This window comes from Asparagus officinalis, chromosome 8 (assembly GCF_001876935.1).
Source record: "Asparagus officinalis chromosome 8, Aspof.V1, whole genome shotgun sequence".
Taxonomy (NCBI): Eukaryota; Viridiplantae; Streptophyta; class Magnoliopsida; order Asparagales; family Asparagaceae; genus Asparagus; species Asparagus officinalis.
The window spans coordinates 43,190,543-43,258,723 of NC_033801.1; the positions used below are offsets into that span (position 1 = coordinate 43,190,543).

General features: G+C 39.4%; 1 protein-coding gene across 2 annotated transcripts; it reads right to left on the reverse strand.

Annotated features, from left to right (window-relative positions):
• On the reverse strand, positions 25,609 to 44,974 carry LOC109820612 (erlin-2-B). 2 transcript variants are annotated; one of them, XM_020386785.1, is made up of 9 exons: positions 44,677 to 44,972; positions 28,366 to 28,489; positions 28,216 to 28,283; positions 27,253 to 27,312; positions 27,015 to 27,173; positions 26,774 to 26,920; positions 26,338 to 26,552; positions 26,157 to 26,265; positions 25,609 to 26,066 (listed from the first exon to the last, which is right to left on the reverse strand). In XM_020386785.1, exons 1-9 carry the CDS (start codon positions 44,779 to 44,781, stop codon positions 25,986 to 25,988), a joined length of 1,068 nt encoding a protein of 355 aa, XP_020242374.1. In that variant the 5' UTR covers positions 44,782 to 44,972; the 3' UTR covers positions 25,609 to 25,985. The 2 variants fall into 2 exon arrangements, with proteins under 2 accessions (XP_020242374.1, XP_020242375.1); XM_020386786.1 differs by having other exon boundaries at positions 25,871 to 26,066; positions 26,147 to 26,265; positions 44,677 to 44,974.

Below are 68,181 nucleotides of genomic sequence, written 5' to 3' on the forward strand. Positions count from 1 at the left end.
TTAAATCTCGTTTTGTGTGGGTATTTATGCTACACCTCTGGCATTTTACGGTATTTTATTGTTCCGTGTCAGAACATGACATGCAAAAGAAACAATGGAAAGCAAAAATAGTATCACTTTTGATTCAAAACAACAAGAAGTGATACAAAAGTTTTTGTTCTTATAAAAAAAGCAATACAAAATTAAGTGACTGAGTCTATCAATTTAATTGATGCGAGCCGGGGCTTGATAATAAGAAACTTCTCCTCATTGTCAGCTTACACCATGGCTTTAGCCCGCCGCTTAATGTCATTTTCATCAGGCACCATAGCAGTGGCTTCTTTCCTAGCCTCCTCTAGAGCCTGGACTGATTGGTGATAATTTAGAAGAATTGATGTATTCTCAAGGGAGATCCTAGTTACGACAGATTCATCTCGGGCATATTGATCCTTTTGACGAGTCTGCTCCGCTTGAAGTTGAGCAATGGTCTCTACAGTTTGAGTAATCATTGCCCGAGCAGTTTGTAAAGCGGTTGTTAAAATCACCAGCTCCTCTTGGCTTTGAGTGTATTGCCCTCGTAGGAATGTAGCCTGGCTCTTTTTCTCTACCAAATCCCACTGAAATTCCTCATATTGACGAGCCACTTCAGTCCGGATTCTAGCAGAGGTCGATTCAAACTGGGCTTTGAGATCAATGCAGTCTAAGTCTTCTAAAGATTTTAAGTCTTCTTCTAAGCGGGAGACACGCTCTGTGCAATGGTGAAACCATTGAGTATTATCCACGCACTTAATGCTGCTTAAGTAGTTCAGCAAGATATGCCTGAAGTTCTCAAAAGTGGCATGTCCAGTGCTGATGACCTCAGCTGTCATCTCCATCACACTCTCTAAGTATCCCATTAAAACTTTGAGCACCTAGGGAACGGCAACAGGGCTTAGAGAAGTAGCAAAAGATGACACTGAGGCCCTCGAGGTCGCAGAGCCAAGCAGGAAGTGAGCATGCAATTTTGGTATAGTGGCCGGAGAAGGAGTTACGACATCCAATTACAAAGGACTTGAGGGGAGAGCCATGAGCACTCCCACTTGAGCTGAACTTGGTGTACTCTCAGTCCCCGCAGGTTTGAGAGAAATCATCAATGGAGGTGATTTCTCTGGTGAATGAGTTGTCACTATCTGTGCTTATTCCGGGTGAGAAGTTGTTATCACCTGTTGCTCTAGTGGGGGGATCGCAATAGTGGTCCCTTCAGTTGCAAGAGTTGGTGAACCTGCATGAGAAAACGATCAGAGCACAGAAGGAAATGCATGGGGATTCAAAATAAAACATGCTTACCGGTTGGAGAGATATGAATATAAGTTGATTCTTTATCTGAAGTAGCTCTTGGCGTATTATCAAAGTCAGCGTATTCATCCAAGGAGTCTTCTTCATCGACATCATCATCAACCTCATCACCACCATCTCACATAGAACTCTCATAGTCCACCTTCTCCTCATCACCTACTGGTAAATGTTCAGGTGAGCCCACGATGATAGTTGGCTTGGACATGATCCCTATTGTGGGACTAAGTCCTGTGTCCTCCATCGATAGCATTAATGCTGAAGTGGATGGAAATTGACCTCCGCTAAACCTTTCAGGTTCAGCCACTATAGGTTTATCTATAGGAAGCCTAACCTCTTCTGCTTGAGTGGTTGTAGGCGTTGTCTTTGTGATTGGAGGAATGATACCTGAAGTCTAACCCGGAGTTGTTGAAGTAGCAGAGTCCATTGTGGAGAAAGATTATGCATCCTCAGCAAGCGATTCATCCCCACTCTCTTCTCTGTCTGGTGGGTGATATGAAGAGGCAGTATCCAACAAAGTTAGGCCAACTGAACGAAGTCCAGTTTGATGAGAAAGACCCCTAACAGATGACCCTAGCTCATCCTCCTCCAAATGTGCTGATTTGAAAGCATCCTGCATGAGCTTTGTTCCTTGTCGACCTTTAGGAGTAGGGGATTCAATCAACAACTTTCAACGAGAACGCTTCTCATGTTGAACAACTTCCTCTGCAGTAAGAGCCCTTTTCTTGTCTGCTCTTGTTCTTAGAGTTTCAGGCATCTGAGGTTCCTCTGCTTGAGCTTCTTCAGCTTTTTGACCCCCTTCCTCTTCAGTGATCGCCCTTTCACAATCCAAGTACTCATCTATTCCTCTTAGACGAGACATCTTAGATCTCCTAATGGAAACATACATCCGTTTTATCTCTTTCGGATAGGAAAAGTTCAACTTATATTCGGGATTCTGAGATGCATCATGATACCAATTACAGAAACCCATGGAGGTAAAAGAGTTGAGCATTTTGTGAGGAAGTGTGAACGTAGCCTTGGTGAAACCGGCCACTGAGTAGTACCAGGCCCTAGCCCCCTCATATAGGTTGCCAACAACTACAAGTTGAGGCCTAGGATTCTCAACATATAGTTGGTCATATCAAAATTGGCAGGTGAATCTATATAGCTGATATAGCTTAATGAAACATTTCCTGCCCTGTCGGAAGATCAAGAAACCTAGCCTGATGTTGAGCAGCCAATGGAAAACACCACCATTCAGTTGGGTGAACCTGTTGGTGCCTACCACATCTTGGAATACTTGCCCATACCCTCCGCCTTTAAAGTCAGGGAAGCAGCAAAAACATGGTAGTTAAGATCTTTTGATAGAATGTGGCGAATCTTAATCATGTAGGTCCCCTCCCACGTAGCTGCTTCAAGCCATTATACAAGCGGGATAAAATGAATTGTGTTTTGGTAGAAAGTTGGTTCTTTCATTAGCGGACTCATTACAACTTCAGTCGTTACAATGAACTCATCAAAAATAAAAATAAAAGATTACAACTCTCTTAAAACACACACAATGGATGTTTATCACCCGTTGCTTGCATAGGATCTTGGCCTGTGCCGGGGTTTATCCATAGACCACCGATTGATTAGATCTAATATGGATTGCATTGCCTCACAAAGGAGATAATAAACTAAAGTAACTATCTCGGCAAAACGAGATAATCACTCTTCTCGAGAATCGCAGCTAGGTACGATCTCAAGAAAATGGATGAACAGATGCAGATCTCTCGAACACTTCCTCTTTATGCTGAAGAACTCACCAAGATCTTTTTCTCCTATCTAAAATTCATTCTCCTTACTCTTCAGTCGACAGGGCTTCGCTGACGCTCGATAATTCCGGATCTATGTGAATGAAGGCCTTATGGTTGTATTTATAGACTTCAGAAGCTTGGTTTTTGGATAAAAATGAACGATTCCCTCTTATCCATAGTTAAATTACATTCAAATCAGTTGAGGGGCTGTTGGATTATAATCTACCAAAATCTTGGCGCTTAACAGTGAAAAAACAATAAGAAACAACAAAACTAGCGTTTTTGGGGCCTGAGACACTCTTTGTGTCTCGGCTGCCCGAGACACAAATTGTGTCTCGGTCCTTTTGTGATAGGCACTCTTTGTGTCTCGGTTGGCCGAGACACAAAGTGTGTCTCAGCTGGCTGAGACACTTTTTGTTTCTCGGTTTTCGACCAAGGCGCCGTTTTGCGCGCCTTGACTGGTTTCGCTGTAATTTTCTCATACGATCTTAGAATGATATGATTCAAAGTGTGTCAGAAAGCCGAGGAAGAGATCTACAACCTCCAATGGCTGAATAACATGTGGAATGGATGAGACATGAGTGGTGCTTCATCTTTTGTGAGTGAAATGTAACTCACGATCAGATCGTTTCTTCATTATTATGTCCTTCCGTTGATTCGTACGCTTCGTCGACTCGCCTCATATGCTTGTCAGTGTTAGATAACCCTCCTTGTCTCAGATGATGATGTTCATTATCTTCTCTCTATCTTGAGCTTAATGTGGGAACCTATAGGCAACTTTTGACGCCTACATATACCCCCTCCAAAGTGTTTCAGTCTCGTTTCTTTTATGAAAGAGTCTAAAATACTTTGGATGTGATAGGCCCTACCTTTAGTTAGTATAAAAGAACCTATAATTAGCTTTAGTTCTTGACTTCTCCAACTCTCAGTCTATTTAGTATTTTATCGAATAGTTAAAATTCTTCCGGTACTGCGTTTATCATCTGACCGTAGTCGAAGGCTTTTTCTTTATGAAAAAGTTCACTAAGATTCACCAATTGTCCTCTAAAATTCATGGTTCACTGCTCAATTCGACAACACCTCGTCCTCTGATTTTAGATTCTCCCTAATGAAGACCCTGGGCTTCTATTTATAGGCTTTTGTCACCGTGTTTTCTGATAAGATCAAGTATTTTGGCATCATCTACAGTTGATAACCGCCCAAACGCATTTAACCATAGTTTTAGAATAGTTGGAGAGATTCTGGGATGAAAGAATTCTAACAAAACATCGAAATCTGTATTTTGGAGAGTTTTGGGAGGTCAAAACACCCATGGTGGCTCGGAACTGTGTGAGCCACCAAATGGTGACTCGCACTCACGCGAGCCTCCTGGCCTGTTTCGTTCGTCTTTTTGATATTTTTCACTATTTGTAGCCCCTCCAATTTGCTTATTTTATGCTTGTTTTGTTTTTACGCACGTTTTGTCGCTTCGCTGTCTTGTATGCTTTAACGATTCGCTTTACGCATTTATCAGCGTCGGATAATCTCCCTTGACTTGGATAATGACATTCATCGTCTTCTCTCTATCTCGAGCTATGTTCAGGGACCTATTAGGTAATTTTTGACGCCTACAGATACCCCCTCCAAAATATTTCAGTCTCGTTTCTTTTATAAAAGAGCTTGAAATACTTTGGATGTGATAGGCCCAACCTTCAGTCAGTGTAAAAAGACCTGGAATTGGCTTTAGTTCTTGACTTCTTTTGTCTTCAATCTACTCAGTATTTTATCAAATAGATAAAGTTCTTCTGGTGCTGTGTTTATCGTCTGACCGTTGTTAAAGTCTTGAACTAAAACCTATATGTTGATCTCTGATTTTAGCTCGTGTCGTCGAGTCAACATTGAACTGATTATCTTTGTTGAAGGTTTGTATTTGAATTATGATTAACTCTCTTTAGAATCATCCTTTGACCTGGAATTTTTTCTTAGCCTTGTTTTGGCGGGATTTGACGACGCATTGACCTTTATCGCAACACGTTGACCAAAAGCTATACGTTGATCAGTGTAAATATAGTTTATACTCATACGTCAATTAGAGTCTTCACAGTTTAAGTTCTTAAGGTGTTGGAGCAAGGAGAACCAGTTTATACTCGTATACTCCTAGGAGTTTTAGGAATTAGTCTAATCACATATACCCATCGGAGGTCGTTGGGTTATACTTAAGATTATTCTATGGAATATTCTCTAGAAACTTTCCATCGGGTGTATGAAATAGTTTAGACTCATATACCTATTGGAGGGCAAATATGGGTATCAAACATGTCGAAAAATGCCTGAGAACGGGTTAAAATACCCATAAATTGGCCAAACAGCTCGCTACATGTGCGAGCCAGCGAATCATGGCTTGCACACTTGCGAGCCAACAAATCGTGGCTCGCACACGTGCAAGCTAGCAGAAGAGCTAGGTTGATTCCTAGTTTGGTTTGGTCCGACTTAGCTTGGTTCGGTTTGGTTCGATGTGGTTCAAGTCGGCTCGAACCGGGTCGGGTTCTTTTCCTATACTTAGTTGATTTCGGGGGTTCTAAAGCCTGACTTTTCTTCTCTGTTTCTTTATAGTTTTCGAAAGCATGGATTATGGCGTTATTAATAATGGTCTGTCACGATATCGAATACGTGGACTTTTGTCTTTCTTATGGAAAAATACTAACCGACAACGCATGTTAGGCGTTGACTTATCCCTAGTTAGGCTTCAGGATAAAATTCCTCATGCGTGCAAGGCATGGATTATTAGTATTGGAATGTGGTGTCTTCTCTTAGGGCAAAGACGAACCCGACACCAGAGAGGAAGAATTTTATATTCTATCTCCGGTTGTAAAAGAAACTCAATGTGGGATCACTACTTTGAGAATCTGCGAGGTAAAACTAAGAGTGAGATCTCCACTCTGAGAATCAAAAAGATTTAAATAACCCTAATTTTTATAGGATTGGTTATCTGACCTAAAGATGAGTGTTCACATTTATCGAGATGAAATTCTGACTTTAGCCCTAATTTTTATAGGATTGACTGAAGGGAAAAGGATGTGAGCTTTTTATTTATCGAAAAGGAATTTTAGTTTTTGTCATAATTGTTCGATGGTTTTAACCGAGAAGGGGGCATTGAGACGACCCTAACTTTTACAGGTTTGGTCGTCCAATTGGGGTGGGGGCCTTTCATTTATCGAAAAGGAAGTCCGATTTGAAAGTGGGCCTCTCGTTCGTTGGAGGAATCAAGAGGGGAATTTATCTTTGGTCCTAACTGTAGGAAGGTTTGACCGAAAGAGCAGTTTGAAATGACCCTAACTTTTATAGGTTTGATCACTCAATTTGTAAACTTCTCGTTCATGGAAGTAATCGAGAGGGGAATTTGGTTTTGGTCCTAACTATAGAAAGATTTGATCGAAAGAGAAATCAATGGGAGTGAGAGTGCAAATCATAGTGGAAGTATTGATTTGTAAAAGTCACTCAGCAGAATTTTTCAATGTTAAATGATAAGAATTTAACATGAAAGGGATCTGTCGTTTACCATGAATTGACAGCTAAACTTTGGGAATACTGCATTAGGACTTAATCTTGGGAGTGTTAAGTGTGCAAATGCAATGAGAGTTTTAACGGATCTGACCAACAGAAATCTGATGGGCTCACTATCAATTGATCTGATCAATGAGGAACAGAGGGAGTTTCACGAGGAAAGATTGACGAATAAGGTCATCAAATCTCATCTCAGTGAAAGAAGTGGGGGTATCAATCACTTTGGAAATGATTAAGTAGCCACATTGGGAGGTTCTTAATCACTTCTTATTTTATATTAAGGATGAATTGTTCATATGATGGGTCTTCATCTTGAACAATCAGTTGATCTCGGGTTATCCTTAAGAATACCCTATATGGTATTCTCCAGAAACTTCCCGTTTAAGAATTTATCCTGAGCGTACTAAGGATAGTACTTTTTCAGGAACTTCTCATTTATTAACATCATGATCTTGTCACCGTTTTGGGTGATTAAGCGATATGCACTATTTGAGTAGACTGTCTCTATCACGAATGGTCCTTCCCGTTTAGGTTGAAACTTACATTTCTTCTTAGAGTTGAGTATCACTGACCGTCATATGGCGAGAACCAAATCTCCTTCCTTGAAGCTTTGCTGTTTGACTTTTTTTGTCAAAAGTACGAGAAATTCTGGCTTGGTAAAACTTAATTTGCTACTGAGCTTCCAAATGCCTTTCGTCCAACATCTCAAGTTCTTCGAGACGTTTCTGATGTTGTTCCTCCATTGTCATCTCTGTTGTGAGAGCGATATGAAGGGATGTGATAGTCACATTTTATTACAATTTTATACCCTCATTATCTATTTTATATGAATAAATATACCACTAATAATTGTTTTTATCTTTTAATTACAGATTAATAAAGAATAAATCTCAACTTCCCATCTCTCAACCAAAAACCCATTGATTAAATGAAGAAATGATTCAAGAAGCCAAAGTGAAATTTTCGACTTTTTGAAGGCCCAAAGCAAAAAGATTACACCAAGGAAAATGGAGACCGGCTGCTGGAGGTTCATTTTGAAAAGCAAAAGGATATGTGGACTTGATTGCTTAATTTTCGAAAATGAATAGGACCTGCTGCATGTGGATGTGCTGCAATAAATGGATTTCATGACTTGCTCAAATAAATGCATTGGATTTCATGCAATAGGAGGCCGGACCTTTTGCTGCAGCTTCAATCAATGGGCCAAAGACTCAAATGGGCCGGAGTTCCATTCAATTTTGATTTGCAAAAATCAAATGATGCCATGGATGAGGTTGCTGCTGAAGTGTGCTGGAATTGGGCCGGAATTGTTGGAAAATCAAATGCAAATTGGACCGGTCTTGGAATAAAATGTTGGGCCGAAAATCACAAGCTCCATGGGCCGATCTTAGCTTCAAAACCTTGAATGGTACTTTGACAACTTTGCTACAGACCGGAGCTTGAATGGGCCACTGCAGATTTGATGATGGACTTGGAATTTGCTCAAATGAAATGGGGGAGCTTGAATGGGCCACTGCAGATTTGATGATGGACTTGGAATTTGCTCAAATGAAATGGGAAATTCAAGTGGATTTGTGCTGCAGACTTGGAGTGAATTTGCTCAAATGAAATGGGAAATTCAAGTGGATTTGTGCTGCAGACTTGGAGTGCTGGACTTGGCCGGTTGCATTGTTAAAATTTTCTTCATTGAATTTTCTTCACAAATGCAAGAGGACCGAACATTAATTGCTGCACAGGAAAATCAAAACAAGTGGACCGGCTTGTTTGAAAAAAAAAGAAAAATGGGCCGGACTTGAGAAGCATTGCTGCAGATTTGAATGGGCCGGGATTTAATTTTGAAATGCATTGACTTGGCTTTGTTTTGAAAATCAAATCTGCATTGGGCCGAATTGTTCCAACTTGATTTTTATTTATTTTTGAAAATCAATTGGGCTTCTTATGTTGGGCTAGAGAAGAACAAAAAGCAAATTCAAATGTGGAGATTGTTGCTTGGAGCTCAAGACAAATCCAATGGCTCATATTCATTAAAGATTACTATAAATAGGGGTAGAGAGTGAGGGGTTAAGGGTGTGAAAATTTTATAAATTCCTTTAGGAGAGGAGGGCTACTCTTAATTGAGAAGGCCTTTCAAAATTGTAACTTTAGTTGCAATTAATAATAATAATTTTTTCACCACTTTAAATTTTTCTCTTCTTCTCTTTATTGGATGATGAAGATGAAGATGAAGATGGAGAATTATTTGAAGGTTTGCATTTTTTTTCTTTTTCTCTTTTATTGCTTATTAATGTAGATTTATTTCCATGCTTGTAGTTTAGATTTTATTTTCTTGTTAAATAGCCAAGAGGCTAAAACCCTCTTGCCTTAGATTTATTTCATGCTTATAGAATAGATTTATTTTCTTGCATTTAATTCTTGCAATTTTATTTTGTAGTTTAGATTTTGCAATTTATTTTGTAGTTAGATTTTAATTTCTTGCACTATTCACCTTGAGGCTAGAACCCTCTTGGGTTTAGTTTTTCTTTTTGTTTATTTTTATTTTTGTTTGATTCACCTTTAGGCTAGAACCCTCTAGGGAATCACCATTTTCTAAGAAGTGGGTTCAATTTTAGATTACCCATATCTATAATTGAATCCACCATCTTTAATTTCTTGCATTTTCTTTTATTCTTGAATTTTATTTTCTTTATTCTTGATTTTTATTTTCTTTTTCCTTCTTGCCTTATTGATCATATTCATTCTTTGTCACATCCACTCTCACTTATATTTCGTACCGATTTACACACTATCACTTTCACTCTTTCTATCTCTCCACAATCATATTCACTCATCACTCCTATTTGTCACGCACACAACATAAGAACCGATTTTATATTTTCTCCTACAAAACACCTTCCTCGTGGGATCGATATCTTAAATACTATAACTTGACACGGTTGTGCACTTGCAACCTTTTTGGTACATGTTTATGCCGCATCAGGATGTAATTTGAATTTCCAAAGGAAGAATAGCTTCGTATCCATACACTAGTGAGTACGGAGTTGCCCCGGTAGGCATGCAGACTATGGTGCGATAGGCCCAAATGGCTTCGCCAAGTTTGTCATCCTAGTCTCGCTTGTTGGTTCTCACGAGCTTTGACAAAACCTTTATGATTGTATTTTTGAATGCCTCAGCCAATCCATTTGCTATAGGATTATATGCCATCGAAGAGATGTCTTCAATTCTGAACTTCGCGCAAATTTTGATAAAAGTGTTGCTCACGAACTGAGGGTCGTTATCGTGTACGATTCTTCTTGGAATTCAATATCGATAGATGATATGGTGTTTGATAAACTTGATAATGTTGCTTGTCTTCACTTCTTTGAGTGAAACTGCTTCAGCCCACTTTGAGAAATAATCGGTGATTGCCAAAATGAAGTAGTCACTTTTAACTGATGGTGGGAAAATAGGACCAATGATATCCATTTTCCAAGTCTTAAATGGCCATGAAGTAGTCAATGGGTGCAGGTGCTTCGGGGGTTGATGCATTTAATTTGAGTGTATTTGACATGCGTGGCACCTTCGGGCGTAGTTGATCACGTCCTTGACCACAGTCGGCCAATAATACCCCATTCTCCTGAGTCGATCATAGAGTTTAGGACCGGGTTGATAAGCACCACAGGTTCCATCGTGACCTTCTTTGAGAGCCTCTTCTGCCTCTTTGGTCAAGAGGCATCGAGTAGTAACCCATCATATGCGCGATGATATAACGTCTGGGTTGTTGAGTTGTAATAGAATCTCGGTGCTCTTCTTCGAACCAAGTCCCTTTCTTTTATGTATTGTGGCAAAATACCATACACAACGTAGTTAATTATGGGAAATCTCTAATCTCGAGGCTCGAGATTGATCCTGGTCTTATGTGCTTCCTTAATGTCTAAGACGCAATCTGAAATGAATAATTGGTGAGTTATGACAGTGACCCATTATTCTGTGTCGGAGGCTATGCCAGAGATACCGCTAATGCCCCCAGTGCATCTGCATATGCATTTTGGAGATGCAAAATGTATTCGATAAAGAATTCTTCAAACAAACTTGCCATCTCGAATGCCACCTTATGATATGGTATCAAGTCTTGATTCCTAACTTCGTACTCTCCTCGAATTTGGTTGACTATCAGTTGAGAATCACCAAAAGCTTCGAGATATTCGACCCCGAGTCTTTGGCAAAACTGAGCCCGATAAGCAGTGCGTTATATTCAGCTATATTATTGAAACAATTTCCTATCAATGAGTAGGTTCGGGGTATCACATATTTTTTTCAGGGAAACTAGGACGACTTCAACTCCTGCGGAGATTCTAGAATTATCGGGAGTGCTTGCCATATTGGTCGCTCGAGAAGCGCGCACCACCAAAGTATAATTGTCATAGCTGTTGATGAAATGTAGTGTTGACTTCGTGAGTTTCATCTGGCAAATCTTTATACAACTCAGTTGTATCCGCTGTAGGGTTAGCCGCTAGAAGATCATAAATCGCTTGTCCTTTGACCGACTTTTATTGTTTGACGTGCAGATCGTATTAAGACAGGAGTAGGGACCATTTTGCTAGCCTCTAATTCATAGAGGCCGGCTGCATCATGAATACCCGGACTGGGTTAATGTTGGAAATGACGTAGATTATTTGTCCGACGAGATAGTACCGCATATTTTGGATGGCGAACACTAAAGTGAGGCATTCTTTCTCGATCATTGTATATCAAGACTCAGCATCAACCAAAGTTTGACTTAAGTAATAGACGACCTGTTCATGATCGTTGTCATCGTCTTATGCAAGCAAAGTACTTAATGAGTAGTTCATCACTTTAATATAAAACAAGAACGGTTTACCCGACTTTGGTGCTACAAGAACAGGAGGATTCACTAGATATGCTTTGATATCTTTAAATTTCTTTTGACAAGCGCCATCCCAAATGAACGATTTTTCTTTGTGAGCTTGGAAAACGGTTGGCATTTCCCGGATAGATTTGAGATGTACCGACGAATATAGGCTAGTCGTCCTTGCAATCCTCTGAGTTCTTTAAGGTTTCTCAAGGGTTGTAATTCATTTATTGCCTTCACTTTTTCAGGGTCAATGTGGATACCCTTCATAGTAACGACGAATCCCAGAAACTTACCGCTGGACATTCTGAGGAAAGACTTGGTGGGATTCATCTTTAACTGGTGAGTTCACATGAGATCGAACATCTTCCTCAAATCTTTGATATGGTCATCTTTGTTAGCCCTTATGTTTTGATGATATTTTACAACCACCATTATCGGTGCTAATTGCTTGTTGAGTGATATTATAGTTAATATATATATCAAGCTTGTTAGTACCACTCATGGAGGATAATATATATATCAAGCTTGTTAGTACCACTCATGGAGGATTGGATGGAATATGAGCTACAACGATGATATCCAAAGGAGGAGGAGGCATAGTGATGAACAACGATGATATCCAAAGGAGGAGGAGGCATAGTGATGAAGCATTGTTTATTCAAGAACAATAAATGCAACGAGAAGCTTCATCAACTCAAGCTATATCAAGACTCAAAGGATTATAATTCTATGTGAGGATAGTAGCTAGTTTTTCTTTTCTCTCTAGTGCTAGAATGTAGGCAAGTAGTTATAGATTTGATTTGAAGCTATTGGGATATCACACACACGTTTTCATACTTATATTTTTGAGCATTTTGACAAAATATCATTTTTCACAAGTATGAGGACCTTTTCGTAAAATTCCTTTTCCAAACAGTATGTTTTTAATGTTAAAAATAATTTACAAAGTTACATAATTTTTGGAAGTCATTTGAATATTTTCCAGATTTTTAAAGAGTTAAAAAAACTGCTTTTAAAAATAGTGTCAGCTATATCAGTTTGCGGTTGACCGTCACGGTCGACCGCGCCTGAGTTTTTACCTACGGAGCCAAATAGAAATTTTCGCAGTTGACCGTCACGATCGACCGTCAGCTCAAAATTTCCCACGGTCAACCGTCACAGTCGACTGCAAAAGTCTCTAGAAAATTCTGAGCTTCGAAAGTGGCTCGCGGTCGACCGCGAGATTTTCACGGTCGACGGCCGTTTACTCCAATGGACTTTTAACGTTCAGTTTTAGATAATGATTTTTTACGGGATTTAAGGGATATAGGTATGGGTTTTGGCTATAGTGTTTTCTGCTATTTAAACCCCTCTATCCCTCTTCTTCAAGTTGTCCCAAACATTTTAAAAAAATCATAGTTCTATTTTTACTGAGAGCAAACTTTCAAAACCTATTTTTCTCTATTTTCAATTTTACTTCCCAGCTTTAGTGTAATCTTTCTCCTTTCCATAGGGACATTATAAAGAGAGAGTTTTTACACTATTACTACAGTTGAGATCTTGATCTTGTGGAGATTAACTGTGTGAGAGTGAGATCTTGTGGTGATCAACTGTGTAGTTGTGAGATCTTGTGGAGATCATTGTGTAGAAGAAGTTTCGGCTTTTAAATCGGGTTGTGTAGTGGATTCTCCTCGAGAGTGGGGAGCGGGCACGTAGGTCAGCGGGCCGAACCTTGTTAACACATCGCGTGTCACTTGGATAACAATTTCTAACTCTATCTTTTTGGCTATAGTTGTTCATTTTGTGGTTTGTTGCTTGTCTCATTTTTATTGCACAATTATAGTCTTAAGACCCTAATCACCCCCCTCTAGGGTCCAACCATTGGTATCAGAGCTTGGTCTCTATATTAGTTTTTGGTCTAACCACCTTAGAGAAAAGATCATATGGAGGCTTCAATGAATGTGCATATGTTAGAAGGACAATCCACCACTAGACCACAACTTTTCACTGGTAGTAATTTTGCTTATTAAAAGGCTAGGATGAGGATTTACCTTCGTTACATTGATCTTGACATTCTAGAACTCATAGAGAAGAAATATGTAGAAAAGCCCAAAGTCGGGAACATGACCGATGGAGAAAGGCACCAAGCCAATCTCAATGCAAAGGCTATGAACGCCTTAATTTATAGTCTTTCCCCCAATGAGTATAATAGGGTTTCTACGTGTGCAACCGCATACGAAATATGGGTGAAATTATGCATTACACATGAAGGAACCCCCAAGTTAAAGAATCCAAAATCAGTGGGCTTATGCATGAATATGAGTTATTTAAGATGCTTCCTAATGAATCCATTGATGCTATGTTTTCTCGCTTCACTAACATAATCAATGACTTGCATGGTCTTGACAAGCGTTTGACTATCCAAGAGATGAACTACAAGATCCTTCGTTCATTGACTCCGGTATGGGAACCCAAAGCTATGGCCATAGAAGAAGCTCACGATCTTACTACTCTAGCTCTCGATGGCCTCATCGGCAAGCTTAAGGTTTAGCTGCTGAAAACAAGGCTCGGGAAGACCACGCGAGCCAGGTTGAGGCGGTCAAAGAGGAGATCTCCACCTGTTCGACTGAGACTTCTGCCTCAGGATTGTATTAAGACATTTTGCTTGCTTGTTTCACATTTGGAACTATGCCATGACTCTTAAAGTCATAACCTTGTTCAAATGTACTGTCTTGAAACACTGGGTGTATGTTTTGCTTTTTTTTTTGAACATGTCATTATGACTTTCGCAATTGCAAAAAAGACCATAACTTTGTTCAAATGTACTGTCTTAAAGTATCAATGAGGTTTGTGCCCACTCATTGTGTGTATTCTCTTTGGATGTGTCGCTTTCCAGTGTTTTACTCTGTAATTGTAGGTGATCTCGTATTGCGGGTGAAGTCCTTCACGCGGTGACCAGCCCACTTTCGAAGTTAAACTCTACTCTGGTGAGTTTACGCTACCGGCGAAACCAGGGCTACTACTCTAGCTCTCGATGGCCTCATCGGCAAGCTTAAGGTTTATGAGAAGAAGCTCAAGGGAAAGGAGGAGGAAGTGCCCCCACGGGAAGTTGAGGAGCCATCACCAAAAATGAAGATCATAACTCTCAAAGGAGCTAGTGATAACTCCTCATCATCATCGGATAGTAAAGTTGATTTTTCTAGAGAAGTGGCTCACATCTCTAGAAGAATTTCTAGACTCATTAAAATGAACAAGAAATTTAATCCCCGATCTAACAATAAATTTTCTTCACGTGTAGGAAAGTGCTTTAAATGCAATGAATCGGGTCATATCGCTAAAGATTGCCCCAAGCTCAAGGAGAAATACTTGAAGTGCAAGAAGAAGAAAGCATTGTAAAGGAAATAGTGATATTACCATAGTACTTATCAATCAAAGTATTAGGGATGTGTCCCTCTTTTTGGGAGGCCTAAACGTTGATGGCTCTTTTTCTGCTATTCAACTACTGAATGCTTCAGTCAACACCCCACTAGACTTTTTTCATCCTATGGGTAATATTTATGCGCCATAATTCGCATAAACATGTGAACTCAGTTTTCAATATAATCGTGGTTTGCTTCAAGTATCTTGAATTGCCCTGAACGAGTTTTTCGGCATACGACGGCCTGTGCATCTCCTCGCTCTTAAATTTTCTTAGTTTGCATTTTTGGAATTGCTGCTCATTGCTTATAACCGTTACTACACTGGGTCGTATAGCTTTAGTTCTTTGATTATATGTTTCTGTCCAATCGCTAACATAGGCACAATACAATGTCTCACTCTCAGGGGTGCCCTTTTCATTCATTTGGCGAATTCGAGTAAAGGACTGAACTCATTTGCTGGCGAGTTTCGCTTAGAAGCGGAATTCAACGGCTGACGAGTTTATGTTGCGGGCGAAACCCGTATAGCGTTGGACTTGTGTTGGAAACCCGACTCGATTCGCCTGGCGAGTTTGATCTGTAGGCAAATTTTGAGCAGTAGCGAATTCGTCCGAAAATTGGAGTTCCAACCGCGGGCGAGAACTCCTGTCACGTGTCGCTTTCTGTATTAATCTTATTCTTTTTGATGTTGCAGGGAAGAAGCTTTTGTGAAAGATCTAAAGCCAGTATTCGATTCAATGGAGAGAAAAATGTTGGAACTTGCACTGCCAAGGGCATGATCGGAAAATGTTGAGTAAAACGGAACATGTTGTGTATGTCAGAACTTACCTTGTGTGTGTCAGTGCCTGTGTGGTTCATGTAACGAGTTATAATAGCATTCTTCCCTTACTCTCTAAGAGCATCTCCAACAGCTTCCCCATCTTCTTGAAATACTCAATTTTAGGGAATATGGAGCTTTTTTTTGGTCCAACAGATTCCCCATCTCATTCCCCAAAATAGGGAAGAAGGAGAAAAAATAGGGAGCCTTCCCCAAATCTGCAGCATTCTCCAAATTTTTGGGGAGAGCTTTATTATTGTAATAAATGCAATTTTTCAAAATGGGGAAGCTGTTGGAGTTGGAGCAAAAATAATTTGGAGAATATGACTTTTGTTTCTCCATTTTGGAGAAAATTTTGGAGAAGCTGTTGGAGATGCTCTAAGAACCTCTTGAGTGAAGACACAACCNCACGCCCCCGCCCCCCTCTCTGTGCTTTCTGCTCGAGCGCGAAGAACGAGCGAAGCGGATCCAGGCGAAGGAAGCGGAACTCCGACGTCTGCAGAAGCGGCAACAAGCAGTGCGGGACCGGATGGACGCTTACCTAGACCGGGCTTTCTTCGAGGACGCGGGCTCCCTCCGCGGCGAGGCGAAGCTGGTGGAGCGCGGGCATGAGGCAAGGAGGCTTGGCGAGGTCGCCGCGAGAGTGGACCAGGAGCTCCGACTCCTTCATCAAGAGGAGGAAGCCAGCCAGGCGAATTTGGCCAAGCAGCAGCAAAAGGAGAAGGAGGAGGCGAGGACCCGACGTGCGGCAGAGCGTGCGAAGCTCAAAGCCAAGATCGGCTCGTTCAGCCTGCTGAAGTTCCTGTAGTCCTCAAGCTGTCTGGATCCTCCTTTCTTTTGTCTGTTTTGTTAGCTTAATTGACATCTTAGACATCCTAGTCAAACTGCAAACTCATGTAAATTATGGCCCGTAGTGGCCCCTTTTGCTTGTTTCGGCTTTATCTTGCACAATTTTCTGTCTTTATCTGTGCTATCTGGCGTAATTGAACTCGGCGAGCTTTAGACTATGGATTTAGTCGTTTTAGGCTCTCGCTTTGCCCTCTGTAATTTGGAGAATATGACTTTTGTTTCTCCATTTTGGAGAAAATTTTGGAGAAGCTGTTGGAGATGCTCTAAGAACCTCTTGAGTGAAGACACAACCGGTACCCTTTGTTTCTCCTTAATTTCTGACGCCTGTTAAATTGCGTAAGAGGAAATTCTGTTTTATGTTTGGTTTTGTCAGGGTGCTCTTTTTTTCCTACTCGTGGTTATGCTTTTTATTGTGTGTGCGGGGAAGTTACTAGGTTTGCTTCATATCACTCTCGTGTTCTATTTATAAAACATTATTCAGTTCGGCTTTGAAGCTACATCGCCTTTGATTTTTTGGTAAAAATTTGTCAGAACTAATTATGTTTTCCGTTAATTTTATAGTCTTGGAGATATAGCATGTTTCTAATCCCGAGGGTGATGTGCCTATTATTTAGGAAGGCCGTTATTAGCCACTTCAAATGCTCTGATCCTACTATGGAATCAGTCAAATAAAGTTATCATTTTGCAATATGACTGTATTTCTTAACATCTTTAATCTAAGAAAATAGCGAGTGGTCCATCTGACCAACCCTTAGAAGTGAACTTAATTCAGGAAATACCTACCAAATAGGTAGCAGAAGAGCGTGAGCTTGATTGAGTTTTGAGAGAAGATCTTTGATGAAGAAATCAAGTTGTTAATAGAGTTAGAATCAAAATAAGTCTTTAAGAATAAAAGTATTGGGTTAGACACAAGTTTTATTGATCACAACTTCGAAGAACTATTTGCTAATGAAATTTAGGATCAAAGAAGATATGAAACAATTGGCCTATGATGCTTCAACCATGAACCTTGGGTCTGAGAAAATTCTTTAAGAAGAGCTGGTTTTATTAAGACAAACTTTCATTCATTTGGAACCTAACTTCAAATCTAAGGCTAGATTTCTAATTGATAGGCATCGAAAAATCAAGATGCATGACCCTCTACTAACCTGCCATCAAACGCAACAGAATTTATTAAAAATCAGAATCTAAGCACATCATAAAGTTTTTGATCTAAGACTTTTTTAAAATTCAAGATTCAATTTTTAGCAATAAGGTAGGAACTGATATAGAATGCGAGCTTTTCATTTTCAAACCTTTATTCTACATCTTTACTCTGCGTCTCATAATAATAAGAATAAAAAAGAATTTGATTTTCTCTTGTTTAGAGAGTTTCTTTCATTAAAAAAAGAAAAAAGATAGATGGAATTTTTTTGGCTACATCCTTCTCATCATACCCATCAGAAATCAAGGTAATTCCAAAATTTGTCATTTTATCATCATTCAAGGTTGAACAAGTATGTAAGTGTTTCATTTTCTATCTAGTTTACTTTTTGAATCACATAGTTTGCATTAAGGATAATGAAAAATTTAGGTATGGGGTGAAGATTCGTTATCTTTTCTCTTTATTTTATCTTTTAGTTTATCATTTCTTGTCTTTCCCTTACAAAACAAAAAAAAACATGCCACTTGAAAACTTGATAAAATTAAAATAATTATTTACTTGATGAATGTTTTAAACTTTCTAATTCTTAGTTAGTTTTATATTCAAGTTACTATTTTATGATAACTCTAAATAAATTTTTAAGAAATGATTTTTAAAATTTAGATGATTTTTCCAACCCAGATTGTAGGTTGGAGAATATGGATTATTCTTAGGACGCTGGAATGTAGTGTTCACTTGACCTAATGCTTGATTGTTTTCTAAGAGAGGACATTCCTCTAAAACATAGGTTTGAGGTAGGTGGTAATGACATCTCGAGGGCAGAAACTGACTTAATTTGAGCTGAGGCTCGTTCTTTAGTTTCAAGGACTTCTAACCCAATATAGTATGCATTGACTTATTTGTACACAATCGATAATTGATGTCCACAAATAATTAAAACCTCTTCGTTCACCACAAGCATGGTTTTTTTTCTAAACAAAAAAATTAAGCATAAAAGAGGAATAGGAAGGACAATAAACTAATCTAGATCCACATATAATAACAGTCTAAAATCCTGTAGATAGTTTGTTAACCCTTCCGTCAATCGTAGTCCAGTTTCGAATTGATAGAGGTGAAAGTGTACCTATTAGTATTTTGTAGTGTCGATAAAGCACTAGTGGACATGTCGCGGGCTTGGGACACACTTTTGGGTCATGAGGTGTGATAGTTAAAATTCAAGGATCAGAACCAATAAAAAGAACACATGAATCATATGTCCAAATTCATAAAATGATGAAACTTTTTATGGGTTTCACAAAGATGAAAGTGAGATTGTGGGGATCGTAAATTACGGAGGGATCGCTGGTACATATAGAACTTTATTATTATTATTGTTATTATTATGCCTCAAATACAACAAGTCAAACATTTTATCAAGGAGTTTTTTTAAAAAAATACCATTTTTGCTAAATATTTAGCAAAACCGACCGTTTCGTTAATTATTTTTCAAAACCAACCTCTTTTTGGCCAACAGGCCAAAACGAGGTCGGTTTTGAAAAATTAGTTCTTCAAAACGTACGTGACTATTAGTCTCGTATGTTTAGTGTCCAGTAATTGGCCACTAATTGTTTGGGTTAAAAGTTGATTTTATTGCCTTGAATCTATTACAACTTTAATCGTTACAATAAACTTGAATAAAAAGTTGATCTTTTTATAAGATCTCCTTACACAATGAAAATAAAAATGACAACTTTCTCAAACAATACGTAACAGATGTTTATCGCCTGTTGTTTGCGTGAGATCTTTGCCTGTGCCGGGGATGTTGATATCCGTGGACCATCGAAGATCAGATCCGGTTGTCAGAAAATTAACAGAGCTCCTACTTCACTAATGAAGTATTCGCTTGAAGCACTGAAGTCTACCAAGCGAAATCAGTAGCTCTTCTCGAGATTAAGACAAGCCTTATCTCAAGGAACGGACAGGACTTCAGATCTCTCGAACTCTCCCTCTTTATGCTGAAGAACTTCGCTGAGATCAGTTAGCCTCCTCTGAAATTCATGCTCCCTTGCTCTCCAACTCGGCAGCACCACCTCGTCTTGATAATAATTAGCCCCCTCTGAAAGGATGCCCTCATTTCATATTTATAGGCCTCAAAATCGGTTAATTTGGATGAGACCGCGGGATTTGGCTTTATCTTCAGTTAATAACAACCTACACACGTTTATGGGTGATATCCAAATAGTTGAGATGCTCTGGAACGAACAAATCCCGAGAAAACAGCAAAGAACCATCGAAAACGCGTTTTTGTAACTTCTGGGCGCGAAACAGGTCGTGCTGACCCGCAGGGGTGCAGGTCGTGCTGACCCGCAGTTGGCCAGATCCCGACCCGCGCTAGCCGGCGGGTCGGCCACGTGGACCGCGCGCTGGCGGTGGGTCTGCCAGCTCGGACGCCGCGCTAGTACGGGTCGGCCACACGGACACGCGCGCGGGCGCGGGGTCGACCATCTCCGTCCGGCGCTGGCGCGGTCGGCCAGCACCGTCTCACGTCGGCGCGGGTCCGCCGCCTCAGCTGAACTCCTTTTTTGGCACTTTACTTTTCGGGATTTTGTACTTTGTGCCATTTTGCTTATTTGCCCGTCGTGTTGACTTGTACACTCCGCGCGAGCTGACTAACGTGTGCGTCCGGTCACTTGGAGTTGACTTACGCGCACAGGCTGACTAACATGCGCGTCCGGTCACTTGGAGCTGACTTACACGTCCGGTCACTTGGAGCTGACTTACGCGCGTGGGCTGACTAACATGCGCGTCCAGTCACTTGGAGCTGACTTACGCGCGCGGGTTGACTGACGAGCGTGACAGCCAATTGGAGGTGGCCGTTGAGTGCACGAGACACAGTTAGTTCGCAATTCTGGTTCATGCACTTGTCGGCATCAGATAATCCTCTTTGACTCAGATAACAACGTTCGCCATCTTCTCTCCATCTCGAGCTGTGTACGGACACCTATAGGCATTTTTAGACGCCTACAGATACCCCCTCCAAAGTGTTTTAGCCTCATTCTTTTATAGAAGAACCTAAAATACTTTGGATGTGATAGGCCCTACATTCAGTCGGTGTCAAAGGACCTGTAACTGGCTTTAATTCTTGACTTCTTCAGCCTTCAGCCTATTCAGTGTTTTGTTGAATAGATGAAGTTCTTCCAGTCCTGTGTTTATCGTCTGACCGTTGTCGAAATCTTGAGTTGGAATTGGTGAGTTAGTTTTGGCTCGTGTCATTGAGTTGACTTTGAATTGATTATCTTCGTCGGGAATTCATGTCTGAATCACAATTAAACTCCTTGGAATCATCATTTAATCCAGAATTTTTTCTTAGCCTTATTTTGGCGAAATCGTCGATACGTTGACCGGCCTCGACTTTTACTGTAACGCGTTGACAGGCGTTAACCTTTTCTGTAACGCGTTGACCGGCATTAACATAGTTTATACTCATACATTTGCTAGAGTTTACACAATTTAAACTCTTAAGACATTGGAGCGTGGCGGTCCCAAATGTCGGAGCTACAGGACTAACTATTAAAGCTGATTCATCTGCATGTATGAATCTTATTCTGAAGTTGTTGGATCCTTAAGCCACGAGACCAACTAATGAAGCTGGTGCATCAATGACTCTCACACTTATAGGATTTTTTGGCAAACTCTCAGTCATCAACGGGTTTGATGAGCCTTTACCGACTACCGTTTGAATCGGGCTAGCATGCGGATTGTTTAAGTCCGTTCCGCTTGTAATGTTGTGCTAGTTTGCTAATTGAGTTAGATTTTATTTATACTCATTTATCACATGCACCCTATTTGAGCTTGTAGGATTTCACACATTATATATTGGGTTGTGGGATTGTGATTTGTGAGATTGAGCTTACATTGAGTTCTCACATATTATAGAGAACATTTTATTGTTATTGAGCCAAATTGTGAGATATACTTTGTAATATACTTGTACACCGAGAGAAGTGTGTGGTTAGAGTTGGCGTCGTCCCAAGAGGAGTGGGGTAGGTGGTAATGCCTAGAGGTAGGTTGTAATTCCTAACACTTGAGGGAGACATAAGTTAGAGACCAACACTTAGAGGGTGTAAAGTATGATTGCAAGAGTGTGAATTGTAAAGTTTACGGTGAACTAGAAAACCATAGTGTGAGGTGTAAACGTTATTCGGGTGAGCGTAAAAAACTCGGTTGTGATAGTGGAGATCTTCTCGAGGTGAGGAGCAGAGACGTAGGTCGTGGGGACCAAACTCCGTGATCATATCTTGTGTTTGTGTTTATCATTTGCGCACTATCACTTGTTTATTTACTCTTGTTCATATATCCTTGCATATATCAAATTGAATATCCTATCACTTGTTTATTTACTCTTGTTCATATATCCTTGCATATATCAAATTGAATATCAATATTGTTAGGATATATTTGTTAATTAATTTTAATCGGCATTAATATCTAATAAGATTAGCAATAACCCTATTCACTCCCCCTCCTTAGGGTACTTTCAATGAAAAGCCTTGATAATCACTTGGATCTGTCATTCCTAATACAATATAGTTTCACCTATTTCATGATCCATGATCATCAAGGTTATATTCAAAGATGAATTCATGTTCTTCCCAGCAAACATATCCTCTAAATCCAACTTAATAATAAGAACTCGGATTCTCATTGGAGAGACATATTTGAATCTCGCATTAAGAACATCCCTAAAGCCCTTTGCATTCAAATAGTCCTCAAATTTCCCGATAAGATCACCTCTTATTGTAGTTCGACCAGTGAACCACTTAAACAATCTCTCTATTTCCAGACCTTGTACTGAATGGTCGTGTTTTTTGGTTTGAGTTGAACCCTATTCTAACTCAAAATTTACCTCCTCAATACTCGACAAAATCTCCTACTCTCAGGAGAATATAGATGTTCTGGTAGAAGTATTTACCACCCATCAGTCCTAAACTAAAGTCAGAATATTGTATTGATACATCAATAAGAGAAGGACTAAGACACTAAATTTACAGACACAATTAAGATTTTTGGCATTTACATGGAGTAGTGTTCTTTTGGAAGAACATTTCATCTCATCAAGCCTTTTATACCAATAATAATCCCAAATAGATAGAAGAAGGCATAGGACCCCACCACAATGTTCAAGGATATTTAAAATAGTTATAAAATTTTTGAAAATGAAATATAATATTTCATAGAGACAAACTAGATTGGGTAGTCAAATCATAGTACCATTTCTATCCAAAATCTCCCACTTGAAATGGCTTGTTTATGTTTCGGCATGACAAACATAAACAAGAAATTTCACAATTTTTTATTTAACTATCCTTATTAACTTGTCAATTCTATTAGGGTTTTTTTTGTTTCTTGTGAACTTGCTTATGGCCCCCAGGGGCTTCCACTAGAATAACTACCCATCAAAATCTCTAAAATTTCATTAGGACTATATAAATAACAATATTTAAAATAATTTTTCTAAACTTTCAAATTCTAAAAATTATTTTTGTGACAATACCAATACAATTTTATTATGAAATCTAATTCAAAGGTTACAAAAACTTTCTTAAAATTTCTCAGAATTTTTAGAAATATTCACTCTTTTTAAAAAAAATTTTGATTTAAAAAACTATTGTTCAGAAATTTGAAATTCAAAAAAATAAAAACAAAAAACTCTTTTTACCAAACTACACAAAGTGTTTCCAAAACCCTAGGGGGTCAAGTTTGAGGGGGTGGGGGTGGCGATGCCTCGACTCCTAGTCGGGTTTCACTTAAGAGCCCCGCTTGCAACGGCAACCCAGCACTACCACTGCCCGCTAGCCCGTCCAGCTTTAACCCTTTTTCTTTTTATGCATTTTTCTTTTAAAAAAAACATTATCGCCAATGCACGGCGCTGATGGTGTTTTAAGTTTAGCCACAGATGCTTAACATCAGAACTGCCTTCATTAGATCCAATTTTTTTTTGTAACTCCTGCCTTCACTAGCGGTGGCAGGATCTGATTAGTGTTTTAGGCATCAGCGATGGCATGTGGCAAGCCTCCGGAGCCTAACGCTGGAGCTTCAGCCCCTGGATTCGGTAGCCATCCATGCCTTTAGCACCAACACTTGCTAGATCTAGTTTAAAATTATTAAATTTTAGGATTTTTAATTTCTAAAAAAATTAAAAAAGGGTTTTTTATTTCAAAGATTAATAAATCCCAAATTTATTAAAAACCCATAATTCATAAAGATTGAATTTTTACAAATTTAACATCCCAGATGTCAAAAATAGGATTTTTACACCAGAACTTTTTAATTTTAATTAAAAATGATCTTTTAATATATAAAAGTCCTAATTATTTTGTTTTAGGGACAAAAATCACGATCAAGATACCGACGAACGATCCTAGATTCGGCTCTGATATCAATGTAGGATACGGAGAACTACACTTATGCAATAGGGATAACTAACAACTAGATTATGCGCAGCGGAAAATTAGAACTCTAACATGCACCTATAACAAGTTTACCAAATGGATCGTTCATATAGGATCGTCACGCCTTTCTTGATCAATGTCCGGAGGGCGATCACACCGTGCACCCATCAAGAAGTCCGCGCATATCACCCGCGGCTACCGCATATAGCACAAATTCAAACCGAAAAGGAGATGACGGTTATATGAAGGTTTATGTTGTATATCCTCTCTCTCTCTCTTTCACTCCCATCATGAAAAACCATATATCTACTAAGGACTCAGAGGTAGAATCCTACACTCACTAGAATTATGAATATCATATCTTTAAAATAAGATATTATCTACCCACTTATTTAGGTATCTATCTCCAACAATGACGATAACAAACACCTCAATAAACATTTTAGCAGAAACCATGGTAACTTGGCTAAAATTCACTGTTGTTTAACTTATGTACATTGATGAAATCAAAGAGAGATGTGCATGACTCTTTTTTGGTTACTTCTAATTATTTCTTATTATCCAAGACTGCCAACTATAAACGCATAGGACCACAAAAGCATAATTTCTCGAGTCATCAATAGAATGCAATGCTGAAAAAGAGTTTGTGTGACATAAGCTTGGTCTCAGTTCCTCTGAAACTGCTCGAATCTTTATATTCCCATAGGGCCTGTTCGTTTGGCAAAAAAACTAGGAAATCAAACTTTAGGAAACCTATTTCCTATTATAATTACTTTGAAGTTGTTTGGTTGGTTAAAAAAAAAGGAAATTATAGAATAGGAGATGAGATGAGATTAGTTGTCACCTTATTATTGGATGATGTGAGTGATTTTTTTAAAAACTTGTTTTGAGGTTGTTTGGTTGGTTAAAAAAATAAGGAAATGAATTGGAGGTATATTATTGGATGATGTTTTGAGGTTGTTTGTGTTTGGTTCGTTTTTAAAAATAAGAAAATAGATGAGATGAGATGAGTTGGAGGTATATTATTGGATGATGTGACATGTACTTAAGAAAATTAATTTCTTGTTTTTTTTTTAGGAAATGGGTGGAAATGAATGTTTAATGAGATGAGATGAGTTGTCACAATATTATTGGATGATGTGTGTGATTTTTAAAAATGAGATAAAATGAGATGTGATGAGTTGGATGATGTGACACATTTCTTGTGTTTGGTTTATTTTTAAAGGTAAGAAAGGAGATGAAATGAGATGAGTTGGAGGATAAAAATAATATTTTATTGAATGTTGTGGGTGAGTTTTAGGGATGGAAATGGATAAAAATATTATTTTATTGATTTCCTTGTACCGATTTCCTTTTCTTGGTTTTTAGGAAACCAACCAAACAGCCCCTAAGTGAAAACTACAAACAAATCTTTAGTCAAAAACAAACCAGGAGGAATACTTTCCGAAGAAGCGTGAGTGTCTATGGCACAGCCAAACATAATACGAGTGAATTCGGACTTGAGAACAAATATAATTGTTTGATTTATACACGGTAATCTAAACAAGAGTAGAACACCACATGAGTTAATTATTCAATATCTCTATGTACAAACAGCAAAAAAAAAATCTCTATCTATAGTATCTCTCAACAGTGTCAATCGATGAAAGAATATCTCAATTTCATCATAACAACAAAAAGTCCAGGGTAGATAAAAGATGCTTATGTAAATGAGACTTAGCAGAAATCAGCAAGAACGACTAGCATCTGAATTTTCAAACCAACCCAAAATTGGGCAAAGCAAAATTGCAAAAGCAAGGCCGGGTGTCACGTATTTTTAACATATTCCAGTGTAATCAATCGTGTGGCTTGCCAATCCCTAACTACATCTCTGTATGCTCTAACTTGGCAGCACCCCGAAGAAAATTTCCAAGCAGCCTCTGATCAAGTATCATATTTGGCACCTGCATAAAGTTTTCAACCAATATTTAAAGTCCCCATAAATTGAAAGAAAAGTACCAAGACTTCGGGGGCAATGACCTACTGGTTATTACCTTCTCTCCAAAGAAGATCTTTGAATTATTCGCAATGCTTTCAATGAATTTGAGCTCGAGAAATTCAGGTGTGAGCTTCAGTCTATTTGCTTCTGCTTCTCTCATCACTCTGAAAAGAACATAGAGACCAGTAACAAGTAATACAAAAGATGCTAAGAATTGGGAAGAGAAATTTGTCTACCTATAATAGTTAGCGTCTGCCTGACTCTTCTCTCTTGCCAAATACATTTCATTCTCAATCTCCTGCTGCCTCTTGGAACTGTCTTTCTCCGTCAGCCTCTGTTCCATCAGTATCCTACTGACCTGAGCATTTTTCTCAGCTTCTGATAATGCTATCTTCTTCAATGTTTCCGCCTCTTTCTCTGATACTTTCTGCTTTTCGATAGCAATTAAAGCCTGCAAACAACAAATGGAGACTATAAATGTAACCAAGTCTCCTCCAATTCTTAGAAGAGAAGATGAATATATCTGCATAGCATTGCAATCCTGGCAAGATCAAATTGCTAACTTATTCAATATAAAAAAATTATCCCATTAAACCTATATACTGGTAATAATTAACAGATTGCGCATGCTAATGGAAAAATCCCCAAGCAAGTAAAGATAAGAAATCATACTTTTGTTCTTTCTTCCTCCATTTGCTCGAAGTTCCTCTTAATGCTATGTGGTATATTTGGTTTTGTAACACGAACATTGATAATCTCAATCCCTGGAGCATACTTTGTGCAGTCATTTTGGATGGCCTCCTTCATTTTGTCATCAATCTGAAACATTAACATCAGTGGAAATCAGGGCAAACTGTTTATCAGGTCGGATGAGCAACCAGGTTCATATCCAGAGTGAAAGGAATCTACTTACCTGATCAAACATGTCAATGTAAACTTGTTGCATAGTATGAGCACTGCAGAACTGGTTAATCTCATGATGAATCTTATCATATATCCATGTCTTGTCATAGTTTATGCCATAGTTTAGCAATGTCTCATAAACATGCTCCTTGCGAAGGCGATTCACTACCTATTTGAAGTTTAGAAAGGATATCAATACAAGCATAAAAGGGGCATCAATAAAAAGAGCATACATATCAATTACATACCTCTATCTTATCAAAGCTGATCATCACGCCACCTTTAGTACCACATGGAATATCCCTCACCTGATTGCCAAAATGGAAAAACAAAATTACTAAATATAGTAAGAGCGAAAACAGACTTGGCCCAAGGTTTTAAATGCCAGCCGACATGTCTGACATGTCGGGCGACATATCGGTTTGAGGGCTTGACCGACACGACATGGATGTTTTCAACTCGTATGTCGGTTTTTCAGGGCCAAATCGAAAATATCAGGGTCATATCGGGCATATCGTCCTATTTTTTAGCTTTGAAAATCGTCTGATATGGTACTTTTTTTTAAGATCTGTTTTTTGTTATCGGGTTTGGGTTTAGTGATAAATACCCAAACCCGTTTGACCCGTTCTCAAGTTCAAGGGTTTCTTATGAACCCGATAGAAAGAATTTATGAACCTAAATCCATATATTATTTACTTTTTTATATGTTTAGTTTATAGAATTTATAAAGTATGCTTATATTGAATTTATGAATGCTTAGATTACATTTAGGACATGATATTATACATATGCGCACTACCCGATATGGCAATCCGATATTTACATTTAGGACATGATATTATACATATGCGCACTACCCGATATGGCAATCCGATATTTAGTCAATGTCCCCTGATATATCCCCGATTTCCACTATCCGATATGGATTTCAGCCATCCGACATGAACAAGACACCCGACATTTAAAACCTTGACTTGGCCATACTTCTGAAATTTTAATACAGTTTCAATAGATAAAATGTTTGAAGAACAGAGAAACTCAGAGAAACAAGGAATGTAATTTAATGGAATAAGTAACCACTAGAATAGGATTATGATTTCTAATTGCTCTTTTGATCATTTATTTTCAATCTTTAACCTAGTATTTGCTAGATGATAAAACCATCGGTCCTAGCCCAGATAAAAGATGGGTATAAATTATTAATCATTTACCAGATCTGTCTGAAGAGTCACTTGAATGGGCTCAAACTGGGTTATCAGTGGCAACTTCAGATGGAAACCTGGCAAACAAAGTCCAAAACAAGATGTCCATATTTCAGATAAACACAAGAACAGTTGTTTTTTTCCCCAATGAAAGCATACCTGGATCAGTGATCTGATTCAAAAGAGCACCACCCCTCCAGTAACAACCAACATGGCCTTCAGGAACTTGATGTAATATCTGGAAGCTAGAACCTTCAGATCCCAATGACGACATGAGAAATATCTGTGAAATTGACCCATAACCATCAGCATTATTCAGAATAAACCTTGTATTTTCATTAATATAGCATTCATCTATGTTGCAGGGATACGACTGCCAAGCTGCAGGTGCGGACACGAATGCGGACACGGGACACGACAAATTTATAAAAGGTAGGATATAGAGACATGACTGTGCATATACATATTGTAATAAATTATGTAAGACCAATATTATTTTCCATTCACATGTTATGCGAAGTGCTATAACATTTTTATGTTTCCTTTGTTGATTAGATATAAATTGGAAACATGCTCATTTTTAAACAAGATACCCAAACGACTCTTTAAAATCACACTTATGAACTCGGTATGGCTGAAATGAACCCAACCCAAGTCCAACGAGTTGCATAAAGTTGAGGTGAAGTGGAAGATATATGTCCCAAGAAGTGCATCATGAGTGTCTTAAACTAAAGTATGTATTATATATTTAAGCATGTACATATTCAAGAAGCGTCCAATGAGTGTCAGACACGAACACGGATACGTGTAAGTGTCACATATGGAAACAAGCGCCTGGATGAAGTGTCCAGCTAACTTAGGCATTCACATAATACTTATATCACTCCATAACAGAACAATATTCCCACCCCAGAAAACTCCCAAAAGCCAGAACTGCATGCATGCATTTCATATCCTTTCTGCTAATGCCATCCGCTATATATTTTACTGAGTTGAAAGAAACGGATAAGCAATCAGCATATGGAAAAGTATACAATAAGTATTTGAGAGGAGGCATCAGAAAAGCCCAAAGCTGAGAGAGAACAAAACAAAATCCAACAAAGACTCATATAGTTAATATCATAATTTGGCATTTCACACATGTTCCTTAGGTATCATACAGGCTATCTACTGGGTGGTATGTGTTTGTTCACTTGCATGCATTTTTGTTTCGTTAACATTTCTATAACATCAGATAAAATGGAAGCAATACACATTTTGCAGTTTCCTCAAGTTCCTTAGTTAAACAACCACAGACATTGATTCAACATTCAACAGGCTCCAAGTTGCACAGCATCTGCGGATATAAAACCACATTCAGCATCCAAAATAAATGCATTGATCGATCACGTGCAAACAAATACTTCTTCCAACCTGTATTCACGGTCTATTGTTTAATTCATTTATCAATACCTCATGAGAAACTTGATTTCGCTGAAACTGATGCTAACAATTATATCTATAAACACTTGTTAGCATCGTATATAACAGACACGACTAGAAAAGATGTGACACATTAACATATGTAAGATACGCTTACTGGAATCAGATATGGAGGTTCAAATGTCTCGTTAATCAGAAAACAAAGTTACTAGTTCATAACTAATACATCATGAGCACCATAATAGGAGCCAAAGAACACCGATGATTATCAAGAGCTTAGAGACAAGGTAGAGACCAAAAATATGTATCCCATGAATTAGAAAAAAAAAATTCATAAACAAACAAATACAAAATACCTCCTCGGCTTGTGAATTTCAGAATAGAAAACAAAATTTTAGAAAGTTCTACGGCAATGATCGTTTCATAACGTGCTTGAAGTGGTTTCATATGCCGTTTTAATCAGTTGGGCTGCTGTCATAGCAGCTTAAGTGGATAAATTAAGGGTCAGCCAGTCTCAAACTCTTGAAACAGACAGAAGAGTATCACTGCAAGCAGAAGCAAGCTTCACCCATCTTTATCATTGTGCCAGCACTTCTTCATTTAACCTATCTATAACCGATCCATTACAATTTAATAAAGCCTTGACCTGACTATCCAAAGAAAGCTTCAACCTTCTTGGTAAAGTACTTCAGTTCCCTTTGCTGCAGTCTCTTACATTAGAACAAGTCACTGGTGCTGAAGCGAACAGGTCAATCCAGTTGCCAAGTGGTGATTTCTGCAGCGAACTTCTGCAAGTATTCACATTCTTAATAGGATTTGCCCACCTTTAGCTCTATCTCACCCCCATTCAAATCCACAATATGTTCCCCCTTTCCCCACCTTTGTTTCTTTTTCATCTTTTATGGACATTAAAAGTCTGGCTGGGCTATCACTGACGTGTGTGACATGACAATGAACTTAACGAAGCAAATAAATATAGTTCATAAGAAAATTAAATTTGAATGCATCAAATAATTATAATAATATTGTTAACTTGCTGCAATTTGCAAATGCATTCCAAATTCGAACATATTGTGGAAACTGCTTTAGCTCTTCCTTTTTGGGATCTTTGTCATGTAGTACTTATTTTATTATAATTTATTAGTAAAACAATACCCTGGTTTTGCCACTAAACTTCTGTCTTTTTGGAGATGTTTTGGTTAGGTTGTCCATGATATCTTCTGGTTACTACCATATCTACCTTTTGGAGATGTTTTGGTTAGGTTCTCCATCGTATCTTCTGGTCAACGTTTTAAATGTCGGATGTCGGGTTCATGTCGGATAGTTAAAATCCATGTCGGATAGCGGAAATCGGAGATATATCGGGGGACATGGACTAAATATCGGATTGCCATATCGTGTGGTGCGCATATGTATAATATTATATCCTAAATGTAATCTAAGTATTCCTAAATTCAATATAAGCATACTTTATAAATTCTAGAGGTGGCGTCGGCGATGGGTGGATTCTGACGTCGCAGGGAGGCAGTGTCGGCCACGAGACGTCACAGGGAGGCAGTGTCGGTGACGAGACGTTGCGGAGAGACAGTGTCGGGGCTCTTCTTCTTCTTCGTCTGTTTGTGGTCCTTCGGATGAGTCACCGACCACTCTCTTCCCTTTATCCCGACGACGGGATACCCTACCACCCTCGGGTTTGGTTGGAGTTCAGATTTCGGGGCGCAACAGGAGATGAACGACGGGGGTCCGAGATGGAGGTAGGGGAATGACGTCGTCGTTCACGAAAGGAGTGATCGTTTCCCAAGTCCGTCGTAGCCCTAATTTTTCTCTTTTTTCTATCGGTTTCATAAGAAACCCTTAAACATGAGAACGGGTTAAACGAGTTTGGGTTTTTATCACTAAACCCGAACCCGATAACAAAAAACAGATCTAAAAAAAGGGTCATATCAGTCGATTTTCCAAGGCTAAAAAATCGGTCGATATGCCCGATATGACCCCGATATTTTCAATTTGGCCCTGAAAATCGATATATGAGTTGAAAACGTTCATGTCGTGTCGCTCAAGCCCTCAAACCGATATGTCGGCCGACATGTCGGACATGTCGGCCGACATTTAAAACCTTGCTTCTGGTCACTACCATATTTACCCGATCCTTTAATTTCATATCAACCAGTTATACCCTACCATAAGTTGGACAGTTCCTCATCAAATAATTAGTATGTCAAACATACCCGAAATGACATTTATTCTCATTCATGCCTAAAACTAACAGATATCTGAACTGCTACTTGATTTGTTGTGCCGGTTCACAAATCTAATTCTTTTACATAATAGCTAACAGAACTAGTTGATTTCATATCAGCCAGTTATACTATAACCTGAAGAAAATGCTTCTTAACCTGAATAATAATTTTAGCATTTATCTCCCAAGAAAACTTCTTGTTGTAGACTTCTCTTTGTTTAAATACTACATAATTATTGTACTTGATACGATTTCTGAGTTCATGTTTGGAGACACTACAGGACCGAACCCACTATTTCCATTCTGAAATATGAGTTATGGAGCATCAAATAAAAAGGGAAAATTAAGTTGCATCTTTTTAAAAGGAAAATTAAGTCGCATCTTTTGAGGAATGTTTGTCTCATCATGAATTATTTTTATGAATGTTTTAAACAATGTATATGTTGTCAACTTAAGAATTTGATTTCAATGGGATGAATCACATATTAAAGAGATCTAAATTCTTAAGTAATCTCATGTCTAATAAATACAAGAAAGAATTTCCATGTATTTTGCTTTTATTTTCGTTTATTGTTATATCTAAGATAGTATAAGAAGATCCTATAGTAGCATTAGGAGATTGATCTTGGGACAAAGAGTTTTCCTTTTATTTACGTTTATTGATTTTATCGATATCTTAGACATAATTAAGCCTAAGCCTAAAAACTCCCTGTTATCTATGCAGTTTTCAATGTCATCTGCTTTGCTTTTGTCCCTTCTATAGTCTTTTATTCTATTTTAACTTGCATGAGATGCACGTTTTAGAGAAGAGATGGAAATTTGGAAAGCATGCAAAGAAGGTGAAAACATGACAAAGAGAACGATATATATAAAATGGCAAATGCAATGGAAGAGGCTGATTGTCAAGCACTCAATTGTACAGTAAATCTAAATCATTCTTCTAGAACAAATAAAAGTGACATACCGACATTTTGGCAGATGAGTTTGAGGCCAAAATATAACCTCAGGTATTGGGAGGAAAATCATGATATATCACCCAAATATTGTCAAAAGGGGTATTTTTTGCGACAAACTATATAAAAGGACAAATCAGCCAACATATATCACCACGTCGGGGATTTCGCCCAAAAATTGTCAAAATACAATAAAGGCTATTAAGACCATATCATTTCATAGAAAGCCTTATAAAAGAATATATCGACGAATATATCAACTATACCAGTGATATTTAAAACAATGAACACCACAATGTCTTGTTGTATTAGCCTTCCATTTAATTTATGGTCAAGTCATAAGGACTTGCGGCGTTTTCATTAAGCTCTAAACTCTAAGGTGTATTTGGCAACTCTCTAAAGCTGGACCAGCTTTGAACCAAGTCCAATTATAAACTGTTTTGTTGATTAGTAAAAATCAGTCTACAAGTGGACCTATTTACTTTAGGTTATGTTTGGAAACATTGATTTGGGCCCTGATTTGAAATACAAGGTGGCCTAAATCCAAATCTCCAGTTTGGGTTTTCTTTTTAAAGTGGTATTTGAAATCTATGTATTTTATATGGATGATTTTAAGCCCAAAACTAAGGATTTCAAATCATAGCATAACCTCTGGAATTTGTCAAATCCCCGATCCGGATCTTTCCTCTCTCTCGGCTCATCTCTGTTCTCTCCCTCAGAGTCGCGATCATCCCAGGTATCTCTCTCCCTCTTTTCCCCCTTATGTTGCTGCATGCCCTAATCCTAATCGTTCCCTCATCTCTCTCTCTCTCCCTCCCTCCCTCCTCATTTTGCTCCATGCCCTAACCCTAACTGCTCCCCCCCCCCTCTCTCTCCCTCGGATGTAGCTTTCAAACGACATCTGTTGGTCTCATGGAATTGGGAATTAGGGTTTTATCATCAAGATTCTATACTCGCATTTACTTTTGGTAACTGACTCCTCTTTCTCTTTGTCTTGAGATTCATGTTGCTCAAAACACTAATTCTGGTAAATTTTGAATCTTATGAAAAAGCGGTAATTTTTATATTGACTGAACATAATTGTGGGAATTGTACATTAGTAATGTCATTATTGCAATCCTCTGAACATTTCGTTAATTTGATGGCTTAATTTTTCTATGGATTTCAATTTGGTGTCTAGTTTCTTATGGTTTAGCATATAATGTGATATCATATTGATAAAGGTGTATGCTAATTCACTAGTAAATTGAAAATTTTTTGCGTTGTCTTACTGGATGTATCCTAGTTGAAGTATGGTTTACTCCATTATTTGAGGAGTCTACATTCAAACTAATTTTTTGGTTGAGGCTCGTGCGCAAGAGCATGAAGTTATCATGTTATGAGCTTGCTCTATTTTAATGATTCTTTGGCAAACACTATTTGAATTTTATTGGCTCAAAAATTTGGAAATGCACTCGAACCTCTTATGTTGTTAAAATGTTTCTGGAGATAAATTCAAGATTCTAGAGGAAATTCAAAATTCTAGCTTCTGAAAATGATAGCGTTAGATAATTTCTTGGCACAAATCCCCACACGCTTTTACTTTCTTGAGTACCACTTGCAGGAAAAAAAAGGGAGGCGCTACAAGCACACCCTTAGGCACACCACCAACCACACTCCCCCTCTTGCTACAGTGCAGCGACCTCACATGTGATTTTTTAAAAAAAATCACATGTGGGGTTGTTGTACTGTAGCAAGAGGGGGAGTGTGGTTGGTGGTGTTTCTAAGGGTGTGCCTCTATCATTTAAAAAAAAAAACTAGTCCCTACAATAAAACTTTTTGTATCTTGTCTTATATCCTGTGTACGGATGATCTTCAAAGTCTCTAGCTGGAATGATATGGTTTTCTCTAATGATGAATTAGCATCCTGCATGCTACCATGTGAAAATAGAAAACAAATTGATGGCTACCTATATATTCCACTTAAAAGGGGAAACTAAAGAAAATGTTTAGCTTGTACAATAATTTTCTCTAACAAACTACGAGTGCAGACTGTGCAGTATCTCTAGTACAGTTGAGACAGTATCTAGCCACCAAAAATTCCATGGCCATAAGAAATCAATTAGGGGCATAAAGAATGAGTAAACTTTGCCTAAAGAAATCAATTTGGTACGTGCATGCATACCCTTAGGAATTTGAATTCTATTAGAATTGGTGGAAATATGGCATTTTCATGTAGAGAGGATATGGTATACTTGTCTAAAGTCTGTACTTATGGCTCTAGTTTTGTAACGATGTCCCTATTGCAAATATGAAAGGACTTTATTCAAAACTTCGTATTACTAAAGTAAACTTTTTAGAATGTGTTTAATACATCTCAAGTTAAAGTTTGTTGTTCATAGGTTTTTGGCTAGTAATGTCTATTTTTCTTAACATTTTTTTGTTTACATTCAAATCTATGTGATCATCATGTATGTGACAAGATTAGTCTTTTATTATTTCGAGCTTTCGTCTCAATGAAACTTGGCTCAAGTCCTATGACCGGTAATGTCTCCTAGGTAAGTTTGGGTTAAACATATCAGTTATGAACTTATTATTGATGCAATTTTTCTTATTGTCAGAAACTTGATTAACAATGCGTAGTTTTTATTTGTTGTTTGGAACTTAATATTGATGCTGCTTCATTGTTGTAGATATTTTACCCTTAGTTCAACTTTTTCCCCTATCCTTTTGCTCAAATTTTGACTGATATTGCCCCAAAGTGAAATATTGTTCAAGATTACAGTTATATCTACATGAACCATTTGCATAAATTTATCATGGTTTAGTAATGTATGAGTGCTTGATCTCTATTGGATATGGACATGTTATATAAAATGTATGCAATTTTATTGAATTAGTTTGTGAAATGAAGTCATTCTCACTTTAGCATCCTAAATAATGTGAACTGTCTGAAAATCTCATTTATGGAGTCATGTGCAAGTTGACCCCGATTGCTTGTTTTTAGAAATTTTTACTGTCTGAAAATCTCATTTATGGAGTCATGTGCAAGTTGACCCCGATTGCTTGTTTTTAGAAATTTTTCTTTTGAAAAGTTTGGGTAATCATGTAGGTTTAATAAATTATGAACTAAAACAGTTTAAGAGCATGAAGTATCAGAGCATCTTTTTAGAGTTGCTTTCTTTCTACTATTTGTGTTAATAGTTCCTTGTTAAATTATTCATACGTTGCAGGATGTGGTAGTGGTTAGAACTAACAATCATAATCCAGCTTGTTTAGATAACTTAGTTTTTTTGCCCAACATGGTAATTTGTTTTTAATATTTATTTAGATTCAGATGATATTCCTAGGTTTTGTCAAAGTTGTAAGTGAAACTTTGTCTTTGGTTTGCAGACTTTGGAAGAAGATTACAAGCGATTTCATTTGTTGTATAGAAGCGTAAGATTGTGATTCAAGGGTCATCCTCCTTTTTTTCCTTCTTCAGAAATTTCTTGTATTATTTTTACTTTTTCATGCACTCCTTTAATTTCTATAGAATTTCAAGCTTGGTATATAAAAGACCAAATTGACTATGTAATTATCAGTTGTACCTGCTCTGTTTAAGTAGGATGATGTTTGTGCATGGCTTATGGGTTTAAATCAAGGTTTAGATAGCTACAACTTTAATGCACAACATGTGGAACTGTTACTTGTGTGCTCTGATAATCAACTTATTCTCACTTTGAATATGTGTGAAATATGAAGCAAGCCTCAAGTGTTTTCCAGACTGGATATCTGCGAAATATGCAACGGTGATCTGTTATTTAGATGTTTTTTTTTGTAAGATACCTGATATGTTTGTAGAGTTTTCTTCATTTTTATTTTGCTAAAAGTCTTGCAATTTTTTTTGTAAGATACCTGATATGTTTGTAGAGTTTTCTTCATTTTTATTTTGCTAAAAGTCTTGCAAGTTATAGTGGATAATGAATTTGAAAACTTAGCAAATGTAGTTATCATCACCAAAATTAGCTAAATTTGTGTTTTTTTGTTACTATTTTATACATCTATATTGCATTTGATGTAAACAAGATGGGTTAAGAGAACAAATTTTCTTAAAACATCAATTTTAAATTCAAATTTATGTATAATAAAGTATCCAAACACTAGATTTTGAAATCAAAGATTTCAAATCCTTTCATTTAATAAAGATATCCAAACAAAAGATTTCTTAAATCATGGATTTCAAATCCTAAATTTAAAATCCCTTGATTTTAAATCAACTTTCCAAATCCAAATCAAAGTTTCCAAACACAACCTTAGTTCATTTTTGAGCCTCTAAAATGGTTTAGTTGTGAACTAGGAAGGAGTTGGTCTACAGCTAAACTAGTTCTTTCCAAAATCAGTTTAAGGAACAAGTGTTGCCCAACTTTAGTGTGTTGTCAAACACACCCTAAGTTTGTGGAAAAGTGTTGCTCCATTGTACAATTTTTATATTGTTTGCACTTCATAATGAATTTCCATGAAACTCTTGGTTACTCATAGTTTTTGAAGATATCTTCTGAACCCTAGACAACACAAGTTAAATGGCATCTTGCTGCTTTCCTTTCTCCATGTCTTGGGATTTTATGGCATCCTTTTGATCACTGTTTCAAAAAACATCCGCCTAGTCCGCCTAGGCATACACCTAGGCCTAGGCTGTATATTGGCTGCCTAACTAGCACCTAACACCTAGGTGGTACTTAAACTACCCACCTAGGTTTGGAAGTGTTTAGGAGAACATTAGCTGCTTACGTGGACTGTACCATTTAGGCATTGATCGTGATTTTCTATGTTGCAGCCTCCACGTCCAACAACCTCCTTCAAACTCGTTCAACCCCAAATATGAATACATCTACTATCTCCTCTGACCTTCAGCAAAACTTCCAGAAAGAAATTCGTCTAGACACCAGTCCAGCATATAAGCTTTCTATAACATTAACATTTATTAATAATTATGATAATTAAAAAATAAAGAAATCTCCTAGGCTCTAGGCTATGGGTCCAATACCAAGGCCTCCTAGCGCTTCTTGTGACCTTGTTAGTTATTATTTTGGCTATTTAGCATTTAAATATGCATGATTTATTATGGATCTAGGATTAATATCTATTTTTTTATAAATTTATATGAATTTAATATATATTTTTATCAATTATTATAATTAAATAATTTTAAAAATAGTCAAACGCCTAGGCATACGCCTAGGCATCTAGGCGCTAGGCGTCGGCTCAAATGTCTAGTCCGCCTAGTACCTCCTGTAACATTGTTTCTGATGTAAAAACAGAATCAAATGCTGAAAAACTTTGTAATGCAAAAGAAATAAACAAGCTTGCAATTGCAAAACATTTAAGAAAGGAAACAAGTATTGAAGCTGTGATAAAGATTTTGAAAGGCAGTTTCACCAATCAAACATCACTAGATATCCAGTTCCAGTCCTCTATAGTTATGGAGAATCCAGGGGTAAACCATGATAACTTGCAAACGTTGAAAACCAGTATCTTTCATCTCCTTCCACAGTCCATTTAATAATCAAGTTGGTGAAACAAAAAGGGTTTTAGCAAGCACTGCCAAAATCACATATTCCAGCTATATCTTTCACATTTTGAACAGGTTCCATTACCTTAGCCCTCTAAAGTCTGAATAAAATAAAATTATCCCACAAATTAAATACAGAATAGAATGCCTAGTTAAACAATCCTATCTTTTATGACTAGAATCTTTCGGGATATGCATAGCCAATGCATAAACAAGGTCAACGCTGAAGAAAAAAGATAAGATACCCTATCCAAGGTTTTAAATGTCGGTTATCAAGGATTTATCGGACGGTCAAAATCCTTATCGGGTAGCGAAAATCGGAGATATATCAGGGATAAGTAGTAATTATTGGAGTAATATACTAGCAAATAATAAACATAAGCTTGAAAAAAATATAATGTTAGTCAAAATGGAATAATAAACAAGCAAATAATAAGATAACATCAAGAATAAAGAACCATCTACGCATCTACATAATTATTGTTTAATCATGAGATTCATAAACTAACTTACTACGTTCATATTTAGTAGTTATGAGCCATTATCAATATCCATAAACAAACATAAGCTAATCACCAATCAACCAAGTTCCAAAAGCAACAAATAGTTCATATATTTGTAAACATTCAAAGAGCAAATCCAAAAGAAAGTAAAAGCTCCCAAATTCTACTTATCGGCCGATAAAGCCGATATTTAGAGCCTACTTATCGGCCGATAAGTGCCTTTATCGCCGATAACTCGCCGATAAACCTCAAAAAACAATAACCGATTAAAGATCCTACTTATCCTAGTTTGAGACATTTCTGTGCTTTGTTCGAGCTATATAATCCAGACTCGAACACTTTTCTGACCCGGCAGGCGGAGTTAGGCTTAGCTCTCCACGAGATGCACAGGATTTCTGGCTTGTCCATGGGACAGATGCTATACCAGGAGTACTTTCCTTCCAGTTATTTAGAGCCTACTTATCGGCCGATAAGTGCCTTTATCGCCGATAACTCGCCGATAAACCTCAAAAAACAATAACCGATTAAAGATCCTACTTATCCTAGCGGAAAGCTCCCAAATCCGATAACTCGGCGATAATATCGGATTATTGGCCGATATTTAAAACCATGACCCTATCTAACTAATTTCATCAAGAGCTGTCAATTCAAAATTTACCCAATAGGAACAGATAAGGGATGAAAAGATTTATGAAGGTCATCTTATATCTAAAAAGTCTCCAAAACTCCAAATTAATCTTTACCGGCACCTGACTACTGGATAACAAATAGACTCCAAATTGTTGTTATAGATGGGTCAGTAAATGCAAATCTTGATGACTTTGCTTTTCCCAGTAATTTTAGTGCGTTTGTTCTCTTATTGTTCATGTTTACTCATCAAGCAGACAAGTGGAAAACACGATCACTAGACTTTGCAATTGACTTATATCATAGTCCACAGACTGCTTTATCTCCTCCTCAAATATTATAGCCCCTCAATCTAATGCCCACATAAATAACATAATATGGAACGCACTAATTTAAACTTCACCAAATGTTCCCTACTGTACCAACCTAAGTTTTCAACATTTACCATCATATTATGTCTTAGAAGCACAATCAATTAAACTGAAAATAATTTTTCATTTGGATCCTTGGCTTATATTTGTTTCAACCCATCCTATTACCTATTTCTTTTTCTTTCCCAAAATTGCTAGAATATTCCAATGCGATCAATTTGTTTGACATTGCCTTTCGTTTCATTCTTTGAAATTTTCTTAGATGAATGCCGCCTTTCATTTCATTCTTTGAAATTGTCTTAGATGAATGTATTTTTATATAAATAACTGTTTATCTCTACTGACGGTTCTTTCATGTTCTAGGAGAATTCAGGCTTCCTCCTTAGTTGCATGACTGAAAAGATATTACTAATTGTCATTGGCCGTCAAGGTACTTTCATTTGTGGCCCATATTTGCTCATAAATGATGGTAATGAACTGATGATGATTTTTTGTACTTAAAGCAATAGAATCATATGATGGAACTTATAGCCAATATCTACCACAAGCAATTGAAAGGACCTAAATCAAACCTACATTCACCTTAATTGCTCTTATTCTCATTTTCTTACTATATTTTCAAAGACCAATACTCAGTAACTTTTCGCTTAAGAGTCGAGAGGCATCTTACTCACATATAGTTGTGGAAAACATAGAATGCATGGAGTTAAAAGAGTAGTATATTGAGTTTTCTAAGCTTACACTTTTCATAATTTTTAAACTGTGTAAATTTGAAATTGTTGAAATTATGACTGACATATGGATTGAAATTATGACTGACATATGGATAGAACCAAAATTATGGCCAAGAGCATAACTTTTTTTAAAAAAACAGTAAAAGATTTGATTCTATGCAATTCACAACTATATGATCATAATATAGGAAAAACATATATGCAACATCCAGAAAAATCATTCCTCAAAACTACACCTGCTCCCTTTATTTCTTACTCTCCCCAGTTGATACAAGCTGAAGAAGATGCCTAGGAAATATGATGCAAATGTGCATCAAGCAATCATAGGGATTGATGCAAACAAAGACTACCTAAAAGGGCATGCACTACATGCAAAGGGAATCCTAACGGTCAATATATAAAATGAGAATGTAATCTGGATAATGAAATGAATAATTAAACGGCAAGATCTAGGTTATAACAATAATCAATTATAATTACGAACTGCACTAGCTCTCTCGATATTTAGAAATTATCAACTTAATACACAGAATTACAAGGGTTTAACTAAAGGGTTGAGAAACTCATACCAACACTACAAAGACTCTGAAATTGACTCTGTTGCACATGATGATAGACCTTCCGAAGCATCTCAGGAACAACAGAATCAAGTTTAGATTTTGAATACAATGTACCAAGTGGGTCTGAACTCCAGAGAACAACAACAGTTTAGATTGGAGCTACGACAAAGACCAAGGGTGGTGAATAATGGGCAGAGAGGAAGTCCAGAGTTCGCCTGAGCCGTGCATGTCAACATCACAGATACTAAAGGTTGTCTGCAGTCATCGAAGTTGGGGTTGCCAGCTTGTCTTAGTTGGTGACAAGCAGGGGATAGCAGGTGCCAGCAGGCTTTGAATGAAGTCTAAGTCACAAGGTCAAGCATGGAAAAGAACTGGGATGAGCTTCATCAGAGTTTGGTGCATTGACCATGAAAGTCAGGTTATGAGGTAGGATGAGAATGGGTCGGTCAATGGCGAAGGCGGTGTCATCAGGTCAGATGGTGATATCGGATGGATGATTGGGTGCTGGTGTTTTACGTCGAGGCCCGAGTGGAGCTCGGGATAGGAACACAATAAGAGAGGTTAGGGTAGACACTCTCGAATAACATCATTATGATATCTTGCTGACGTTTGCAACAAATTTAAAATCGTGAAGTGGCGGGTGTTTGAGAAGAATTTGAATCAGGATTTTTGCTTTACAATTTGAAATCAATGATTGAGATTTGAGGAAGGGTTTGGCCATAAGGTTGGACATATCACTAAGGAATTTAAGACTCATGGGCCTCACACCTTTAGTGACTCGCAAGTCAGCAACTCACATGTTATAGGATTCATCACAGAGAATTTCAATTCTAATTAGTCTTGGTGTATCACCTAGCAGACTTTACGTATCATCAATTGTAAAGCAGCAGGTGTCCGAGAAGAATTTGAATCAGGAACTTTGCTTTATAATTTGAGATTAATGATTGAGATTTGAGGAAGGGTTTGGCCGTAAGGTTGGACATATCACTAAGAAATTTAAGACTAATGGCCTCACACCTTTAGTGACTCGCACCGACAGCAACTCACATGTTATAGGATTTATCACAGAGAATTTCAATTTTAATTAGTCTTGGTGTATCTCCTAGCAGAGACTTTACATATGATTTATAAAAGAAACCTAATGCATCACACGTGCAAAACAGATAGAACCAAGTAATCTTCCTAACAAATCTCAACTAAAGTAAACATAAATCTAATCTAACTACAGGTCTCAACTTAACAATTATATAAAAAGAATATAATGATTAAACATATGCTAAAATTTGACTTATTGTATACTCTAATAAGTTTGCAGAAGGAACAATTAATGACTCTTTATAAAATAACTAGACAACTATAGCTTTCTAAATTCAACAGTTTAATGTTGTTTTCCAGTTTCCATTTTAGTTTCTGGTGTATAAATGAAAGTAAACCAATTCAAATATGAAACCTGAGCAAAGAAGTAAGAGAAGTGTAGGATGTGTGCAAGAAATGTGTTACAAAGTGTTCTATATTAAAGCATGTATCATACAAATGAAGAGAGAAATATTTGATACATGTAGGGGTGTCCAACAAAGTATCAACGTCTAACAGCAATGCCCATATATCTGTCATAGAGCTAAAAATATTTGAGCTACTAGATAGCAGGTAATTCCCCTACATGGTAAAAAAACAAATATTGAAACAAATCCCATATTTATTCTTAATCCTAACAAAATAACCAAATTTTGATTCTAACTAACATCGAAATAGCAATGTTACAAAAGGCGCTAGGCGAACTAAACGTTTGAGCCAACGCCTAGCGTCTAGGCATATTATGCCTACGCGGCGCCTAAACGTTTTGCTATTTTTTAAAATATTTAATTATAATAATTGATAAAAGTATGTAATAAATATGCAACCTTAGATCCACAATAAACAATGCATACTTATATACTAAACAGCCAAAATAATAACTAATAAGGTTATAAAAAACGCTAGGAGGCCTAGGCGTTGGACCCGACGCCTAGAGCCTAGGAGTTTTCTTTTTTATTTCTTAATTATAATAATTGATAGTAAATATCAATGTTAAAGAAAGCTTAGGTGTTAGACTAGTGTCTAGGCGGATTTCTTTCTTCATTTAAGTGGTGATCGAGGAGGTTCTGCTGAAGGTCAGAAGAGATAATGGAGATGTTCATAATTGGAGGTTAAAGGAGTTTGAGGGAGGTTGGAAGACGTGAAGGCCGCAACATAGAAAATCACGATCAATGCCTAAAGGGTACAGTCTACGTAGTCTACGTAAGCAGACAATGCTCCTCTAAACACTCCTAAAATCTAGGTAGGTAGCTTAGGTACCGCTCAGGCGCTAGGCGCTAGTTAGGCGGCCTAGGTACCGGCTAGGCTTGGGCGTACGCCTAAGTAGGCGGACTAGGCGGAGGCTTTTTAAAATAGTGCAAAATAATACAGATTCACCCATATCCTAAGGAGCAAGTATCGTGCGGAAGTTCACTCATCAAAGAAGGTACTAGAATCTATAATATATAGTATATTCCTCCAGTTTATGCGACCATTTACTCTTAAATCCTAATTCAAGATAAAAATCCATCTAGACATGCATTCAAATTAAAATCTTAACTGCCAAGACTCCAAATCTTACAAGAATCAAATGCTTACATACCCTAAGTACCGCTCTAGAAGAATCAAGATGGCAGATAGGTTTACTATTAAGGTCAATATAGTTCTAGATAGCAAAAAAGGGGACACATTGAGCTAAAGTGATTTGGGGCTAAAGATGACTACGAAATCAGATCTGCGTGACAAGAGATCCTTCAAGTAGCCCAAAAGATCAAAACAGCCTATAAAGGCTTATGATGGCCCTGAGAAAGCAAGCTGATTACAAGTAAGCAACCAACTGCATGCAAGGTTGTAAACCCAGAAGGTAAACAATATGCATAAAAGAAATATGTCAAGGCCATCCAGTAAAAAAAATGACAATTGTGCAAATCAGAATGATTGTAACAACCTGCTATTGCGGAATCAACAAAAACAAATAGCAGTGGTTAAGGATGATTTTAGCAGCCCAGACTGGCATATATCAGTTAAACAAGTTGTTCCAAGAGTCGAGATAGTATAACAATCAACAAAAGGAACAATCATAACTTAATATTATCTCATTAAATGCCTAATCAAAAGGCCACAAAGATCTAGAAATCACAGCAATCCTGCTCCAAAAAACAAATATGACAGAACATATACTCGCTCTACTATATTTTCCCCCAAGTTTTTCCCATCATTTGATCAGCATGTACACGGGATCAGTGCATACACTCGAACTTGAAACCCCTAAACACTGATCAAACTCCGATACTAACAAGAGCCAATCGAATGCGATTCCCAAGTAAAACCCCACAAGACTATGACAGCAAACGAAAATCTAAAAATTAGTCAATATAGCTCTGCGTTAACCAAATCGAACCGATCATCAGTGAAACAATTCATTCGACTAATAACCTGACCCCTAGCGAACTTCAATGGGTCCAAGCAGTTCCTTACCATGATTACCACAATGGAGATCACCGCCATGGTCGCGATGCCCATAAGATCGCCGTTGGCGGGAGGCCGAGGAGCATTATCCAACCTCTGCTGGTGCTGATCCATGGAGATTCCTTTCTTCTTGTGGCAGAGAGAGAGGGAGAACCTCAAGGTCAACTGAGCAGTAGAGGCAGTTAATTAGGGAGAGGAGATTTGTTTATCGGCGGATTGTGGTGCTTCGCGAGGGATTTTAAGGGAACGCGACTCGCGCCCGGTGTAAATGGGACGCGAGAGGGAACCGGCTTGAACCCTAGTAGCCAGAAAAATCGTTTTGCCCGATCGGTTTTGGGACCTCTTCTAGCTTTCTATTTTTGGCTAATCAGCACGGAAACAACTGACAGTTTTTGCTACTTTGCACTTATATGTACTCTAACTCGCTTTTGGCAGCATTCATGTAAGGCTAATTAGCCCTTAAATACCTTATTGTTTCTCCTAATTTTCACTTATGTACTTCATTTCATTTGTTTTCAAGAGCACTTATAGACCCTGAAGTTTTTTTAATTGTCACTTATAATATACATTTTCTTATGTATACGTGAAAATTTTCCTCCGAACTTTTAGATCTTTTGAACCGGTAATGCTTGTTTTATTTACGATTAAACTTGTCCAATTCCATTATAAAATGGAATTGGGGTTGATTTAAAAAAGATTTATGCTAGGTTTAATGATAAATTCAACAAAAATTAAGGGTTAAGAAGGTCTAAAATTAGCATGTAGATATTAAATGAGAATATTCGAGGAAAACTATCACGTTTACATAACATAAGATATATAAATGTCAATCTTAAAAAGTTTAGGGTGTATAAGTGCTACCAAAAATACGTGAGGGTTTATAAGTGCAAACTGAAGGAAATGTTGAAGTATTTTAAGTATAAAAATTAGCTTCTATGTAACTTAAAGTTAATAAAAAATTTTATTTTAATGTATTCTATTATGCAAAGATAAGAATATTTCCCAAAATTCTCATGTGACACTTATTACTTTTAGAATTTTTCAATCCCTAATTTTCTTAATTTATTGTTGAACCTATCAAATTCTATTTTTAAAATAGAATTATGGTAGATTTAAAATAGAATCAATGTAGATTTAATAGTAAATTATAAAACTTATTATTAAAAACTTCTAAAATTGGCATAGGATTGTCATATGGGAATTTTGATGGAATATTGTCATGCTTGAATAATAAGATATATTAAACAGCAAAATTTAAAAATTTGAGAACATATATTTGCTGCCAAAATAAGTGATACATATAAGTGTAGCGGGGAAACTAAAAGATATTTAGAGGATTTTTTAATAACTAATTAGAGGGTGTATTGTGATGCCCCAGGGTTCACACAAGGCTGTAGTCCAAGGTGAAACCCGGATTGTCAAACCTGTCAAGCACCAAACACCATGTTACGCTATCTCTCTAGTAGAAACAACAAATAGGTGAAGGTACAAAACAGGCAAATAATAGAAGTATTACAAAATCAGATATGCACAGAAGAAGTATATCAACAAATGAGCCCAACTGAAATAGAATGAAAATATCTCTGAGTCAGAAATACATCTCAACACAATGAGTCAAATGAAATCTCACTGAGGCACTCAGCCTCTACAAAATGAATACAACTCTAAAATCTAAACAATGAACATAACTATATAGTGGAGCTTCAACTGCTAAAATTGTGTGACGACGACTATGCTAGAACTCCGTCATCCTGTGGCTCTCCGAAACTCTGATCTGCCTGAAAGATATAATTTAAATAAAAGAACAACAACAAGAGCGTCAGAGCGCTACAGCAAGATCACCTTCATCTGCCCTCAGGGGAAGGGCTGCTAGATGAAGTGGAGGCTCTATCTATTAAGCATAGTCTACCTATATCATTTTTCCTACTAATATGATAGCGGTCCAATTTGGTGATTTTCCCCCAGTAGTAACGGCGGACGGCGTCGTCCCCATTTGCAAGGGAGAAATATGTCTGAAGAATGCTGACTTGCATAGTCAGAAGGACAGGGGGTTGGTGCCCCTCACTACCCCAAAAGGGGTATTAAGCATAGTCTACCTATATCATTTTTCCCGTATCTAATGGAGTTAATATTTAGACACCTACAAGACAAGACGTAGTACGTCGAGAGAAGTAATCCAAACAAGGAAACCCTCATATATATATCATATGTCTCAAATTATAGATCCATAAATACAAATTTCCAACTCTATGAATGAAAACAACACTCAAAAGAAAATACTCCAAGCCTAAACCATATAGGACCAATGTCACAATCTCAAACTACATTCTCAAGTAGTTGGCGCAAATATAAGAGAAAATCATCCAACTCAAAAAAAAATCACCATAGGCCATATCTTGTATGCCATGAAACAAAGAATGTACCCTACTCATGGGTAATCTAACATAGGAGTAACTATAACTGATAATACATATATGTGTGCATCTCTTTATGCAATAGCGATACTCTTGTAATATTCTTACTCAATGGCTCTGTGACAATAGGTTTTATCTCCATATCCCGGATACATGGAATGACGATACTTTTGTAATTTCTTACTCAACCGTCCTGCGCAAATAGGTTTTATTATCTCCCTATTCCGGATACATGTAATAACGATACTATTATAATACTCTTACTCAATCGTTCTACGGTAATAGGTTTTATCTTCCTATTTTCGGATACATATAATAATGATATCATTGTAATACTCTTACTCAATCGTTCTGTGGTAATAGATTTTATCTTCCTATTTTCGGATACGTGAAAGATCAAATACTAGTCATGTGTATTTATAAAATTTAACTTGTGACAAAAGTGTGTTAATTCAACACAAACTACGCATAAGTACACATATCTCGGTGTGCGTGTCCACATCTAAAGTTCACCATCATCCCAGATGTTTAACAAGTCATAAATGTTATAATATAATAGTACAAGGTCGAGAGACTCGCTCAAAGACCAAAACAACCGAACAAAACATGCACAGGCTCAAAAGAGGTTGGCGGTCGACCGCAATTATGCGACGGTCAACCGCGATAGGTTTTCAGGGTTTCCCAGGCTGCTGCTTGGCATGCGGTCGACCGCCATTTAGGCGCGGTCGACCGTGGACAGATTTTCCAGACTGTGGAGGTTTCTGCACTGTGTTGTATTCATGTCGATTTTTGTGATCTAAACTAGTTTAAAACATGTGAAACTTGCATGAAAACATGACAACAACAGATACATACTTCTAGAAACAATCTCAACATATATAGCATGAATATTTGCAACAAGAAACATGCTTAACCCTTAAACTTTCATAAAACATAAAACAAACTCTTGTGTTAATTAAATTAGGGTTCTTCCAACCTAATTACTCAAATTCTTCTATCTAAAGCATGGACTTTTAACATATTAAACATAAGCATGATTGCCAAACAACTTAGAAAAGATATACATTTATTAAATCATATTTTTAACACTTAGGTAGGTTTTCTCATCTTTAATCCACATGTAAACTCAATTAAAATTCAAATTAGGATTTAAACATGATTAGCACATGATTAACAAGATAAAAATGAATTTAAAACAACCCTAATGTTCATGATCATATTTATATTATAAACAGTAAGAAAAACATGTAGATCTAACATTTGTTTAAGATCTAACAACAAAAATCTAATCTTTTTCACATTAGATTAAGATCTAAGTATATAAACACAAATTAAACTTCTAAGCTAGTTATTTAACTATGGGGTTGGGTTTGGATGTAAGTGATCTTGCCTTAATCTCATGTGCAAGCCTCTAAAACAATCAGCAAGCAAACCATGAGCATGAACAACCCGTTCTCCCTCGCTACACGTCGATGATCTCGCCCTCGTGCCGGTGTTTTGCTTCACAAAGCTCTCCAAACTCATAAGAAAAATGTCTAGGGTTTTTTAGGGGAGAGGGTGGCTGCTAGGGTTCATAGATATGATAAAAAAAAAGAATTTTCGTGAAAAACACAGGTATTTATAGAGGCAAATCCGAAACAAACATGTTTGACCCGAACCAGGAAACCTAGTTTGACTAGGAAAACAACCTTCGGTATTTTGGCTGTAACTTTCTCATCCGACCTCGGAATGAGGTGATCTAAGATTTGTTGGAAAGCTATTAAAGAGACCTACAACTTTAATCTTTACACTTTTCTAGATTCTAATTGTATCGGTGTGTAACATATAAAAACTCTTAACTGGTCATTATTATCAGATTTTCACTCTTTTGGCCTTTGTGCATGTTTCGTGCATTTGCTTACATATTTTCACAAATATACATTAATTTGATCTTAAATCAATTCTTATCATACTCAAACATCAAAATATGTTATTTTTCACCATATAATATATTTATCATTATTTATCATAAAATATTCAAATTTACGGGGTTTTACATGTATAGGGGAGCTTTTTTGTTAAACTAGCTTTTATGTTCGCTTTTTCATATTTACTTATTTGATAAATACCAAATAAGCTAGGTTTTTTAAGTCCCATTTGAAAAGCTAGTATACATCAGGTTTTGAAAAACTAGCTTATAAGATCGCATAAATAAGCTAGATTTGACCAAATAAATTACTATTTTATCTAAACAAATGTTATGCAATTTTTATCATAAAAGTCAAAAGCCACGAAAAACTAATAGCTTAAAAGTTCCTAAAACTAAGCCCCTCTAAAACAGCCTCTTAAGTGCTTATACGATTTTTCTTGTTTTTGGTTTTTAAGATATTAGTCCCTTAAATTATAGGTATTTTAATATTAGTCACCCGAATCTTCATATTTTGTGATCAGTACCCCCAAACTCGCCTTAATATTTTGATACTAGTCCTTCCATCAGCTTAATGTGTTGATTTTTTTTACTAACCATAGATGTGTAATTACCTTATTACTCCCCCTCTCTTTTCTCTTACCTCCTCCTCCATTTTCCCCATCTCTTCCATTATTTGTCCCCTTCCTCCATATGTATTCTCGCCTCCTCCTCCATCTCTAGCTCTGTCATCTCTACATGTGCCTTCTCTATCTCCACCACCATCTCTGCCTCTACCATCTTGACCACCATCGGTGTTCTCGCCTCCATCTCCTCCACCACCTCCTCCACCCTCATCACCTACTCTATTAATATTCTTACCTTCTCCACCATCTCCATCATCGTGTGCATCTATAATGTCACCACCATCATTTAAGTATATGAAGAAGGAGAGAGGGGTATAATTGCCTACTTAAAAAAGTTAAAGAAAAATAGAATTTTGCCACCCATTTTAACCCAAACTAACTTGAGGGATTATTATTAGCATATTTAGGTAACTTAGAGGACTACTATCAAAGTATAAATTTTTGAGGGACTAATATCACAATACCTATTATTTAAGGGACTAATATCTAAAAAGTTATTTTTATACAAAATTTGATTCTGCACCTGGTATATTTCTAGAAACCGCCATATCTTATCTTATATATTATATTATACTATTATAATGGTGTGTTGGATGATAAACTATTTTTTTCCAATATGCCCTCTAATACATCTATACATACATACATGCACACATATATAATGTGATAATTACTCCCACCAACACATTCATCCATACATCCTCATTAAAAAATGTGACTCCATCAAAAAATCATCACCATCATAACCTTGTAGACGGTTAAAATATATTCTACCCAAGCCAATGTTCAGCTTGGAATTAAGAAGGAAATGCCCATTGCCTAAACATTTTAAATGGGCCCAAAGTCAAGCCCACAACAAGGTATAGCGAAGCTCACTCAAACAAGCACATGAATATCGCCATATAGCCCACTTTGGCTCAATCCAAATGAGTCAAAAGTAAAAACCATGTGAAGTTTGTCATTTGATGTCAATGAGCTTCGCTAGTAGTTACCCACATGGGCCATGTCACCCACGATTCAAAAGCAATGGCTCACCCACATCCAAATGAGCCTCGCTCAAACAATTTCAACGAGCTTCACTAATTAATTAATTAGTGAGTTTCACGAATTAGCTGCTTGAGAGCTATTCTAAAGGGGATAACCGCTCCCCCAATTATCTCCTACTTTAATAGTCACTTAATCCATAATTAAAGGCCATTAACTCTCTATCTCTCTCTTAGCATATAAGAGGAGGTGAAGATTGTTCATCCAACATGCACACAGAAATAGAAGAAGAAAAAGGATCAAAAACAAAGAGATCGAACACCCCATACATGCGCGAAATCAATATTTTCACTCTTTTCTTATGATATTTGGTTTCAAGAGAAGATCGAGTCATCTTCCAAGCAACCAAATCAAAGAAAAACAGCAAGATACCTCTCATCTTAGTCGAACTATCAATGGCATATGATGCTCCATTAGAACGCAAAAGAGAACCCAGTCAATATAAATTTTTGTTTCACTTGTAGTTTATTTTAAATTGTAGTCTGCATCAATTATAATACAAAAGACCTGAAAATAGGATGGCAACTTCGTTGGGGACTACTTTCTACTTCGATGAGAAAATTACACCGCTGTCTGACCATAAGACCCTCGGGTCTTTTACTGAATTGCTGATCGAAGAATTCAACCAAGCGAAGTTCGAGGAATTCATTTCCTCAAACTAATCATCAATGTCTAGTGTAAGGAGTTGTCGTAAAATTTGCCACTATGTGAATATAAGGTCTAAATCAACCCCCGCGTGTGTAAAGGCAACCTTCACCAAAGACTGCTTGAGCTTCACTGGAAGCCAAACGAACTTTGCCCAGAGTAAAAAAATGTCGACCGTTGCCTTGAGCAAAGGTCAAGATGTTCTCATGTCTTTTGATTTTTGGCACCAGTCCACAACTCCGTTGGGAGTTCGATTGAAAGCATCTCGCGATGCTCGCTATGCTTCCTTGATAGATTCAAAGAATGGGGGTAATCCCTCATCCAAATTCTTGCAAGGGAATGTTATAACTAATGGTGATGCATCTAACCTCGCTAAGTGAAAGTCTAGCCAACGTTGCCATAGGTGAGGTTCGTGCGCCAAAACTCAAAGTGGCGAAGTTGGCCTTAAAAGGAACCATGATTCAAATCATCTTGGAACTACCAATGATCTGAGAGAATTCCTATCTCTAAAGAAAGCTTGCCAGTGTCAGCATAGTGCGACTCTTAGGGAGGTAGTCATGGCAGTTTAAAAGAATTGCCAATGCAAAGCTATTCCTAAAAAGAAATAGGTTTTTAACCATCTTAATCACAATCCTGAGCCTTCAAAGGCTAGGATCAAAAGACAATGATGCACCCAAACTCTAAGAATTCATAGCCAATACAACTAGTGTAATCTCTGTAGATGAGGAGGAAAATACAGACAGTCTGTTCGACCCGAGATACTCCCTAGCATCGGAGGCATATTGCCAGAGACTGGCGATCTATACCACCACACCAGATCAAGGTAGAGAGAAGCGACTCCCTTTAACTACTCCCTCCTCCAAATACGAGTGTCACGGGCTCTGCCTCAAGTCAACTAGCACATTATTAGTGATGCTAACTCTTCCATAGCGTCATATGCAAGCTCCTAGTTCAAGTCAAGAAAAAAATTGGCAGTGGGTAAGACATAACGAGAAGATCTTCTCTAACAAATAGAAGTCCAACGGAAAGCATCAGAAAAGCAATTCAAACGATTGGAAAAGATGCTCAGTCAGCTCATGGCAACCTCTTAGCCTCAACCGAGTTCTTCGGGGGGAAATAATCAATTATTGAATTCTCCCCAGAAGAATAACAAATGCATAAAAAAATGCATATTCTAGTCATTTAGGATTAGAAACATCGGTGCCTCCTACGTCAATTGTGACGCCCCAAGGTTCACACAAGGCTGTAGTCCAAGGTGAATCCCAGAATGTCAAACCTGCCATGCACTAACATCGTTGTAGGCATGTAAAATTGCTTATAAGTCCCTTGGCATAGCTCGGCGCGATGATTCGACAAACCATCGAGTGACGAGGCGACGAGGTCAACGAATCGCACGCGAACAACGGAATGCATCCATTCGCGTGCGGAATCAAGCCAATGGTTCGGGGAGTCAACGAGTCATCCAAACAAGAGCGGACTCGGACGAATCACGATCGAATCAAGATCGGTTTCGGACTCGAACTCAGAAGTGGATTTACTGCCAAAACAGGAATCTGACTTACTGCCAAATCAGATCAACGAACCAGAGTCTGAATCAACCAAATCACGGACAGAACCGAAGGACGAAAACACGACGGAACCAGGGGGGGCTCGGCCTGAGCCGAGCCACCTCAGGGTGGCTCGGCCAAAGACGAGCCACCCTGAGGTGGCCGGCCAGATCTGTGCCCGGGCACAGTAAAGGGAGCCTATAAATAGGCTCCCCTTTGTTCATTTGAAAAGGTTGGAACTTTGAGAGCCGAAACTCTGCCGAATTGAAGATCGAGCTTGGAGTTTTGAAGACTTGAGGACTTGAAGATTCAGATCTGACTCTCGGCGAGCGTCCACGTCACAAAAGGCAGGATTTTGAGAGAGGTAAAAATCAGATCTGAGATCTACACGATTTCACACTCCGGATCAAAGCTTGGCCTTTGATCCCGAGAATTAAAGGCTATTATTTCCTTGGTGAAATAGTACCCTCGGCTATTATTTCCTTAGCGAAATAATACCCGTCGAATCGTGTAGATCCGACCGGACGGCTATTATTTCCTTAGCGAAATAATACCCGTCGAATCGTGTAGATCCGACCGGATCTAGATCGCGCGTTGGTCCACGGATTAACCCCGGTGTCGGCAAAGAACCCACACAAGCAAGAGACCGCAAAACAGGATCTTGCGATTTGTTCAAAAGGAGAAAGTTGTAATTTTTATTTTTTTTCTTTGATTTCGTTGTAACCGGATCTAAAAAAGACCGGATCTTTTGTAACTCAAAAAGTTGTTATTCAAGATGACAATGAATTCAATGAAGATGATTTTCACCGCGAACAATCGTGCAATAACATATCTTACCATTACAATTACTATCTCTCTAGAAGAATCAACAAACAAGTGTAGGTACAAACAGGCAAAGAATAGTGAATTAGTACAATGAACAGATTAAACACAAAAGAAATGTATAAATAACCCTCATAAGGGCCTAACTAAAATATAATAAAATAACTCTGAATCTGAGATAAAATGTAATGTGTCTTAACACAAGAGTCAAATGAAATCTCACTAAGGCACTCAGCCACTACAAAATAAAATCACAATCTCTAGGGTCTGAAAATAAATAACTAAATGTGGAGCTCTAAAATAACTACAACTGTAAATAACTAGATGGAATCTAAGATGCAATCCCATCAACCTGCGACTCTCCGTGCGTCGGACTCGCTACCTGAAAGGAGGGGAAACAACGAACGTCAAAGTGCTAGCGAGATCATCTCCACCGCCCCAGGGGGAAGGGGTAGGAATATATAAGAAAATACTATTAGTAAATATAGTTATAAAAATCATTCATGTTATTCTAAATGGAGATTGGTAATTAGAAACTCACAACACGATAATTAATACGTCGAGTGAAATAATCCAAACAAGGAAACCCTCATGTATACACCATGTCTCAAATTGTGGATCACTAAATACCAATTCCAATCCTATGAATGAAAACAGTACATGAAGAAAAATACTCCAAAGCTCTACCAAAAATAACTAATGTCACATCTCAAACTACCCTCGGTAGTTGGCGCAGTCATAAGGAAATATCATCCAGCTTAAATATCACCATAAGCCATATCATGTATCCAAAATATGCCCCACACTTGGGTAATCTAACATGAGAGCAAACTACAACTGTGTGTATATGTCTTTATCACATAACGATACTTTTGTAAGGCATTCCCATCCTTTCCCTTCTGAAACATGGCCCTCTCTGTCTCCTAAAATATGGTAGCATCAGCCACCTCCCGCACTGAATAAAATCTCTTCGACACAAGATAACGACACAAACTCGGGCAAAGCCCCATCAAGAATATCTGAGCATGTCGCTCCTCAGTGTGCCATGTACCCATGAATCTAAGTAATGTCATAAAGTTACTCTCAAAATTTATAACGGACATATCCCCCTACTCCAACCGGGCTAGCTCTAGCTCCTTCCCGACTTTAGCTGCACTCGACACGTACTACTCGTCGAAGAAATAAACAAAGGTCTCCCATGAAACCGTCATCCTCTGCTCTGGAGTAAATCCAAGTCAATACCATCCTCCTGCATCACCCTTGAGGCTGAAAGCTTCTAGCCTCTGCTTCTGCACAGTGTTCACATTAAGCATATCCAATATGTTACTCCAACTTCCTTCCACTTGTGTGTAGCAATAGAATTTAACGAGCCAAGAAATTCTGGTGCCTTCATCTTCTGGTATCTCTCTACCAAACAAAGTCAAGTCTCCTGCTCAGTAGCTCCATCATCTACCGGTGGTGGTGGGGTATCTATCAGTGTCTCTTCTAGTGTTTTCTCTGGAATGGGTGTCTCCTGCTGAGCCTGATTTGCCAACTGCTCCTCAATCGCTACTAGTCGCGCTGCCAAATGTGCTATAAAATCTACTAAGTACTGTAGAGCCTGCTGCGGCTTAGGCTCCCCATCAGCTTGCTCAGTTCCCTGAGCACGGGTACCTCTGGGACTACGTTCTCTTCCCGACATCTATAAATTTAGGAGTAGGGCTTGATAAGCACAGTAAATAGGATCTCAGACATAAAGATAAAACATATATCAATAGAAAAATAGTATCACTCATCATAAAGATAAAACATATATCAATAGAAACACACACACACACACACACACACACATATATATATATATATATATATTAAAAATCTCGAGAGCAAAATCAATACATTGATTTCTGCTCAAGAGATAAAGAAAACAGGCATTCCTTGCCCATACCCGAGAGAGTGGGAATCAATCCCATATCCGGCGAAGTTCAACCTAATTAACTTCACGCCATTTAATGGGATGGGTTCACCCACTCAGCATTTGATTTATTTCAAATCGCACCTAGGAGTTATCTCCGGTAATGAGCCTCTGATGGTGCGGTCATTCGTCGGCACTCTTCGCGGAGCCGCCTTCGATTGGTATCGCCGCCTCAAGCCAGGTAGTGTGAACAGCTGGGACGACATGGAGACCAAGTTCCTCGCCAACTTTTTCGACGACGACACAGAGATATCCATCGGATCGTTGCTGGACGAGAAACAGAAAGACGGGGAATTGGTGGACACCTTCGTCAAAAGGTTCCTGAACAAGGCGATGAACTGTCGGGACCCGATCACCGAGGAATTCATCCTCCAGACTTGCCACAACAACCTCGCGTTGGACGTGTTGGAAGCAATGGGGACAGCACCGTCCAAGACATGGAAGGATCTGAAGGTCCGAGGAGAACAAGCCGAGCGGTTTCTCAGAAGAAAGAAGGCGGAAAGAGGCCAACAGGCGACGAATGCTCCACAACAGAATTTCGTCCCACGGGGGAAAGGTAAGGCACACGCTAATACAGTTGATGCTAATCAAACCTTTCAATTGCAACCTCAGCAACAGCAACAGCAGCAGCAGCAACAAGCACCACAGCAAGCTCGGGGGCAATGGCAACAACGGCCTCAGAAACAGAAATCTTCAGAGCCGAGGTTTCCTAAAGTGTACTCCTTCAAGGATGACGAAGTTCCCGGCATCTTTAAGTACTTGTTGGAGAACAACAAAATTCAGCTGTCAGCGATTGTGGATCAGGAAGGGGCTAGTAAGGTGACGGATCCAAGGTATTGTGCATACCATAGAGCGGTCCATCACCCCACGAAGTCATGCTACCACCTAAAGGACAAGATCCAGGCGCTAATCGATGTAGGCGTCATAACCCCGAAGCCGTCCAAGAATGTTGGAGCAAACGCGGTTTCAATCAGTTTTGGATCAGTGCCCACGGCGTGGTTTGAACCAAAACGCATCACCAAAGTGGGAATGAAAACAGTAAACGACGACCCGCATGGACAGCGCCAAAAAGGACTTGTGCCACATACAGCTCCAAACGGCGAAATCCTCTGGGTTCACCCCGACCTGATGCAAGATGAACAATGGGCCGGGTCGTCATCCAAGAAGAAGTCCAAAGGGGAAAGGAAAGTCTTGCTGCGGAGTCTCTGCTATCCCAGGAGAAGATGACGAAAGAATACAAGCTCTTCCGCTCTCTGAAGAAGAGCAAGAAGTTTTTACAACCCGAAGCGGAAATGAGTATCACTACAACTATCCACCACCTAGTGAGCAGGGGGTGAATAAACGGGGACCAGCCAAAACTCTCACGGAGATGGGGGTGATTACGAGTCCTACACCGGGAGCAGAGGCTCGACAACAGCCAATGAATAAACCGAAAGAAAAGAATCCCCAGGAAGTTCAGAATCCGAAGCGGTCTCGTTTCAGTCGCCCGATTGGAAAAGACAAACCGGGAAGCTCGAAGACTCCGCAAGTCTTCGATGTAATGGCTCAACTAGCCAATATTCCAGCACGGATAACGCTGTATGAGTTGCTGCGGTTGTCCAAGGAAACCAGGGAGGCCTTGCAAGAAGCTTTGGCCAATTCAGAGGTGTTTCTGACTCAAGTCAAGCCGGTGCCTGAACAGCCAGAACCACTGAGTCAACAGTGCAACATAGCGACCAAGAACCTTCCCTGCATTACTTTCACCAAAGAGGACATGCAGACGAAGAATTCGAATCACGATCGACCGCTATACTTCGTCGGGTATATCGGCTCCAGCAAAGTCAACCGAATCCAAGTGGATCCGGGTTCTGCTGTGAGTATTATGCCGCTTCGTTTGATGCATTTCCTCGGTATTCCAGTCAGCAAGTTGGCGTCCACAGGCACGGTCATTTACGGATTCAACACCAGCGGGTCAAGACCTTTGGGAAAGATCCGAATAAAGTGCCAAATGGGTGATCTGAAGACAGAAGTCACATGTTATGTGATTGATGCTGAGACGTCATATAACTTACTATTGGGTCGGCCTTGGATCCATAGTAATGTTATAATTCCCTCAACTCTCCATCAGTGTTTGAAATATGTCGACACTGATAATAGGGTTAGAACGGTGGTCACGGATAAGCAACCATTTAAAGGGTATGAGAATTATTTCACTGATTCTCTCCTTTATGGTAACGAATCCGATACTGAATCATCGGCCCAAGGCACGGACAGCGGAGAAGAAGCTGATACCGAAGCCGGATTTGGTTACAATGGTGGTTTTGTTTTAAATGACATTGTACCCTTTGTAATCAATCTTGACGATGAACAATCATCAGATGGAGGTTGTAATTGGCAACTTACCGATGTTGAAATAAATAACGATTTGGAGTACTCCCTGTCTCTTAATGATGTGATAACAGAATTGTATAATAATCCTGATTTGTATATGCCGCTTCGGTCATCCTATGTAACAAAAGAACGCCTTCAGCATTCTTTCGGAACAACCATGGTCGTCCCGAACAAAATAAAAGGCGCAAAAGAAGTGATTTACGGTAAAGGAAAAAATTCTCCGTTACCAGATCATTTCCTAAGTGAAGATGAAGATGATGACAAACCTGGTCGGCATTTATCTAAGTATAGTCCGGAAGCGCGCAAGCTCATGGAAAAGCAGTGGTACGATTTCACACTCGGAGAAGGTCTATATTTCGATCGAAGACCCGTGGGTTCACCATCTGAATATGCAGTATGGCGATAGGTTCGAGCAAAGAGAACCACCCACTGAAGATAAAATAGTCCAGATTAACATGGGTGATGAAGCTAACCCAAAGCCTATATTCATCAGCGACAGTCTTCCCCCAGATGAGAAGGAGGAATTGATTGCTCTCATCAGGGAATATATCGACGTCTTCGCATGGAATTATGAAGACATGCCAGGGCTCGACCCCAATGTCGCAATGCACCGCCTCGATATCAAGCCGGATGCCAAACCTGTCAAGCAACAGCAAAGACGGTTTCGTCCGCAGATTATGGAAGCCATTGAGGCAGAGGTTAAGAAGTTGATCGAATCAGGATTTATCCGAGAGGAACAACATCCAGACTGGTTAGCCAACATCGTTCCCGTCATGAAGAAGAATGGCAAAATCAGGATTTGCATCGACTTCAGGAACCTGAATGAAGCATGTCCGAAAGACGATTTCCCTCTCCCGATCACGGATGTCATTATCGACAATACATGTGGATTTGAGAGGATGTCCTTCATGGATGGATTTTCGGGATATAACCAGATCAAGATGCATCCAGAGGATGAGAAGCATACGGCGTTTAGAACACCCCTCGGCGTTTTCTGCTATACGGTGATGCCTTTCGGCCTGAAGAATGCCGGTGCCACATACCAGCGAGCGATGACTAAGATTTTCCAAGAACATCTCAGGAAAACAGTCGAATGTTACGTTGATGATTTGGTTGTGAAAAGCCGCAACAAGGAAGATCACATCAAGGATTTGAAGACAATGTTCGATCTCATGAGGAGTCATCAGTTGAAGATGAACCCCACTAAATCATTTCTTGGAATGTCCAGCGGAAAATTTCTTGGGTTCGTCGTCACCACTAAGGGTATACATATCGATCCTGATAAGGTGAAGGCGATACATGAATTGCAGCCCCCGAGGAATCTGAGAGAACTCAGAGGATTGCAAGGGCGTTTAGCTTATATCCGGCGTTTCATCTCAAATCTTTCTGGGAAGTGCCAACCGTTCTCTAAGCTGAACAAGAAAGGAGTATCATTCATCTGGGATGATGCCTGCCAAAAAGCGTTCGAAGATATCAAAACATATCTGGCGAACCCTCCTGTTCTCGTTGCACCGAAATCTGGTAAACCGTTCCTGATTTATCTCAAGGCGATGAACCACTCGATAAGTGCCTTACTAGCGCAAGACGATGATAACGGTCACGAACAGGCAGTTTATTACCTCAGTCGGACCTTGGTAGGCGCTGAGTCTCGATATCCGATGATTGAGAAAGAATGCCTTGCATTGGTATTTGCGATGCAAAAGATGCGGCATTACCTAGTGGGACAGACGATCTACGTTATCTCCAACGTTAATCCAGTACGGGTGTTTATGACGCAACCGGCCTCTATGAATTGGCGACTAGCGAAGTGGGCCCTTCTCTTGTCCCAATACGATTTGCACTTCAAGCAGCAGAAGTCGATAAAAGGACAGGCGATTTGTGACCTTTTGGCGGCAAACCCGACCACAGATACGGCAGAAGTATATGATGACTTGCCGGATGAAACCCACGAGGTTAACACCACATCACACCAACAAGTATGGCAATTATACTTCGATGGTGCCTCAAGGGCAGTTAATAGAGTAATAACCCCGGGATGTCCTACAGTTTCCTCTGGAGTTGGAGTCGTCTTAATCTCCCCTGGAAAGCACGTGATGCCTCGGGCTTATTCGTTGACTAGTCCGTGCTCCAATAATGTTGCCGAATACAACGCGCTTCTCATTGGACTCAGTTTCGCCAAAGAGCTGGGGGTCGAATATCTCGAAGCTTTTGGAGATTCGCAATTGATAGTCAACCAAGTTCGCGGTGAGTATGAAGTCAGGAATCAAGACCTGATCCCGTACCACCAGGAAGCCATCAAAATGGCAGAATCTTTCGAAGAATTCTTCATCGAATATATCCCTCGTCTCCAGAACGCTTATGCAGACGCACTGGCGGCACTAGCAGTATCACTGGCACAGCCTCCCGAAGCTGAGCTGTTAGTCACAGTACGGACGCATCAACTCTGCGTACCCATATACAGTACGGAGATTGAAGAAGAAGAGGATAGAAACGTGAACGCCAAAGAGGTGAATTCAACTCAAATTGGGTCTGAGTCCCGAGATTGGCGTTTTCCCATCATTGACTACGTCCAGTATGGTATTCTGCCAGAAGACGTAAAAGAAAGGGAATCAATTCGCCGAAGAGCGCCAAGATTCTTTTATAATGCCGAGACCCATACGTTATACCGTAGGGGATACGATGGTTTATTACTCCGATGCCTTTCGAACAAAGAAGCAGAAGAAGTTCTTAAGGAAGCGCACGAAGGAGAATGTGGTGCGCATCAGCCTGGTCCCAAACTGTATATGATCGCATCAGAAGAATGGGGTATTTCTGGCCAACGATGGTTCGTGACGCAATCGAATACGCACGAGAATGCCACGCTTGCCAGATACATGCGAATTATATGCATCAACCGCCAGAGCAGTTGCACACATCGACCACATCATGGCCGTTCGAAGTATGGGGCATGGACATTGTTGGTCCTATTTTTCCTCCTTCAGTCAAAGGTGATCGATTCATTCTGGCGATCACGGATTACTTCTCAAAGTGGGCTGAAGCAATTCCGCTTAAAGAAGTAAAGACGAACAACGTCATCAATTTCATCAAGCATCATGTCATCTACAGACACGGCATGCCAAGAAGGATCATTCATGACAACGGTCCGCAATTTATAAGCAACGCCTTCATCAGATTTTGTGACAAGTTCAAAATTGAAGACGTTTCATCAACACCTTATTATCCCGCCGCGAATGGATTAGCGGAGGCGTTTAACAAGACGATCATCAAGATCTTGTCAAAGCTCGTGAAGACCAATAAACGAGACTGGGACGATAAACTCGGTGAAGCAGCTACCCCGTATTCGCTGGTATACGGGTGTGAAGCTGTGCTACCGCTGGAAATTCAGATTTCATCCCTTCGGATCGCCCTCGCAACAGAGATGACGACAGAAGAACAGCATCAGAAGCGTCTCGAAGAGCTTGAGAGGCTGGATGAAAAGCGCTTGGAAGCTCAACAGCAAATTGAGTTTTATCAGGCCAGGATGTCTAGGGCTTTTAACAAAAGAGTCCGACAGAGAAGCTTCAAGGAAGGAGATCTGGTCCTCGCTGCTCGCCGACCAATAATTCTCACCTCCAAGAAGAAAGGTAAATTCGAACCCAAATGGGAAGGACCGTTTGTAATAGACACAGTCTATTCAAACGGCGCATATCACCTGATTACTCAAGAAGGCACCAGGCAATTAATGCCAATAAATGGGAAGTTCCTAAAAAAGTACTATCCCTAGTACATTCAGGATAACCCATTTACTGGGAAGTTCCTTGAAGAATATTACACTTAATATTCTAGAGGATAACCCAAAATCTTTTTCACCACCAAAATCCCTCACTGATCAATTTCAATTGACAGTGGGTCCACTAAAAATGTCTTTCTGGCCCTCTTGACTCTTTCCATGAACAAGAGGTCCACTTTCATTTCGGAGTCCCCTTTCGATAAACGAAAGAACTCCCTTCTTCTTCTCCTTGGGTAAGCCCTCTCATGGCTATGACCGAAGTTGAAGTTTCACTTCGATAAACGAAGAACTCCTTTTCAGTTTAGATAACCAATCCTATAAAAGGCAAGTTTATCTAGATTTTCCAGATTCTCGGAGTGGAGATCCCACTTCTAGTTTCTTCTGCACTGGAAATAGAATATAAAATTCTTCCTTTCCAGAATCAAGGAATAGAATATAAAATTCTTCCTTCCTTGTCTGTTGGGTTCGCCTTCACCCTAAAAGAAGACCGGGAAATAGAATATAAAATTCTTCCTTTCCCGCACCGATCTTTCCAAAATTTGTCAATTTAGGATTCATCCTAGGAAGTTTATCCCGAATCCTAAGCAGGGATAAGTCTGCGCCTAGCACGCGCTGCCGGTTTAGTCTTTTTCCGTAGAAAAAGACACCAGAGTTCGATTCTGGGGTGTCCTATCCTGAAACCTAAGCAAGGATAAGTCTGCGCTTAACCCGCGCTGCCGGTTAGTTCTTAACCATCAAAAGGAACACCCGTTCACATATTCAACATTATGGCAGGTTGTTATTAATAGAATCCTAAGAAAGGATATGTCGACGCCTAACACGCGTCGCCTGTTTAGTCTTTCTCCGAAGAAAAAGACACCAGAGTTCGATTCTGGGGAATTTTATCCCGAAGCCTAAGTAGGGATAAGTCAGCGTCTAATACACGTTGCTGGGTAGCCTATTCCCATAACAATGGCGAAGTCTACGTATTCCGAGTCGTAGCATCAAGTCTAAGAGGGTTCATTCTCTTAGCACCACGTTACATGCGGAACGGATTTAGACAATTCGCATGCTAGCCCGACTTAAACGGTAGTCGGTAAAGGCTAATCAAACCCGTTGAAGGCTGGGGGTTAGCCAAAAATCCTAAAGTCAATACCTAACACGTGTCGCCGGGTAGCCTATTCCCGTAATAATGGCGAAGTCTATGTCCTTTAGCACAACGTTACATGCAGAATGGATTTAGACAATCCGCATGCTAGCCCGACTCAAACGGTAGTCGGTAAAGGCTAATCAAATCCGTTGATGGCTGAGGGTTTGCCAAAAATCCTAAAAGTATTATGGTCAATCATTTCAAACGGAATGAGGAATCATAATAAAGATAAAGAAAAAACCAGTTCCACTAAAAAGATCAAAAGTCAAGACATTCAGCAAGTGAAATCATACATTAAGAACATGGCCAAAAATCTGCTAATTGAGCTTAGACAGCTTTTCATCATAAGCTTGCCTAAGCTCAGCTCTGATGGAATCCTCTGTGGTGGCTAAAGTCCTCGCAGCAACCTCCTCCGTCTCGATCAGCTTCTGCTTCAAAGATGTCAACTCACCAGATAAAGCAGTGTGGGCTTGTTGATCCTGTACCTTCATCATCTGAAGAATACCAAAAGTCTCCTCCTTTTCACGGAGTGTTCTTCTGAGCTGGTCTATCTCGGTCGCACAGGAGGCAAGAGAAGAGTCAAGCTCGGTGAGTGAAGATGATTTAGCAGCAAGGTGGGCCTCAACTCGGTCCACTCGATCCCGCTGCACTTGAATGTCTAGCTCAGCAAGAAACCTAGCATCGCGCCATGTCTGTAAGTGAGCATCCAACTCGGCAGCGATGAATGAGGAGGCACCTGCATCCTGGAGCTCACGAAACATCTGAAGCTCACGCCCTAGGCAGTCAAGATCATCAACAATAGACTTCGCCAGATCTGGGTACCCCGCATCCCTTATGGAATTTATCTTAAGATCAAGGAATGGCTTGAACTGGTGAAGGGAAAGTCCGCCGTGGAAGAGCTTGTCAATCATAGCATTCACAAAGGAGAAGAAGGAATGGATCTCTATACAGATGACAATCTTCTCTGGGTCGCTGTCTGATAACAACTCCTTCACAAGGACGTGAAGCCGAGAAGAAAGCCCTACACAAAAAAAGGAGAAATCCGTCAAAAGCCTTGATGAAGAAATGAATGACATTTCTCAGTTGCTCAAGTTATACCTTCTTCCCCTTGAATCACTGGGGGTGGCGGAGGTGTAACGGCTGGGGGTGTACCAACTGGTGTAGTTGATCCCACAGCCGGTTCAACAGGATCAGTCTCGACAAAAGCTCCTGTCAAATACAAAATAGAATTCTCAGATGCACCATATTATAGTTGCATTAGTCAAAAATTGACTGGTCCTATAATTAATTTGAGAAGAGTTATGTACCTTCAGAAAAATCATCCTCGGGATTCTTAGGGAGCGTAGACTCAGGAAATACATCTTCAGGCAATTGGTCATCAATTTGAGGAGAACCATACATGAAGTGGAGCATAGGAGTGTCTACGAGCAAGCCTTCCCCGTCAAAATCATCAATCTAGAAATCTGACACGAGAGAATATAAGTACGAAAGGAGAATAAAGAGATTACGACCAATAGAAATGAGTTACTTCTTATGGGTACGTCAGCCTCTCTATTCCCAAAATCCACGTTGGCCTCCTGCGAATTATCTAAAAGAGCAAGAAGTATAGAGACAATTAGGGAATGCACAAATTCTAAACCATTCAACTTCTTTGAGTATCGTGAATGGTAGATGTACCTGGATTCATCGAACCGGGTCCTACATCGACGGTCTCCCTAATGTCACCAGCTTCTGCAGGCCTTTCTACCTGGTGCGGTGAGTCGGGCTCACCAGAAGATATAGAATCGTGAAAAACAGGATCAGGACTCATCTCTCTCTCCCCACGCTCGCCTATACAGAAATGGAAAAGCGTGAGTCAAAGTTCTGAATGATCAAGAGGACGGTCTATAGGGTAGAAGTTACCTCCATCACTAGCAGGAACGTCACCGGCCAAATCCATATCCGATGCTCGTGAAGCTACACGCGGCTTGCGGGCTAATCTCTTCCGCCTAGCGGCAGGGGAAACAATCGAAGGTCTCGCCTGAGGAGAAGGATGGAACTCTTCATCTTGGTCATCTGTGGTCCCTGAAACATCAAACCATTGTCAGACTTAATAATTCCGGAAGATAAAAGGAAAAAGTAAGAAACTGACCTCGCTCAGAATAGTCCTCGTGATCTTCAAGATCTCCGCCTGAAGCTTCATCAGCAGAATGAAAGATCTTCTTTCCCTCTTCGTCAATCCGACGGGTCTTGTGCCGTGCCCTTTGTGATTGAGCATTTTCCCAAATCATACGGGAATCAGCCTGAGAAGCCTCCTCAGCCTCTAGCTCTGCAATCGGCTTCACAGGAATAGTCTTATTGGCTGCTAACAACCACTTGCAGCTTAGGAAGGTGAGGTTCAACTGCCGCTCAGAACTCGGGAGACTGAACTTAGCACCAGTACAGCCCGTCACGGTCCACAACCATGCACGAAGACCGTCCACCAAACCGCCGTGGGTCCGAAGCTGCTGACGTGGGTTCCCGAAATAAAGCTGATCATATCCAAACTGGCGAGCGAATCGGCAGGGTAGGTATGGCTCTATGAAACACTGATTCCTTACCCGGAAAGTCAGATAACCCGGCCTGATGTTCACCAGCCAGTTAAAGCAGCCAATGTCCAAATGAGTCCGATACTCCCTCGGCCTCTCCTCATCAATCAGACACTCGCCGTATCGGCCGGAGAACTGCGGAAAACAAGCGGAAAACATCCAACACTTGTGTACCTGTAGCTGATGTCTGACGTCAGGGAATCCTCGCCCATCCCACTTGCTATTTTCAAACAGCTGTAATAGGGGAGCGGAGGGGTCTGTGGCATACGGTACCGACATCATATCGGAACGATAAAGGACGAACCAAGCCATCAGATAAGTGTACGGAAGCTCCACCTTAATGGTATGAATCTGAGTCGGTGGTCCACTTTCCTTTCGTGTAAAAGCACTAGAAATCTGTCGAAGCCCTCGATGAATGTTAGCCACCATCACCGGAAGAAGCGAAAGTTCCTTTTTGTAGGCAAGCTGAACCAATGGCAAGATATCACTAGACTGATATGGGACCACGTATTTCTTTAACCAGATAGCGAGGTAACCGGCTAGAAGGGTCATCGGTCGAATCGGCGCGGTCGCATGCCACAAGAATGACTTGAACTTGGTCCCTGTAGGAAAATAACTCTCAGGACTGCTAGTGGTATAGGAATGAGCATCAACCTTCTTCAGCAGATTATTAACCCCGGAAGGAGTGAGCGGTGCCAACTCACAAATAGCCTCGCCAGAATTGCTCTCTAGATTCCTGAACAGATAAGACGCAAACTGCTTCTGGCTCACATGGGATTTAGCCCTCTTCGCTAAGGGTTCAGACTGCGCCAAAGCGATATGATAGTGACATGTGAGGTCCCATAAAGTCTCGTAGCGGTCGGGCATGCGATCCTTCAGCTGACTTAATTCTTGGGTGGAGGGAAAATATTCCTGATATAACATCTGTCCCATAGGCAAACCAGAAATCATGTGCATCTCATGGAGGGCCAAGCCCAACTCCCCTTGCCGTGTCAGAAAAGTGTTCGAATCTGGATTGTAGAGCTCGCACAAAGCGAAGAAATGCTTCGTGCTAACAGGCAAACCATACATAGTGGCACGAACGGATGCATACAGACCATAAGCGTGCAACTCCTCGCTCCATCGGCTCAAGACGTACTTCGTCATGCGAGTCCACCAAAGCTTGTCCAAAGAATGGACCCAACCATAAAACCTGTGGCGTGTCGAAGGCATCTCCCGTCCTAAAGCAGCGAGGCGATTCTTCAAAGTAGAAGCAGCGGCGAGAAGCTCGTTACGTGGCGGTGCATCTAACCCCAATACTCCGGGATGCAATCCAGTGATGTGACTCCTGCTCGAATCAGGAGCTGCCTGATGAGTGATGTATCCGCAGTGAACACTCTCATGATCCTCCGTCAAGCGCCACGACATCTCCCGTGTCACAGCCTGACGCCGGAGCTCAGTCAACGAACGATGCCGAGGAATCTTCGGCAAATATATGAAACCACTGCCAGTCTTATGAAGCCACTGCTCAGCATCAATAAACACGGCATCCGGATCCCTGGCAGAATCGCCAAATAAAAAGTCGGTCTTCTTGAGAGGCTGAATCGAACTGGCATCCTTCACGAGGGGCGCATCTGTAATCAACTGGCGAAGAGCTCGATATCCACCTTCCTTCACCACTTGGGCAACCTCTGTCGACGTGCCCGAAGCAAACCGAGAAGTGACTGGGATAGGGGAAAAATCGTCAGAAGTCGAATAATACTCACCACGACGCCCGTACACTGCGTGAGATGAGAACGCCCCAGAAAGATATTCCACTGGAAGCAAAAATTGCAACAGTTATTAGTCTCAATCATAAAAGGAAGTTGAACTCATCCTACGAATGGGTAAGATAGAGTCACTGCCTTATAAAGGGTGAGACGATTTGGCCACATTATGCACTTATAAGATAGGGTATATCGACTATATATCCCTGCCTTATAAGGCACAATGCAGCGTCAAAACGCCCCCTTTATTGATTTTGAGATATGGTTTTGACCAAGCAAAACATATCTTTAAAGCGTCGATCCTCGCCAAGGAGAATCAAGGCTCTTCCCGATTGCCTCGCCAAGGAGAACAAAATGGGGTGAAAAGGACCAATTTGCAAATTTCCAAGAAAAAATGGACTAATTTGTAAATTTCTAAAAAATAGCTCACCAGCATAAGAAGGAGGCGCGCCATCAGCCGACGCGGTAGAGGATTGACCCCTCGCAATACGAGACATGGAGACCTGCAAAATAAGTTAAGGGATCAGATCTAAGAAAAAGTTCATCTTTTTTGCATTTCTCCCCCCCTGAAAGGTGAGCTCGAGGCGCCAAATCTTAATCCTAACCCTCGCATGCGACCCCACAAATTCATAAATTGAATTAAGCATAAAAAATGCTAAAATAGTTGAGGATTTACCTGAGGGAAAGCTCGTGGATCCAATAAAAATCAGATCTTGAAAGAGGCTCGGACCACGCGCTCGAGGGACCTGAGAGAAATTCTAAATATGGAAGTTTGGAGGGATTTCTCTGTCAAAGATCCAAAGGAAGACTAGATCTAATGCAAATATAAAGTTTTGAGGGAGAATGGATGCTCGAGGGAAGAGAAAAGTGGAAAAAGAGAGAGAGGGGGGGTCGGCCCTAATAAGAGAAAAAAACCCTCTTTTATAATGTGAACCAAGACCAAGTTGAACCGGACCAGACCAAGTTGAACCGGACC

Bases quoted from the DNA above. Each gene is read 5' to 3' on its own strand.
- LOC109820612 (XM_020386785.1), bottom strand. From the start codon at position 44,781: ATGGATCAGCACCAGCAGAGGTTGGATAATGCTCCTCGGCCTCCCGCC. The intron at 27,313-28,215 runs GTAAATGATTAA...TTTGGCAATCAG, and splicing joins TGACTCTTCAGACAGATCTG to GTGAGGGATATTCCATGTGG. The intron at 26,553-26,773 runs GTATGATTTCTT...TGTTGTTTGCAG, and splicing joins TGGAGGAAGAAAGAACAAAA to GCTTTAATTGCTATCGAAAA.